The sequence below is a fragment of the Mobula birostris genome, chromosome 5 (assembly GCF_030028105.1).
Source record: "Mobula birostris isolate sMobBir1 chromosome 5, sMobBir1.hap1, whole genome shotgun sequence".
NCBI classification, from domain to species: Eukaryota; Metazoa; Chordata; class Chondrichthyes; order Myliobatiformes; family Myliobatidae; genus Mobula; species Mobula birostris.
In genome coordinates this window covers 128,643,268-128,715,356 of record NC_092374.1, presented here as the reverse complement: position 1 = coordinate 128,715,356, position 72,089 = coordinate 128,643,268, and the positions used below count along the sequence as shown (strand labels likewise).

The 72,089-nt window shown below is 41.8% G+C and overlaps 1 protein-coding gene across 1 annotated transcript; it reads left to right on the top strand.

Moving 5' to 3' along the window:
* The first annotated feature begins 19,603 nt into the window (after positions 1-19,603).
* Positions 19,604-41,377, top strand: rnd3b (Rho family GTPase 3b). The gene is made up of 5 exons (XM_072258655.1): positions 19,604-19,903; positions 20,206-20,293; positions 32,790-32,899; positions 37,406-37,540; positions 40,182-41,377. Exons 1-5 carry the CDS (start codon positions 19,760-19,762, stop codon positions 40,431-40,433), a joined length of 729 nt encoding a protein of 242 aa, XP_072114756.1. The 5' UTR covers positions 19,604-19,759; the 3' UTR covers positions 40,434-41,377.
* The last annotated feature ends 30,712 nt before the right edge of the window (positions 41,378-72,089 follow it).

Genomic DNA, 72,089 nt, shown 5'->3' with positions numbered 1-72,089 from the left:
GAAACAGCAGGAAGCTTTCATATAATGTCAAGCAGACAGGTAAAGTAGATCAACAACCCGCACACAAAACTTTTGACTAGAACTTGACACCAATCCTTTCCAGTATCAAAGTGAAGGGAAACTGACCCAACACTCATGTAAAGTTATATCACCAGTGCCTCAGGTTTGATTGTGGTGCCGAGCTGCAGTGGAAACTGAAACTTTCATCGTAGATCTCCTGCTTCTGCCATGCAAGTTCAGACTGCTTCCATCCTCCTGCAACTATCAGTACTCAAAGTGGCTCAGGTGGTGTCACAGTCCTCTTGGAGGTGCTAGTTTAGTATTTAGAGATGTGGTAAACATTTTGTGCTATGCTCACATTACAAAGAAAATTCAAGACAACTAGTTTAATACAACAAGCACCATAGCAGCCAGATGATCCTATATTGCATAATGGAATGGAATGTTGAAAAGAGCAAGGAGAAATTCCTAGCAAGTCTTTCAACTTCCTACTTGGTGGTTACAACACTGTAATAACTTATTAAATCATGTCTAAATCAGACTGGAAACTGTAATTGCACTTACTGCAAGATGAGTAAATCGCTTTTGATGCAAACATTCCAACTACGTAAAATGATTAAGTCTCTTCCTCATTTAGAATCCACGTGGGAAACATTGCTCTTTGGTTATGGTGTTAAACACATTGCGTTAGAATCTTATGGAAGTGAGAGCAACTGTTAGTTAATATCTTGTGCACATTTAGAGGAGCAAGCAAAGACAAATTCTTCTGCTTGAGAAAATCTAATCACAAACATGTTCAGGAGCACTGCTTCTTTTATGTGAAAAGCTGAGCAGAGAAGATGTAATTATTTCATGTAATGGGAATATTTGCACCAAAAGTTACTTACTCATCTGGCAATGAATGCAATCACAGTTTCCAGTCTGATTTAGTCATTATTTAATAATAATAATAATAATACATTCTTTATTGATCCCAAGTGGGAAATTCTTTCATTACAGCAAAATTATTGCAAAGTTGTTATAACCAAAGTAGGAAATTTAAAGAGTTACTAGGAATTTCTCACAGCTCTTTTTAACATTCCATTCCATTATACAATACAGGATCATTTGGTCGCTATAGTGCCCGTTGATTAAACTAGTTGACTCAAATTTCATTGTCATGTGGGCATAGCACCAAACATTTTTTTACCACATCTCTATAAACTAAACTAATACTGCCTGAAAAGCTATGACACCAACCGAGCCACTTTCAGCACTGATAGATGTAGCAGGATGGAAGCAGTCTGAAAAATTTGGAAATATTTTGCAGATCAGATGGAACCTGTGGAGAGGGAAAGTGAGTTAACATTTAAGATTTAAGATTTATGTATTTGTTACGTGTACATTGAAACATACAGTGAAATGTGTCGTTTGTGTTAACAATCAACATACTGGAAGGTGTCCTGGGGCAGCCTACAGGTGCTACCATGCATTCGGCTGTCAACCTAGCATGTTAATAGCGTTCAAGGCAGGCAACAAGCAACAAACAACAAAATCATCCCCGTCCCTCTCTCCCACCCACACGTATACACAGTCCTTTAACCCTAGCTCTAGCTACGAGCAGACACGGACTCGGGCCTACAGACACTGGGCTTCACCCTCCACAGTGGACTTGCAGAGATATGCAGACTTGGCTCTGGCCATTGGGCCTCAATTTCCGAACTTCTGACTGATGCTCAGGCCATGATCCTCAGGATCAATTCACATTTCAGGCGAACGACCAGAATTGGGGAAAGTTAGAAATGAAATAGGGTTTAACTTACAGAGCCAGCAAGAAGATGAAGAGGGAATGAAAGGGAAGATCTCTCATGTGCTGGAGACCAGAGGAGATTGAGTAACTCATTTGATGGTAGCCACATGAAGGACTGAAAAAGGTCATGAAAAGGGAGGTATAAATCAGAAGAAGAGAGGAGAAAACAAAATGTTGAAATTGGGCGTTATAAAACTAGAATGGCTGATTATCTGACATTGTTGAATTTTATGTTGAGTTCAGAAAGCTCTATATGGTTCTACAATGCAAGGCAGAAGCTGAATGACTACTAATTGAGATTGCTTTGACTGGAAAAGTGCAGCAAGTTGAAATACAGCAAGGCCAGAGTAGGAATGGGAAGTGATGGATAACTGGAATCTCATGGTCAAGTAAACCAGCGTTTGGACATTTGGGCTAAGCCAAGCTGTTTTGATACTAATCATGGCAATGCTTTCCTGGTTGTCAGTGCAACATTGGTGGATTTCAATATGAATGATTTTAATTCTGAATGCTCTGTAGGTGAATATAATTTTCAAGAATTATATTATAATAAACACAAGAAAGTCTGCAGATGCTGGAAATCTAAAGCAACACATGCAGCATGTCGGAGGAACTCAGCAGGTCAGGCAGCTTCTGCGGAATTAAATAGATAATCGACGTTTCGGGCCAAGACCCTTCTTTAGCCCTGGCCTGCTGTCTAGCTTTCTTTAGTCCTGAAGAAAGGTCTTGGCCATAAATGCTGCCTGGCCTGTTGAGTTCCTCTAGCATCTTGTGTGTGTTGCTTTGCATTATTAATGCAGTTCAATGCTGCATATTTCAGAAGTTTTACAACTACCATGTATGCATTTACTGTCTGAACTATTCTGGATTACCTTAAGTTTGGAAAATTGAATGTGAGTTTAAGTGGCCCATAGAAGGACAGTGGAATCCAGAACAAAGGAGCACAATATTCTTTTATAAAAGGTACTTGAACATGTACCTAGATAGGTAATGTGTAAAGGGACAGGGCTGATTCAAGCAAACTGTATTAACATAGATAGGTGTCATGGTTGGCATGGATGAGCTGGGATGAGAGTACCTATCTTGGAGAAGTCCTGATGAAAAGACTTGGCATGAAATGTTGACTCTCTATTCCTTGCCGTAGATGCTGTCTGGCTTGCTGAGTTCCTCCAGCATTCTGTGCGTGTTGCTATGGATTTCCAGTTTCTGCAGAACCTTGTGTTTATGAGCTGTCTCTGTGCTGCACGACACTAGAAATCGTAACATTAGAGCTAAGCTACCCATGATTATAATCAGTACATGAAAATCAGAAAGTTAAAGAAAACACAGAAAATACTATTTTATAAAGGAACAGAAAGTACTAGCCGCAGTAGTGTAGTAATTAGCACGACGCTATTGCATCTCGGTATGTCGTATTTCGGAGTTTAATTCCGACGTCATCTGTATGTCCTCCTAGTGGAATGCATGGGCTTTCTCTGGGTGCTCCAGTTTCCTCCCATGATGTACTAGGTGGGTTAATTTTGTAAATTGTCCAGTGCTTAGGTTAGGGTTAAATTGGGGTTGTCAGGGGTTACCTGGGAGGTGTGGCTTGAAGGGCCGGAAAGGCCTACTTAACAAATAAATAAATGCTCAGCAGGACAGGCAGTATCTGTATGGGGAGAAATAAAGTCAACACTTCAGATCAATGACCTTTCATCAGAAATGGAAAAGAGAGAATATCAGCATGTTTATATTGTAACACACAAAATGCTGGAGGAACTCAGCAGGTCAGGCAGCATCTATGGAAATGAATAGACGGTTGACGCTTCGGGCCGAGGCCCTTCATCAGGACAGAGAAGAAAGGGTGAAGATGCCAGAACAAAAAGTTACAGGGGGAGGGGAACAGGGGCTAGCTGGAAGGTGATAGGTGAAACCAAGGTGGGTGGGAAATGCCAAGGGCTGCAGAAGAAGGAATCAGATAGGAAAGGTGAGTGGACCGTAGGAGAAAGGGAAGGAGGAGGGGGCCCAGGGGAAGTAAGAGGTAGGTAAGAAGAGGTAAAAGGACAGATTGGGGAATAGGGGAATGGAGAGTTGGGGGAAGTTTATATTTCAGAGATGGAGGAGAGCTGAGAAGAAAGAAAGTGCCTGTGAGTAGGGTAGAGAAATCAGGAAGAACATTCTTACACATGCTGAAGAATTCTGAAATAATTTTTCCAAAAGATTGCAGATGCTGATTTAATTGAATCTTTCAAGGATGTGATTGAATAATTGTTCTTTGGTAATGGAACCAGGGTTGGCAAATGAGGTGGAAATAGAGTACAATCATTCATGTCACAATAGTACAGTAGAATCGAGAGACCGAATGACCTGCAGATATTTCAAAAGCATTTCCTTATACTTTCCTAATGGTGAGACACCTTGCCAACGGTTAGATAACACATCTCATTTTGCATGAATTGCCAGAGACCCTGTGACACAGTTGACCGCTATATCATACGTGATAAACGGACATGTATATCCTTGCTGATGAAGCCAGCTTGGGACTTAAATCGACAAAAATAATTGATTCAAGCAACCTTGTGGGGCTGTGAACATAATAAAAATGAGCAATTTAAGTAAAATAATGTTCCAGTAGCACCCCTGATTTTCAATGCAAAATCTTCAGAGCCCTGTTCTTTAATTTGTAGTGCCCACACTATATGAGTTGACATATTGGATACAAATAAGAGTTGCTGCTTTGATTTATCAGCTATTGTAATGCTGTCACAGTATTGTTTAACTTTGACCAAATATGGTTACACCCAGGCAACATATTTTCAAGGACGGTGATGATCAAACGAGAAACAGAACACCTGTAAAGCTGGTCTTACATAATAGCAACAGGACTATTCTCATTATAACTAATCTAAACATAAAATTGCTGGGACAACTATATCAAAGAATTTTCGTCTTTCTCTGTGATGAAATATAGCTTAACAACTAGATCTTAATGCTTTAAAAATCAAATTAACAAATAATTATGACTCAATTCAAAATTGTTTTTCTTTCTTACCTCTACCTTAATTTTTAATTTTGAGGAGTGAAACAACAGACACTAATGATGTCATCTGGTTGCCAGGTCTTACAAAGTGGGAGTTACATTAACATCATCTGTTTCATTAACCCAGGCTGCTTCAGGAGGTGTCACTTCAGCAAAGAGATCCATTCATCTTCCTAATGCTGTTGTATTCAATGGCTCTTTTAAGTTAGTCCTCCAAAATGTGTAAGCAGCACTGTCATGGCAACACAATTATTCTAAATCAGTTGCAGAAATAAGGAAGGATATATAGAGCAACACACACAAATTGCTGGAGGAACTCAGCAAGTCAGGCTGTGGAGAGGAAATAAACAGTTGACGTTTCAAGCCGAGACCCTTCAAGACTGAGAAAGAAGAGGGAAGATGCCAGAATAAAAAGGTGGGGAGAGGGGGTGGGAAGGGGGGATAGCTCAAAGGTGATGGATGAAGCCAGATGGGTGGGAAAGGTCAAGGGTTGGAGAGGAAGAAATCTGATAGGAGAGAAGAGTGGACCATAGGAAAAGGGACATCCTTGTTTTATAATCTAGCATTGAAGTGAATGCTAACATTGCATTTGCCTTCAGTACCACTGACAAACTGCAAATTAACCTTTATGGAATCCTACATGAGGACTTCAAAGTCCCTTTGCACCTCTGATTTTTGAATTTTCTCCCCTTTTAGAAAATAGTCTATGCCTTTATTCCTTCTTCCAAAGTGCATGACTTTCCTACACTATATTCCACCTAAAACTTCTTTTCCCATTCTCCCAATGTGTCTGAGTACTCCTGCAGACTCCCTGCTTTCTCAACACTGTCCCTCAACCTGTCTTCGTATCGTCTACAAAATTGGCCACAACACCGTCAATTCGTTCATCCAAATCATTGACATATAGTTGAAAAGAAGAAGTCCCAACACCTACCTCTGGACAACACCTCTAGTCACCAGCAGCCAACCAGCATAGGCCTCCTTCTCATTCGTTGTCTTCTTCCAGTCAGCTAATCTTCTATCAATGTTAATATCTTTCCTGTAATACCATGGGTTTTTATCTTGTTAAGCTGCCTCATGTGCAGCACCTTGAATTTAATGACTCTTGTCAGATCACTACCAATGGATCCACAATTTCTTTAGCTATGCTACCTCTTTCAGAACTCTGGGGTGTAGTCCTTCTGGCCCAGGTGGGGTACCTACCTTCAGACCTTTCAGCTTTGCAAGCACCTTCTCTTCAGTAATGGCAACTGTCACTTCTGCCCTCTGATCCTCTTGAACTTCTGGCATTCTGCTAGTGTCTTCCACAGTGAAGAATGGCACAAAATACATATTAAGTTTGTCCACCATTTCTTCGTCCCACTTTAGTATCTCCCCAGCATCATTTTCCAGTGGTCCAATATCCACTCTCACTTTTCCTTTACTCTTTATATATCTGAAAAATAAATTTGTATCCTTTGTCATATTATTGGCGAGCATACTTTTAGACTTAATCTTTTCTCTCCTCATGGCTTTTTAGTTGCCTTCTGTAGTTGTTTAAAAGCTTCCCAATCCTCTAACTGGCCGCTAATATTTGGAATATTATATGGCCTCTTTTTTGCTTTTATGTTGTCTTTGACTTTCTTTGTCAGCCACGGTTGCCTCATCCTCCTTTAGAATACATTTTCATCTTTGGGATGCATCTATCCTGTGCCTTTCCAATTGCTCCCAGAAACTCCAGCCATTGCAGTTCTGTCACCATCCCTGCTAGAGCCCCCTTCTAATCAAATTTCACCAGCTCCTAGCTCATGCCCCTGTAATTCTCCTTACACTGTAATACTGATTCATCTGACTTTAGTTTCCTCTCAATCTGCAAGGTAAATTCTATGACTGCTTGCTAAAGGTTCCTTTACCTTAAGCACCTTAATTAAATTCAGTTCATTACACAACACTCAATCGAGAATTGCGTTTTCCCAAGTGAACTTAAACATAAGCTGCTCTGAAGAGCCATCTCATAGGCATTCTACAAATTCCCTCTCTTGAGATCCTGCATCAACCTGATTTACCAGATCTACCTGGATATTGAAATCCTCCATGACTATCATAACGTTGCCCTTTTGACAAAGCTTTTCTATCTCCCATTGTAATTTGTACCCCTCACCCTGGCCACTGTTTGGACACCTCTATTTAACTCCCATCAGGGTACTTTTACCCTTGCAGTTTCTTTAACTCTACCCTCAGGGATTCTACATCTTCTGATCCTATGTCCCCACTTTTCTAAGGATTTGATTTAATATTTTACCTACAGAGCCACCCCAACCTTACCTGCCTACCTGCCTGTCCTTTCGATACAATGTGTACTCTTGGATGTTAAGCTCCCAACTAAAGTCTTCTTTCAGCCATGGCTAAGTGATGCCCTCAACATCATACCAATCTCTAACTGCACTACAAGATCATCTACCTTATTCCATATACTGTGTGCATTCAAATATAACACCTTCAGTCTTGTTTTTATCATCTTTTTCTGATTTTGCCCTCATGTTACACTTCAATTCATCCCACTGACTGAATTTTGCCTTGTCATCTGCCTGTCCTTTCTCACAGTTTCACTACACACTGCATCAAGTTTTATACCAACTGCCACATCCTCAGCCTAACACTGCAGTTCTCATCACCCTGCCAAATTAGTTTAAACACTTCCCAACAGCTCTAGCAAAGCTGCTCACAATGATATTGGTGCCCCTTGAGTTCAGAGGTAACCCGTCCTTTTTGTGCAGGTCATAACTTCCCCAGAAGAGATCCCAATGATCCAGAAATATGAACCTTGCACCAGTTTTCCGGTTCAAGATGGCATTACTGAATGCGTGCAACAACTTACTGGTAGTTCAAAAGGCAAAGCATTCGACTAATAACACCTTTTCTGAAGTAAATTGTGGTCAACTACTATCACTGCAAACAAAGAAGAAGCAAGCAGAGACAAAGCTGATTCGAAGGATGTGGAAGGGCTGTGTGGGTGCATCGCAAAACCGAAACGCAACATATTCAAAATGGTGTTGCAGTTGATTTCGTTGTTGCTATTGGAGTGAGCAATTTGGAGAAGAGTCAATGGGCAAGAGTTTCAATGGCCGTCTACCTAACCCAGGCGCAAAGTTGGATTGCTTCAAGTACCGAGCCGATTTGGTGAGATTGAGAATGGCTTCAGACTGTGCAGTCTGAGTATATCGCTGCATAAGGATCCAGGTCCTAAAGCAGGGCACTAATTACCCAGTGCTTGGACAATTTAAAAGCTGGTCCTGACAGACTGGAAAGCCCAGGGTCAGACTGATTTTGTTTGCTCTCCCATGATGTTCATTCTTCTCTGCGGCGATAAGGCTATGGACTGATCTAACGGCTGTCATCTCTTGGAGTTGCGTGGCATTTTTGCCCCACTAATATGGTAACCTGAGATTGAGGCTTGGGCCTGCTCCAGTTATTAATCAATAATTCACAATAATTGTAAACAATGCTCTATTTCTATCTTTGATATCTCTTTTTTTCCATTTCGAGGTTCTTTTGAAGACCCTGACCTGGAGTTACACTCTGACTTTAGTTCTCTGCGGGAATGGGACCTGCTCTCAGGGCCTCACTATCGGCCACTTTTTGATATCCCAAGGATGAGGCCTGGAAGAATAGCACACATTCAGGGTGCCGGATTTTCGTGGCTCTGGAGGTAGGGTGATTCAAGGCCAGTGCCCCTGGCTGAGGCGCCGCGGGAGAACGCGGAACATTGGGAGCAGTGGGTTAGCTGTCGTGGGCTGTGTGTCCAGAGACCTGAGCCTTGGGGCCAATTCTCTGGGCGCTGAGCTCGGAAAAAGTGAAGCAACAGACTTTTAACATCATAAATCATGAGCTGTTTGTTATGTCTCCCCTCTCACTGTGATATGGGGATACCTCTTTTCCTTATTAAGGAGAGAGAGAGCCTGTGGTATGTGGAATTACTGAGTGAACGAATAGTCTTTGGGGTACTGCAAGTCTGTGTCTTTATTGATAGGGAGGTCATTGCCTTGCTGCTGCTTGTGTGTGGGAGGGGGAGCTGAAGGGGCAGGGCTTTGGTGTTCTAATGGTTAACTGTCATTCATTCTTTGGGCACTCTGTTTTTGTGGATGGTTGCGAAGAAAAAGAATTTCAGTATGTATATTGTATACATTTCTCTGACATTAAGGGTAGCTATTGAATTTCCAAGGAATAAGCATGGTTAGTAATATGCATAAGTTATTGCCGGAAAAAGATCAGCAATATCATGAAACATCCCATCCACTCCGCTTATGGGCTGTATGTCCTACTCCCAAACGGGAAGAGTCTAAACAGCATCCACACCAGGACCATCAGACTCAAAAACTGTTATTTCCCCCAACTGATCAACACCTCTACCCATTACCCCACTCCACCTCCACTACTTTATCATTTCCTGTCAGGGGCACCTTATGTACAGACACTCCTGTGCCTAGAGTCACTTTATGTGCATATGATCAGTCTATGTATATAAGCTAATCTTATGTATTTAGATTTATTGTGTTTTTATTGTGTTCTTTATGCTTCTACTTATTGTGTTTTTATGCCACATTGGAATAACAATCATTTCGCATTCCTTTACACTTGTACTGAAGAATGACAATAAACAATATTGAATCTTGAAATACCCATTTTTCATGTTTGTTCAGGAACTGCCAAGAATATAGCACAAAGAATTGTATTTCACCGAAAAATCATCACAATTATGTATAAACAGAGTTAGTTACATTCCAAGACAACAGCCAACAGGCTTGTATCTATTTGAATGAGTCATATTTTCCTTTGCTGGATATTATAAGGCAGAGTATATAATGATAGCCAATCAGAGCATTTGTATTACAGCTATACAAACATAAGAAACAGAAGCAGGTGTAAGCCCCATACTTTGTACTTGCTCCATTATTCAAAAAGACGATAGCTGATCTCAGTGCTACTTTCCTGCACTAACTTCACATCCCTTGATTCCATTAACATTAAACAGTTGGTCTCTGTCTTGCAGACTCATTCTCAAGGACTCTTCACAACTCTTATATTTTTAACACAGTTTATCTTTTTTGCACATTGTTTGTCTGTGTATGCATAAGCTTTTGTAAATTTTATTGTATTTCTTTTCTCCCGCAAGAAAAAGAATTCAAGGCAACCTTTATCTACTTAGTTAATAAATTTACTTTGAACTTTGAACTCATCATCACCAATATCATTCATTCATCAGGGACCCCCACCACCCAGAACATGCTCTCATCTTGCTGCTGTCATCAGGAAGAAGGTACAAGAGCCTCAGGACTCACATCACCAGGTTTAGGAAGAGTTAGTACCCCTCAACCATCAGGCTCTTGAACAGACTTCACTTACCCCATCATTGAAATGTTCCCACAACCATCGGACCCACTTTCAAAGACTCTTCATCTCACATTCTTGATATTTATTGCACATTTATTTATATTATTGTTTCTTCTTTTTGCATTTGCACAGTTCGTTGTATTCTGCACTCTAGTTGAGAACCCTAGTTGGGCAATCTTTCGCTGATTTTGTTATAATTATTATTCTATAGATTGGTTGAGTTTGCTGACAAGAAAATGAATGCCAGGATTGTGTATGGTGACATATGTGTACTTTGATAATAAAATTTACTTTGCACTTTGAACACAGCTGCCCTCTTGGACAGAGAATTCCAAATGTTCACTAGTTGGATAAAGACAAACCTTCTCTTCTCGGTCATGAATGGCCGACTCAATATCTCAAGACTTACTCAATAGAATAGGCTGCATTTCTTTACTCTATCAACCTACGAGAACCTGACAACACACACTGTATAACAGACAGTAAGGAGTATGTGCATTCTCCTCATGAACACGTGGGTTTCCTCCGGGTGCTCTGGTTTCCTCCCACAGTCCAAAGACGTACTGCTTAGTAGCTTAATCGGCCATTGGACATTGTCCCGTGATTAGGCTAGGGTTAAATCGTGGGATTGCTGGGCAGCACTGCTCAAAGGGCCTGTTGGATGCAATATATCAACTCAGCACATGATCAAGCAGTCTTGCAAGTAAACAAGTTTTTTCTTTCTTTCTTTGGATCAAAGTTTCTTTCTTTGGATCACCCTGGTAAATTTTAAAATCTGTATTACCTTCCTCTGAATGAATAAATAACATTACAATGCATGTGTAGAGTGAATTTAATGCTGTAAAAAGCCTGAAGCACTTTATTATCTGGCATATTTCAACAGTGAGGCCGGTAAAGTTATATTAGGGGCAGGATGCAAAATGCTATGACGGTAGATTTAAATCAGTATCATAAAGGAGGTTAGGGAGATGGATAGAAGATTCCTAATTCAGAGCTTGGGCCCAGAACACTTCAGGCGTGACTACCGATTATGGGTGGAAGATGAATGGGTGCTCGAGAGCCCCGATCTGGAGCAGCACTGAACGTGAAGTGGAGGGTGGGGAGTGCTGGGAAGCTGTTGGTGGTGATCATAGAGCTGGGAAGCTGTGTGAGGCCATAAAGAGACAAGAACATAAAAGCACGTAAAGTTCTGAAGAAAGGGATAAGTATTGTAAATTTGAGGCATTACTGGATTGGTTCACAGTGAATATGGAGGATTTTACAGAGAACAATGTTAATGCTATTTTGCCAGTGCCTGTGACAGATATAGTAAGCAGTATTTTGGCGGGCAAGGGTCATGGTCTACAGGTGGAATACAGGGCAGCCCACAACCTGCAGACACTGTCTGGGAGATTGGGAGTCAATACGATATCTGTAAGGGTCCAGAGGAGTTCATGAGAATGGTTCTGGGAATGAAAAGGTTAACATATGAGGAGTGTTCGATGGCTCTGGGCCTGTACCCACTGGAGTTTTGAAGAATAAGAGGGGATCATAGAAACATAGAAACATAGAAAATAGGTGCAGGAGTAGGCCATTCGGCCCTTCGAGCCTGCACCGCCATTTATTATGATCATGGCTGATCATCCAACTCAGAACCCTGCCCCAGCCTTCCCTCCATACCCCCTAACCCCCGTAGCCACAAGGGCCATATCTAACTCCCTCTTAAATATAGCCAATGAACTGGCCTCAACTGTTTCCTGTGGCAGAGAATTCCACAGATTCACCACTCTCTGTGTGAAGAAGTTTTTCCTAATCTCGGTCCTAAAAGGCTTCCCCTCTATCCTCAAACTGTGACCCCTCGTTCTGGACTTCTCCAACATCGGGAACAATCTTCCTGCATCTAGCCTGTCCAATCCCTTTAGGATCTTATACGTTTCAATCAGATCCCCCCTCAATCTTCTAAATTCCAACGAGTACAAGCCCAGTTCATCCAATCTTTCTTCATATGAAAGTCCTGCCATCCCAGGAATCAATCTGGTGAACCTCCTCTGTACTCCCTCTATGGCAAGGATGTCTTTCCTCAGATTAGGGGACCAAAACTGCGCACAATACTCCAGGTGTGGTCTCACCAAGGCCTTGTACAACTGCAGTAGTACCTCCCTGCTCCTGTACTCAAATCCTCTCGCTATAAATGCCAGCATACCATTCGCCTTCTTCACCGCCTGCTGTACCTGCATGCCCACTTTCAATGACTGGTGTATAATGACACCCAGGTCTCATTGCACCTCCCCTTTTCCTAATTGGCCACCATTCAGATAATAATCTGTTTTCCTATTTTTGCCACCAAAGTGGATAACTTCACATTTATCCACATTAAATTGCATCTGCCATGAATTTGCCCACTCACCCAACCTATCCAAGTCACCCTGCACCCTCTTAGCATCCTCCTCACAGCTAACACTGCCACCCAGCTTCGTGTCATCCGCAAACTTGGAGATGCTGCATTTAATTCCCTCATCCAAGTCATTAATATATATTGTAAACAACTGGGGTCCCAGCACTGAGCCTTGCGGTACCCCACTAGTCACTGCCTGCCATTCTGAAAAGGTCCCGTTTATTCCCACTCTTTGTTTCCTGTCTGCTAACCAACTCTCCACCCACACCAATACCTTACCCCCAATACCGTGTGCTTTAAGTTTGCACACTAATCTCCTGTGTGGGACCTTGTCAAAAGCCTTCTGAAAATCCAAGTATACCACATCCACTGGTTCTCCCCTATCCACTCTACTAGTTACATCCTCAAAAAATTCTATGAGATTCGTCAGACATGATTTTCCTTTCACAAATCCATGCTGACTTTGTCCGATCATTTCACCACTTCCCAAATGTGCTGTTATCACATCCTTGATAACTGACTCCAGCAGTTTCCCCACCACCGACGTTAGGCTAACCGGTCTATAATTCCCCGGTTTCTCTCTCCCTCCTTTTTTAAAAAGTGGAGTTACATTAGCCACCCTCCAATCCTCAGGAACTAGTCCAAAATCTAACGAGTTTTGAAAAATTATCACTAATGCATCCACTATTTCTTGGGCTACTTCCTTAAGCACCCTGGGATGCAGACCATCTGGCCCTGGGGATTTATCTGCCTTCAATCCCTTCAATTTACCTAACACCACTTCCCTACTAACATGTATTTCGCTCAGTTCCTCCATCTCACTGGACCCTCTGTCCCCTACTATTTCTGGAAGATTATTTATGTCCTCCTTAGTGAAGACAGAACCAAAGTAATTATTCAATTGGTCTGCCATGTCCTTGCTCCCCATAATCAATTCACCTGTTTCTGTCTGCAGGGGACCTGCATTTGTTTATACCAGTCTTTTCCTTTTTACATATCTATAAAAGCTTTTACAGTCCGTTTTTATGTTGCCTGCCAGTTTTCTCTCATAATCTTTTTTCCCCTTCCTAATTAAGCCCTTTGTCCTCCTCTGCTGAACTCTGAATTTCTCCCAGTCCTCAGGTGAGCCACTTTCTCTGGCTAATTTGTATGCTTCTTCTTTGGAACTGATACTATCCCTAATTTCTCTCGTCAGCCACGGGTGCACTACCTTCCTTGATTTATTCTTTTGCCAAACTGGGATGAACATTTGTTGCAGTTCATCCATGCAACCTTTAAATGCTTGCCATTGCATATCCACCGTCAATCCTTTAAGTGTCATTTGCCAGTCTATCTTAGCTAATTCACATCTCATACCTTCAAAGTTACCCCTCTTTAAGTTCAGAACCTTTGTTTCTGAATTAACTATGTCACTCTCCATCTTAATGAAGAATTCCACCATATTATGGTCACTCTTACCCAAGGGGCCTCTCACGACAAGATTGCTAATTAACCCTTCCTCATTGCTCAAAACCCAGTCCAGAATAGCCAGCTCTCTAGTTGGTTCCTCGACACGTTGGTTCAAAAAACCATCCCGCATACATTCCAAGAAATCCTCTTCCTCAGCACCTTTACCAATTTGGTTCACCCAATCTACATGTAGATTGAAGTCACCCATTATAACTGCTGTCCTATTGAAGTATATTTAAATATTGAAAGGGCGAAATAGAGTGAATGTAGAGAGGATGTTTCCTATAGTGGCTGAGTCGAGGACAAGAGAACACAGCCTCAGAATAGTAGATGTACATAGATTTAGAGCAGAGATGAGAAGGAATTTCTTTAGCCAGAGGGTGGTGAATTGATGGAATTCATTGGCACAGACAGCAGTGGAGGCCAAGTCATTGAGATTATGTAAAGCAGAGGTAATAGGTTCTTAGTTGGGTGGGGGGAACAAAGGTTATGCGGGAAAAGGTAGGAGAATGGGGTTGAGAGTAATAACAAATCAGCCATGATGGAATGCCGAGCAGATTTGATGGGGTAAGTGAGCTAATTTTGCTCATATGTCTTATGGTCTTAGGTGTTGTCTGAGAAGAGCCAGATACAGTATGAGGGATCCTTGAGAGATTCAATATTGTTTATCTATGGCAGTAATTGAATTGATGATAATATTTCAGGGCTGGGTTGATGATGATAACAGTATAGGTTAGGTAGTGGTGCGTCCAGCAGTCATGGGTGCCTGTTAAGCTGTGAGGGTGATGTAGAGGTCCTTGTCGTCCCTCACTTCAGTGATGATCTAATCTAGTAGGTTCTGAGTTTGGACTGGTGGTATTGTCATAATGTTTTGCGCTTGTCTCGCTAACAAAACAAGATATTTATTATGATGCGGTTGTGTGTAAAGAAGTTGTCAGTGGAAGAATCACTTAGGAATCAGTCTTCCTTCCTCTGTCCATGTTGATCACATCTTCTGAAAGCATGGTGTTCCTTATTATCCCAGGGTTGAAGTCAGCCAGGAGGACCAGAAAGCCTTCCCTCAGGGGTGTGGACCAAGATTTTTTTGTATATCAGAGTAGAAGTCCCCTTTGTCATCATCCAAAGCTTCAAGAATTGAGATGTTTGCACTTGTAACTGTTTTCAACCATAAGACATAGGAGCAGGGCCATTCAGCCCATCGAGTCGACACCATTCCATCATGGTTGATTTATTATCCCTCTCGACCCCATTCTCCTGCCTTCTCCCTGTAACCTTCAACCGCTTACTAATTCAGACCCTATCAAGTTGTACTTTAAATATACCCAGTGACTTGGCTTCCACATCCGTCTCACAACATTCTAGGTGCAGTGTAACCGGTGCCTTATAAAGCCTGTTATACATCCTTGCTTTTATATTCTAGTCCTCTCAAAGAGATTGCGACATTGCATGTGCCTTCCTCAACACTGAGTCAACCCCCAAGCTAACTATTAGGGAATCCTGCACAAGGACTTCCAACTCCATTTGTCCCTCTGATTTCCGCCCCACTTAGAAAATAAAACTTTCATGTTGTATCTGCGTTAAAATGAAGCAAAGGTGAGTCAATTCGGAAGGGTGAGTGCTGAGTCCGAATTAGCTCATTCTTGATAGCAAAGTTCATCTGATGAAGATGCCATTCCTCTTCCGCTGTGCCCAATGCCTTGTTCTTTCAATTGGTCATGCCCTGCTTGTCATGTCTCACTTGGTGTCAATGCAGAAGGTCCTAAAGTGGAATACCATTCAGCTCTTTCACTATTGGGATTATCTATGAGTTTGCCAAAGTAAGGTCTTGATCCAGCAACAAGAGATTAGCTTCACCATTAATTGCACCATACTGCAGTCAGCAATGTCAATTCATCTAATTAAGGTGAGAGCATTTTTCTGCTGTAAATGTGGTTAATTCTCTTGCCAAGGTCAGGTTTTGAATGATTTTTCTACACATCTTTAAATGTAAATACGTTATAATTGTAGATCTATGCTCTTCACAATGGAGAAAATAATGAGCCTATTGTGTTCAGCACATTTCTTTGCCAGAATCAGGCTTAACGAGATAAGAGGATGCAATTGCCCCTAGCAAAATGCCGCTGTCAGAGCTCACTCATTTCCATTTTAAATTGCTTTATTTCAATTATTTTGTGTATTAAATAACATAATCAGATTTAATATCATTGGCAACACTTTGCAATACATAATAATGAAGTGCAATAAGTATATATAAAATAAATTACGTACGTAGTGCAAAAAGAGAGGTAAAATACTGAGGTAGTGTACATAGGTTCATGACCATCTGACATCTGACGGCGGAGGGGAAGAAACTGTTCCTAAAATACTGAGTGTGTATCTTCAGGCTCTTGTACATCCTCCTTAATGGCACCAATGAGAAGAGGGCATGTCCTGGGTGATAGTGTCCTTAATGACGGATGACGCCTTTTTGAGGCATGAACTTTTAAAGGTGTTCTGGAGGCTAGTGCCCATAGTGAAGCTGGCTGAGTCTACATCTTTCTGCAGCTTTATCCGATCCTGTGCAGTGGTAATTAAAGTTTCAGCACAAGACTCTCCCAGATGTAAAAGATTACAGTATTTTCAAGAAAGCCAAGAGAAGTTGGCACTGACTAGAGGGGCTGAAGGGCCTGTTTCAGTGCTGTAGTGTTAAATGACTCTAAATCCATACCCAAAGTTAATATAAAGATTACATGTACATTAATGTATCTGGACTTTGTGGAAACTGTATGGTTTGTACTTACTTGGGTTGTGTTAAACTGGGAACAATTCTATGCAAATTCCTTTATTTGTAATAATTGGTGCAAACTAAGATCAAAAGAATTTCCTGCTTTTCCTGTCACTTTTCCTTCATTTCAACAATGACTGCATTTTACCTCAGGCCACAAATGACTTTGGTCATGAAAGACATTACATAGACTGTGAGGTCTATTGTCTTGAGACATTAACTCAATTTCTCTCTGTATAGATGCTGACTGACCTACCGAGCATCTCCATCAACTTGTTTTACTTAACCTATAACATGCAAGCCTTTATTTCGTGTTGACCAAAGGTTTTAATATCTTGTATTAGTTAAGTGACATCGCATCAGGTTTCGTACTCAAGGGCATATTGGACAATTTCGATTGGCTATATTCCCCTACTATAGAGGGCACGGAGCCAATAAAATACCTGCGTTCTATCCCCTAAGGGAAGAAATCCATTTATTAAATATTTTCATGGCCGTGTCATAACATCAGATGATGCATCGCAGCCAATATTTTTAGCTGCTGTCGTCTATAATGTAAGTTTTTTTTGTGAAAGCAAAACGCCCCCGCCCCTTCACGGTCACTTATTGCCACTTAGTCTCTCCACTCGTCCATCCCGATCACATGCCTTCCGTAAGGTCGGCCCGAAACTTGATGGTCTGCCAGCTGACGGAGATGTCCGTGACTGAATGCTGCCGACTGGCACACTCTCGTCTGCAGGAGTACGTTCTGAGGGATGCACTCAAACTTGGTGCAGCCACCGCGAAGGCCCGGTGGGGAAGGACCACAGTTTAACGTTCATCACCCGTAGGAGGGGGAGAGGTTGGGTGGGGAGGAGACCTACCCTCATCAGCGGTGTGGACAGATAATCAACATGGTGCCCAAGGAGTGGGTGGAATTGTTAATTTGGTAAAGTATTAGAGCCATTGCCTGCCTTTATTGTTGAAAATTTTGATTGTTAATAAGTCTTAACACTTGACCAAGAGTTGAGAGTAAACACATGATTTACTGTAAACATCTTTCATTTGTAAATGAACAGAGTCAACGCAAAATTTTATTGTTAATAACTATTGAATAAGGACTCACAGTCAACGAATGGTTTTCTTTTTCTGTATGTAATTATTTTTATTTTGTAACATTTCTGAATAAAGTATTTTTGGAAAAAAAAATGCCTTCCGTAACCTCCTTCTTTTGCCGGTAAAACATTAGTTGTCTAAAACTTGACCTGTTTTGCTGATGTCTATAGATGTCGGCAGACTGGCTGAATATTTGCAGTATTTACTGTTCGTGGCTGGGGAATTTTTTTTGGTCCGGCGTATCCAAATGTAACGCCTTGCCATTTCCATTGAAACCACGCGGGAAAAGAAATTGCACTCATTTCTACAAATGCTGCCCCCCAGGTCTGGTGACAGGTATTTCCCGGCTCCCGCTGCTTCCAGAAAACACATTCCTTTCAATGTGTCTATTAAAGGCATTTTGATCTCACACTTCCGAACCCAAAGTTTGTGCTCTTGTCATCAGTATAATTGCTTCCTGCACAAAGCTGATTCTATTTATAATTAAACCTCTTGGTCCGAACTCCAGATTGGGAATAGATGCGCCGCTTTTGATTTTCTTTGTGCTTAGTTTCCCCTTCGCAATTCTGGTTTAATGTTATTGGCCAGCAAACCTACCGATCTTCTCGTGCTCCGATCGCAGACGGAAGAGGGCGACAGTTAAATACGCTTTACTACGTTATTCGAAATGCTCCTTGCGAACGTCGTGGCAGAACGTGTCTGGGCAAACCACTCATCTTCTAACTGGTTTTACAAGCAGCGCCTAGAAGCTTAAACTTTCAATTTGTCTGGAAAATTCTACGTTCACCACCCCACGCTGTGTGAAATCCTGCAGATCTACCTTTCCCCCATTTCAGGCGCGATTCTTGTTTAAAAGTTTTACATTTTAGATTATTTTCCTCTACTTAATCCTAGGATTAATTTTGTTCTATTTGGTGAAGTCGTCCTGTTTTGATTTACATATAACAGCTAGAAACTGATAGTCTATTTATTAGAACCAAATGTAAAAATGTCTAACTCGGATAGTGCCTAAGATATGAGAATTAGTGTGCAAATATATTGGTATTACTCTGTGCGTCTCATCATAAAGGTGCATCATGGTTTACAATGCACATTTCCTCCAATGTTCTGCAAAGCCATATATCGTGGAGACCCCTTTGTGATAATGCAAACTAAGCCGTGTGCACCCAGACCAGTACTTAGCGTGGGTGAATAAAACTATAGGCACGGAAACATTACCAGCATAAGAAATACCTGCCTAAATCGAAACAATAGGGATCTAAAATTAATGGAAGCGTATCCAAAACTAGGAAAATATATAGAATAGCACCAGCACAGGCTGTCTGCTTCTCGCTGACAGGTCACGTTCAACACACCACATTGATTGACAGGAAGAGTGACCAAGCGGCTCACTCTGCGAATTGGAGGAAGGCGGGCACTACAACATTCTCAATGGAATTGGTAGAGAGCCAATCAATGTTTGGTAGAGGCGGGACTTGGCGTAGGGCCGGAATATGATGGAACGCGGTGTCTTTCGGGAGTTGTAGTTGATACTGCATTTCTCATCGTGACAAAGACTGGGTATCTGACTACTGTACCCAGCGTGGCATGAGTCATCCCTGTATTTCAATACACACCGAATATAGAAAATACAAAGCGCGCTACAATCCTTATATGGGAAGAAGGCGGGGACTAATTGTTACCCATCTCTGTGACGGAGCTCTCGGATTGGCAGAGAGATGTTATATTAGGAGGTGCGCATCGCCCAAGTAAGAAACAGTTGTGGGTAGTTCCGGAGGTAGGGGACAGGTATAGGCAGGCAGGTCTGGAGCTCTCTATTTGCTGGACGAAATCACCCTTGTTTCTACGTACAATCCAGCGAAAATTTATTGTTTTAACACCCCCTCCAAATCCACGTCAATGAAGGAAAGAAGATCAAGCCAGAAACTCACCAAAAACGCGATGGATAGTCAAACTGTGAAATGCAAAATAGTTGTGGTGGGCGACAGTCAATGTGGAAAAACCGCGTTGCTACACGTTTTTGCAAAGGATTGCTTCCCAGAGGTATGTCACCCATCCGGTTTACTGGGCGACTGCATGATATTTGAATAAATCTTGTAGCGCACCTGTTTGAGGATTCATCTAATTTTATACTGTTTTGTTATTATTTCATACCAGCAGTTCTTGGTGGTCATCCTATTTTTACTAATTTTTAGCCGTCTTTTTATTGATAATTATATATTCTCCAATTTAAAATAAAATTGTTACACGAAAGCTTATTTTAAGTATTTGCTAGTGTTTGGGTTGATTTAATTGAATTTGAATGTTTAAATCGATATTTTAAAGCCATTCCTATTTGTGTTTAGAGTTATGTACCCACGGTGTTCGAAAATTACACAGCGAGTTTTGAAATTGAAACGCAGAGAATAGAACTAAGTCTCTGGGATACTTCAGGTAAGAAGCATGCCGGCTTCTGGATTCATTTTGTTACAAGTTCCGTTTTCCTCGCGGATTTGACCTTGTATGGTAGATTTTAAAAAAACGCGAGGAATTTTAAGCATTCTTGAGTCAAACCTACGTCTGTAAAGTCCTCGGACCTCGACCTGTGATGAAAATCTGTGTTTCCTAACTGGTATCTAACACGGATCGTGAAACTGTTAGCAGCCGGGTGTTTTTTGGGGGGATTTTATTTCTGTTTAACGATTGTTTCTTAAACCCCGCTCTCACTTAGATTATGAATGTGCTAAAGATCTGCGAATAAAGACTTCCTCGGGACAAGAATAATTGTCCTTAAGTGTCGTAACTGGGCTTGGAGCGTAATTTGCCAGTGGGTCCAGTTACGGAAGGGCGTGTGTAATAATAATTCTAGCTACTAGAAAGGCAGGTAGATAACCTACGTTTTCTCATTACTTTGTAAGGGAGTGTTGGTGATTGGGAAATGAGTATATTGCAGCGGGGAATCGGATATCCACACTCCCTGCCGTTACCTATTTTTTTTCAGTCTAAAGGAATAGGGGACTGGGGAATGTGATAGAGAAAAGAATCTCCCTTTTTTTTGGTGAAACGATACTATTTTAACCACTATGTATTCACCTTCAGCCTCAGAAACAAAGTCGACATTGCTGATGGAAAATAAAATCGTTTTTCATATTCTTGATTTCTGTAAAGCTTTGAGATGTAAAACGATTTGATTAATTAAAAACTCTTATTGTAATACACGGATTTAATTGAATGTCAGATCGGTGAAGTCGTCCACTGTGCGCGCACGCAATGTATTTAACGGAGCGCTTTGTAATGCTGGGTGGGCGCATTCCAAGCAGAATTTATAACACATTTTAGACAGAATGCAGTGGACGGGTGTAAGATGGTCCCAGATTCTTAGCTTGCCTGTTCGGTACTAAATTGACTTTTAAAAGGCATAAGTGCAAAGGTTATAGGATCATCATTAAGGCATATCAAAGAGCCGAGATAACCACCAAGGGAGTTTAATTGCTTGCAGAGGTTTGTGTCCGTCAGGCATTCTTCAAATGGTTTCCATTTGTGATCCAACACTGCTGGCATTTTCCCTTTCCAGACTGGTATGCCAGGAATTGCGTTGACGACCCTTAAAAACTGTCCGGAGCTTAAATCAATCTCTTTACTAGGCGAAGCGGCAGGAGGGGAATATCGCCCCCTATGCAAATTGGTTGCCATTGTGCAAGTGTTCGCTTTCATCCCTCCTCGCGGCAGACTGCCTAGACGTCGGTTTCCTAACTCTTCAAAATCGTCCCCACGTCATATCGTCTGCGTTGTTTCAAAGTCCAAGGATTAGTTACGTAACAGTGGAATTTTCTTAAAGTTGATGACTTATGAGGCTGAGTTCTCTCCTTGAGAGTAAAACATTCCAAGGAGGTCTACTGGTGTTAAATAAAGATTAGGAAATGACACCAACTTCTATTTAAATTATTCATATTATCCTGGTATAATTACATCTGCTTTCTCTTGATTAAAAACTTTTTAAAAACTGACTGCATGAATAGACTGTTCAGAGACATTCCAAAGATTACTAAACTTGCATTTAACTTGAGTGTTTTAATAATTTTTTTCTGTTGTTAGCATTATAGTACTGGTTGGATTTTCACTGCCAAAACTGATTATGTAATAGTGTCATACTTCAAGCATTAATGTATTAGGAGTTTCAATGACTTTCAGGTCTTTCAACTGCATTTAGATTAATAAAAAAAAGATCTGCTGGATAAGTTTTAATCATGATTAGCTAAATTTCCATACTTTTAATTGGACCTGGGACAGGGTTGTCAGGCTGCTCCCCATTCTAGGCCAATTAGTTGCGGCATTTGCGAATGATTAATAATTTTCCAATGCTGCACAATTGTACTAGCAATGGAATCCAAAACATTGTTCCGCATTGAATCAGAGCGAGTACTTTAGAAGTTTTAGTTGACTATTTCAAGATTGCTTGCCTGCTAATACAGAGCCCCAGGGAGATCAAGGTTTTTAAATCTGTAATCTTCAAGTTCAAAGTAAATATATGTATTCACAGTGCAAGTATGCTACCATGTTTTCCCTTGAGATTCATTTTCTTGCAGGCATTTGCAGGAAAATAAAGAAATACAATAGAACTTGAAGTTTTATACGTGACACACAGCCAATGTACAAAAAAGTAAATAATAGGAAAACCTGAGTTGTTGGCTTCTTGAAGGAGAGTCTGTAGGTTGTAGAGTCCATTCAGTATTAAATTGAATGAAGTTACGCACAGTGGTTCAGGAGCCTGATGGTTGGGTGGTATAATAGTTCTTGAGCTTCTGTCTGTTTTACAAGAGCACTGATATAGGACTGATATTCAGGAGTTAGAGAATATTGTTGGAGTTGTCCTAGTTAAGAACTGTAGATAATCAAATTATGTTTATTCATTCACATCTTAACCTGGATATCAATCTCTTGGGAACAATGGCCTCATCAGTGATAGGGATATGTTCTGTTTTTATATTTGAACTTTCATTTGACCACATCTGATCACAACTCACAGTTGGAAATTGCTGGCCTTGATGTCAGACCTGGCTTTTCTACAAGGCCATTCTATGTCCAATTTAATATCTGTGAAAGACATTTTTTTTAAATGACTGTGCACTCTTATCTAGAACAATTGCAGCACAATATTCTCTAGCTAAGAGTGTGTGAGCCTTCAAGTAACTGATCTGCTATTTTGTGCAGTTAAAATGCTAGAGTTTTTTAGGAAAAGGTTTGATGTTGTTATTTGAATCTTGAAGCATGGTTATTCTACTCTGGAGTTCAGTGTAGTTCTCGTTAGATTCTCATTAGTGGCAGTGCAAACTGCTGTTTTAATGGAAAGTATTGTCAAATGCATTCAATGCAGCATACAACACAGCCTGGCTGGCAACTTAGTTTGTTGATCCAATTTGGACAAGTCTGTTATTAGAAAATGTAGTGGTCCCAGAAGTAAGACTCTATGCTCAGTTAAATAACTATGCATACCTTAATACAGTTTGTAAGTATCAATGGCATACAGTTTGAGGCCAGCTACTTTTTAACATGTAAAACCGCAATTCTGTGCATTGTTAAAATCAACTTAAGTCACAAACGGTGGTCTTACTTAAGTGCTTATCTTATCACAACTAGGCTTAATGAAACAGTAGTCCAAATCTGCCCTCATCCCATTCTCCTAACAATAAGATGGGTGAAATGTGAAAGACCCATTTCCCTTTATCTAGAAAATGCTGATTGCTATTCAAGCAATAGGCCCTTTAGTCTTGTATTATGGTGTAATTAGTGTTTCCATCAGATAGTGATATAATTATGAAATGCATTAATTTCTTTTCAACAGATTACTGCAAAATGTGTGTAATACCTGTACAACAGCATAAGATAATGTGTAAACACTGGCCACTTGGTACCTGTACATTGATAATCAAATTCTTTGCTAATGCAATGTGAAAAGAGGGTAGATTCTTGACTTCACAAGATTAGTTGTGGATCATGAGGGAAATTCAATAATGTACTGAGTATAATTCATTCATTCCTTCCTGGAATGAATGTTTTTGGGTTGGGTACTAGTTAGATTGGCTGCATGACATTCCATACGCAGTCTGAAGCACGTAGTTGAGATGAGACAGTTCTAATATACTCTCATGAGTTTGATTAATTGCTGTTGAAATTCAAAATTCTATGAAGTTAAGGAAATCCAATTATTTTATAGATAGCAGTGCTTGATATGATTTCATTTGAAAGTGACCAAGAGAGTTAGGATTGAAGATATCTAATGATAACACTGCTTGTATGAAGAAGTGTAATCTGCAGAGAAGTTCAAATTGTCCTTTCAAAAACAATGGTTTTTTTTCAGCAACTAGAGGGTCTTTTTGTCTGTGTCACTGTCAATCAGCATTTATTGGCCATCCAAAAACATCTTGCTAATCCTGAGTGGCAGTTGAGTCAATCATACTTCTGTGGACCAGGGGTCATCTACATCAGAATGGATAAGAAATTAAGTTTTCGTTTCCTGATAAAACATTATTGGAACAGGAGAAATTTTGTAATTTCAGAAGTGATCACTGTTTCTGATGGTGGCTTTTATTTTATTCAACATTTATTTAGCTGCAGTTGTGAAGGTGTGATTTGAGCACATATCTTTAAAAAATTAAAGATTGGTTATTGCATTGTTTGTGTCAGTAACCAACAGTCTGGCAGTGTGCTGGGGGTGGGGGGTGTGCTGCAGGTGCTGGATCCTTCTGGTGCCATCATAGCATGCCCATAACTTTGGAATTTGGGAGGAAACCAGAGCACTTGGAGGAAACCCACATGGCCATAGAATGTTTAAACTCCTTGCAGACGGCAGTGGACTGAAGTGGGTCTCCAGTGCTGTACTTTAACCGTTGCACATCAGTAATCCAGTTCTCTTTGTATTTTGCCCTGTAATTTAACTGCTATGCATCTGCGTCCTATGAGAAGCATTTAGGTAATGACTCATGGACCTTAGAGGTACAGTGAAGGAGGTTCTATTTTATGTACTAGCAGAATTACCAGCTGTGATAAACATTGGCTTTTAAAAGTGCTGCAATACTGAACTACATTGGAATTTTGTTCCCTTTGTCAAGATGAAGCCTGCTTTTTATCCATTTTAACTTCTGGAACAATTCCCCATTCGTGATATCTCTGACCTTTGTATCAATATTCTAAAATCTATTTGTGAAACGCACTGATCTCCTATTTCCTCAGTAAATCCTTGTTCAGTTTCAGGCCTGAAAGGAAGGGGGAAGATGCCAGAATACAAAGGTGGGGGGAGGGGAAGGTTCACATGAGCATTGTTCCCTCAAGCCTATGACCGTGCACACTGCGCTGGGCCCTGTGAAGCTGCCTGTTACTTGCTTGCATGTTAAAATTGTGCCCATTTATCTGCATGGAGAGTGCAGCGTGCACCTACCTTTCTCCCATAGCTCATATGCCTCCCCTATTAGATTCCTTCACCAACCCTCTACCTTTCCCACTCAGCTGGTCTCACTTATCAATTGATATCAGATATCCTCCTTTCCCTCCCCCACCTTTTTATTCTGGCATCTTCCCCTCTTCCTTTCCAGTACTGAAGAAGGGTCTCAGCACAAAACTCCGACTGTTCATTCATTTCCATATTGCTGGCTGACCTGCTCTTTTCCTCGAGTCCAGCATTTTGTGTGTTGCTTTGGAATTCCAGCATCTGCGGAATCTGCTGTGTTTGATTGTTAGAAGTTGTGAAATCCTAAAACCACTAGTGTTGTCCAATGGCCCTGGGATCGAGCTTACTTTTCCTGTTTAAGAGTTTGTAGCATCCATGTGTAACTGTTAAGTGCTGTTCTCGGATAATTGGTAATGAGAGATCAGGCTACATTTAATCCCGCATGGGAATGTTGGTAAAATCTAGATAAATTGCCTTTGCTTCACTGCAGGAATTTGAATTGTCTTGAATATGAAACAGGAAAGCTTACATTAATTTTCAAATGATAAGCATAGACAATGAAATTGTCATAGACAATTGGTGCCAGAGAAAAGGAGCCATAAAGTACATTGGGCCCTGTATTCACTAGAACACCAAGGTAAATGTTAGAAAATTTCGAGTATGCTTACTGATATATTTTCCTATTGTCCTAATGTAAGTAGTTGATGCACAAGTACTTATCGATGTGTGGAATGGCATCTGGTTAGCAATGTGAATTTAAGACCTTAGTGTTTAGTCCTTATGAGTGATTTCATTAAGTAAAGTAATGAAAAAGAACTAACTAAAAATGCTATTGAGGCTGGAAATAAGAAATTAAAAAACAGAAAATGCAGACAATACTCAGCAAGATGGACAACATCTTGGAGTTTTTCTATCAAAAATCATGCCTGATGAAAGATGATTGACTTGAAACGTGCTTTCTCTCTTCACCGCCCCCCCCCCCCCCCCCCGGTATTGTGTGGGGAAGTGTTGTCATCCAGTAAAGAGCATTTCCTTCACTGTGGATCCAGATTCCCAGACCTGAAAGATTCTGAATCAAAGGTAGATGAGTTTTCTTTGAACACAAGGTCCTACAGAAACCGGGAGGCCTCAGAAAAGCACATCAAGTGCTGGAGGGACTCTGCAGGTCAGCCGCATCGATGGAGGGGAATAAACTCCAGCAATCTGCCTTTTCCAACAGCTCCCTTCTGGAGAGTGCCAAAGGGTTATTACACAAAAACTTCATGCTGTTTTAAAAGTTTCCTCCCCCAGGCAATTAATCCGATCAATCATTCTAGTTAGCCCTAAAATCAATTACATTGGTCACTGCACTGTAAACACTTTAAACCACTTTTTATAATGTTTGCCTTGTAAATATATGCTAGTATTTATCAAGACTTTAGACTCTGGCCTCTTGCCACTTCTCAACTGCTTATCTCCTCCCCAGGTCCCCCCCTCCTTCCCTTTTTCCTATGGTTGACTCTCCTCTCCTATCAGATTTCTTCCTCTCCAGTCCTTTCCCTTTCATACACACCTGGCTTCACCATCACCTGCTAGCTATCCTCCTTCCCCTTTTATACTCTGGTGTCTTCCCCACCTTTGCAGTCCTGAAGAAGCGTCTCAGCCCAAAAATGTCGACTGTTTATTCATTTCCATAGATGCTGCTTGATCTGTTGAGTTGCTCCAGCATTTTGTGTGTGTTGCTTTGGATTTCCAGCATCTGCAGACTCTCATGTTTATTATTTATAATGCTCTTTTTTTGTTGCTTGATGTGTGGACACAGCAAATTCCTATATATGTAACGTATAAGGTGAATAAACTTGATCTTGAAACAGTCGACATTTCAGGTTGAGGCAATTCGTCCCTTGATCTTAATTTGAGCAGTTAAAATACCTATTTGATTTATTGGCAGTAGATTCTCACTGTCTGTGACTATTTCCCAGTAGTTGTCATTTAGATCTATGGCACATGATTATGCCTCTGCTGTTTGCAGCTTGATGCAATACAAAGGAAACTCTGTGGAGTAGACTGGTCTGACCACATTAGCTTTGTATGTACTGTTCTACTAATGACTACAGCAAAATTGAGAGATTAAGACTGCTTTTTGTTTAAAACAAAATTCAAGTTAATTGTAAGATTCTCCTGGCTACTAAATAGGGATTTTTGCCCTACTCACTGTACTCTTCAACCCAATGTCCACTTGGTTTGATTGATGGGTGTTACAATAGAGCTACAGCACAGAGTAGTGCTTGGAAAATGGTGGGGGGAGGGAGAACCTGTGAGAATGGTGAAGGTAGAGCAGTCGAAGCTCTTGTCAGTAGTTTAATGACTTAGCTCTCATTTGAATGTGCTTTCTAAGCCCATTCCATTAAGTTTATCCCATTGTGGTGAAGTGATAATACTGCATTTAATGGCTAATGCCAGCCTTTCAGAGCTTGACTTCACTGAGCTTAGCCTTTCATTCTTGACCCACACCTGCTGCTTCGGCAAATGGCAGTGATGATGCCTCAGTCAATGCCTGACTCTGCTCCTGAAAGTAATGCGATCACTTTCTGAAGAGGAATTTAAATGTGTTGAGCTGCAATATGAAATGGCACAGCTATGACTGGAGTGGCACATTATTCAAATGCAGCACTTAAAGCATTCCGAGTGATGGCTTTGTAGAAATAGCTGTTCGCAGAATCAAAATTTTGGTGATTCTGATATCAACGTAAGTTTTATGGTTGGGTGAGAGAACAACTGAGCCAAAGGGGTTATTGGGTGAGTCACTCAGTGGCTATTTCAGTAGGTATCTCATGTACCTAATAAAGTGGTCACTGAGTGTATGTTTGTGCTCTTCTGCTGTTCTAGCCCATCAGTTCAAGGTTTGACATGCATTCAGAGATGCTGTAGTGCACCCTGTTGTAACACTTGGTCATTTGTGTTTCTCTCACCTTCCTGTCAGCGTGCACCACCCTGGCCATTCTCTGACCTCGAATGAACGAGGTGTTTTCATCCACAGAACTGCCACTCACTGGGTTTTTCTTTGTTGTTGTTTTTTTTTGCACCATTTTCTGTAAACTGCTGGTGAAAATCCCAGGAGATCAGCAGTTTCCGAGACTCAAACCGCAATCATTTCATGGTCAATGTCGCTTGTATCACATTTCTTCCCCATTCTGAATGTCTGAACCTCTCAACCATGTCTTCATGTTTTTATGCTTTGAGTTGCTGCCACATTGGCTGATTGTATATTTGCATTGTACCGGTATACCTAAAAGTGACCACTCAATGTATTTACCAAAAGAAGTGAGTTAAGCCAGCTTAATTCTGTCTGCAATTGCTAGCCCTGTTTGCAATCTGGTCGATAGACTATGGTAAAGATGCTAAAACTGCTTTAATATCAGCTAAGATTCCTACATGCCCTCTTCTCAGTGCTACCATGAGGGAGGAGGTACACTCACTGTTTTAGGAACAGCTTCTTCCCCTCTGCAATAGATTTCATAAGGACAATGAACCCATGCAGACTGCAAAACAACAAATTTCATGACTTTTTCCAGTGATATTAAACATGATACTGGTGATTCTGTTGATGATGGAGAGTTAAAGGCTAAGACCATAAACCTGTTACATTTAGGCCACCAATCTTTGCTTCCTCCTTTCTCATTAATCTCAAATTATAAAATGCAAGTTTGTATATGGCAATAAGTGTTTAGTGCAGTCAGTTTAGTTGCATGGTCATTGGTAATTTGTACAGTACCTAAAGAGAAATACTTGTGCTTTCCTTTTGTGAGTGGAAATATACCATGGTTAGTAGTTTTAGTAATTGTGTACTTTGATTCGCTCATTTTAGTTAATGTAATCCTTTTGCCGATTTTCATATTAGTGATATCTCCTTTCACCTTTAACCCATGACCTCTAGTTCTAGATGTCTAACCTCAGCGGAAAAAGCCTGTCTATACTGTAGATCTTTATCAAATCTCTTCCTCTCACGCGTTCTCCCCCCCCCTCCCAATTTTCCTACACTGTATGGAATAAAGTCCTAATGTCTGCAAACTTTCCCATTGACTTGGCTCCTTAAGTTCTGGCAATATCTTTGTAAATCCTCAAAATCCACCTTGGAGATATCAACACCATATAGATTGACACTTCAGTGTTAGGCTTTTGGTGGGAAGGAAGAGCTGTCAGTACCAACATCATGCATGGCTTTTCATTGCGATGGCGCATCCCGTGAAGTATTATCAAAGGCATTTTCAGCATCAACCTATGTGTGGAAGTGAAAAGGGTGTTGGTGAGAGGTATGAAGCCTTTTGACAGTAAGAAGTTCGGAGGGGGAATTTCTGGGGTTCGTGGCAAAAACCTGCTAATGGTACATCTGCTACTGTTGAAAAGCAGAGTAAGTGTTCAAGGGGCCAGAACTAGAACAGATCAGAGTTTGTCAGTGTTGGTATAGGTTGCAGAGCTGAAGGGGCATGGACAAAGTTGAAAATGAAGATTAGAATTTTAAAATGGAGGTGTCCCATCACAGTAGATCAGCACATGTAATGAGTGTAGGTGAGAAGAATGCGCAGCACATTGAGAGTGGAGCAGCAGAGTGCTGTATGTAAATATGGATGATGTACTGAAGGAGCGTGGAATAGGCTAACCACATGTAACAAAGATATGCTAGGATTTTTGCATATTCAGGTAATATAAACCTATTGAAGACTGTGTCTATCCTGAGTATACAGTGGATTCTGTTTAATTCGGTCATTGGTTAATCAGGGCAGCTGCTTGTTTGGGATAACTTTTAAAGAACAAAAACAAATTGAGAAAATAGCTGAAATTCCCTTTGTTGATTTAGCACACAATGTTGCTTAATTGGGTCAGAAGACTTGACGAACAGTTTTTAACTAGTGTTAGTCGAGTGCACTTGTGTGGCCATTAGATGCTACACAGTAATAGGACCAAGTGGTTTCTAAGTAGTCTTAGCTGCATTTGTTAGTGTTCAAAAAGCAGTGATTTTGTCACTAATAGTTGCTGAGGAATAAGCAGTAAGAAAATTCAGAACTGTTTTGCTCACTGCGGTTTCAAGCATTATGGCTTGGAAATGCCAGAAACGACCGGGACTGTAAATGAAACTATTTCACTACAAGTTAGGGATTAGGAAAAAATTAAAGAGATCAACAATCATCTTGAATGTAAGAATGAAAATCTAAACCTGGAGAATGTAATCCTCAAAATTGTCCATTATCTGCTGTTGGTGTCTACAGTGATTTAGTTCGTTTACAGTCAATCAAAAGAACATGGCAGCGTACACTGGATGAATTGAACTAATGCACAAGTTTACAGTGCTGTGGTATTTGCAGTGTTTGAATTTGTTCTGTATTTCATTTAAATACACAAATTCTTAGTTAAAGGTAGTTTGCCTTTTTTTTATATATCTTTTTAACTATTTCCAAGGAACTTCAACGGCTGATTGGGGCAGCCACTTAATTGGGCCAAAATGTACTGGTTCTGATGTGTCCCAATTAACCAGAATCCACTGTATTACCCAAGCAGGTTACTTCATTACTTGTAATTGAATCTGTATTTACAACCATTTGACATTTAATCATATATCTGACTGGTGTCTAATTGCTGTTATAATGGCTTTAAAGAGCCTTGTTGAATCTCTTTGCTTGTGGTTTCTTATAAGTAAACGTTATAGGAGGTTTCTCCAGAAGACCCCGATTTGGGATGTTAAGTTTTTTAAAATCAAACCCAAGCTACCTTCTTAGTGCTAAGAAGTTCTGTTGCTGAGAGCTGGGAATGGATCTCCTTCATTTTGAGATGATGGGTGGGGTGTGGGGTCAACTGAAGAAGTCCCTGCTGATCTAGAACAAGAAACCTTTGCAAAATGCAAGTATTTGTGAATATTGCTTAATTTTTAAAAAACTGCTTTACAGGTATGACTTTGAAAGGTGTCAGCAATTAATTTATTTGAAGAATCAGATTGTAATCACTGAAGTCTCATTTTGTGGAGTTTAACAAACATGATTTAAAAATTATTTTGGGTACAGTTCCATAAGGAACACAATTATATCTTCACAAATGCTTGCTGTATGTTCCGTTTCATAAACCAGTCTGATTTCAACCACCATGATTAATTTTTGTCCACTTGAAATGTATTCAAATTAAAGAACAGAAGACTGTTAATACAAACTGGAGGAACACAACAGTTCAAGCAGCCTCTGAGGGGAAAGTGACGGTCAAGATTGGGAAGCAGAATCTCTGCCTGAAATGCTGACCATTTCTCATTAATGCTGCTTGACCCACTGAGTTACATACATGGATAGAGCGTTGGCTGATTGGCAGGAAGCAGAGAGTGGGAATAAAGGGATCCTATTCTGGTTGGCTGCCGGTTACCAGTGGTGTTCCACAGGGATCAGTGTTGGGGCCGCTTCTTTTTACATTGTACATCAACGATTTGGATTATGGAATAGATGGCTTTGTGGCTAAGTTTGCTGACGATACGAAGATAGGTGGAGGGGCCGGTAGTGCTGAGGAAACGGAGAGTCTGCAGAGAGACTTGGATAGATTGGAAGAATGGGCAGAGAAGTGGCAAATGAAGTACAATGTTGGAAAGTGTATGGTTATGCACCTTGGCAGAAAAAATAAATGGGCAGACTATTATTTAAATGGGGAAAGAATTCAAAGTTCTGAGATGCAATGGGACTTGGGAGTCCTCGTACAGGATTCCCTTAAAGTTAACCTCCAGGTTGAGTCGGTGGTGAGGAAGGCGAATGCAATGTTGGCATCCATTTCTAGAGGAATAGAGTATAGGAGCAGGGATGTGATGTTGAGGCTCTATAAAGCGCTGGTGAGACCTCACTTGGAGTACTGTGGGCAGTTTTGGTCTCCTTATTTAAGAAAGGATGTGCTGACGTTGGAGAGGGTACAGAGAAGATTCACTAGAATGATTCCGGGAATGAGAGGGTTAACATATGAGGAAGATTTGTCCACTCTTGGACTGTATTCCTTGGAGTTTAGAAGAATGAGGGGAGACCTCATAGAAACATTTCGAATGTTAAAAGGCATGGACAGATTGGATGTGGCAAAGTTGTTTCCCATGATGGGGGAGTCTAGTACGAGAGGGCATGACTTCAGGATTGAAGGGTGCCCTTTTAGAACAGAAATGCGAAGAAATTTTTTTAGTCAGAGGGTGGTGAATCTATGGAATTTGTTGCCACGGGCAGCAGTGGAGGCCAAGTCATTGGGTGTATTTAAGGCAGAGATTGATAGGTATCTGAGTAGCCAGGGCATCAAAGGTTATGGTGAGAAGGCGGGGCAGTGGGACTAAATAGGATAAAATGGATCAGTTCATGATAAAATGGCAGAGCAGACTCGATGGGCTGAATGACCTACTTCTGTTCCTTTGTCTTATGGAATTCCTCCAGCAGTTTTGTTTTGTCTCTAGACTGTATTATGATGTGTGCGCTTTCTGCAAAATGGTGATTGTCTAACTGATGGTGTGGGCTTGCTTTTGTTTAGGTTCACCCTACTACGATAATGTCCGACCGCTTTCCTACCCAGATTCTGATGCTGTTTTGATTTGCTTTGATATAAGTCGTCCAGAGACCCTTGACAGTGTCCTTAAGAAGGTAAGTGTAATACAGATGTTCCCTATTTAGCATCAGGATATTTAATTGTGACTTGGGATCAATTAATGGCCAAAACAGAATTGTAATGTGTATTCTGATGCACAAAGGAAATTAATAGCATTTCACACCAGTGTCTCCAAGTAGAATGGCATTCCAGCTACAGAAATGCCTTGATCGATTTTATTTGCAACCCCTTGATCAGGGGTCCACAGATGACTTGGTTAATGGTAGAGGTCCATGACATAAAGGTTGGGAGACCCTTCTCTTAATTAACCATCTATATTCAAGACTTTCTTTCGATACTAGCATTCCAATATTCATGTCGGAAACACACCCCTTTTTTTTTGAGTGCATTGAATATTGTTCTGGCAAGTCAAAATCCTTGACTATGTAGAGAATGCTAGCTCCTTTGAAGTTGATATGTATCCATTTCCCAAGAGAACTCTGAATAACTGTTGGCTCAATTTCAGACCCAGTGACAACATGGATCTGGTTAGTGGCTGGTACTCCCCGGAAATGAGCTGACCTTAGTGGAACCTGGTGATGTAATTGGAATAGAAATGTAATCACGGCTGTGCCTGCCTTCATGCTGACAACTAATCAAAAAGAGTGGAACACAGAGATAGCAGGAGGCACTGAAGGAAAAAGCACATTGGGATTCCATATATTCTTTACAATAAACAAGATAGCCAAGGGTACTATGTGAGCCTGTTAATAATTATTTTTGATGTTGATTGACTTAGACTCATGATCTATATTTTAGAAATCTATTTAGTTTCTGTGTTAACATTTAACTTCTCCCATTTAAAAAAAAACAAAGAAATAAAAATAAGCCAAAATGGGTATGAGCAAAAATCGATATATTCCAATGATCTAGATTAAATTTAAACATTATAACAGCAGGAAATATCACCAGGAGTTCAAATGGCTGATGTTCACTTTGCTGTGGAAGGAAAACAGATGTACTTTCTAAATGAGCATAAGAATGACAGCTTTGTGTACACTGTCTGGAATGCTGTACAGCTGAAGAGGCTGGAGTTTGTTTGCAGACTTTTGCATACCTGTTAAACTTGATTCACATGAAGTGTGAGTGAGTCATCAGGATGGCAAGAGGTTGGCCACATTGGCTAATAAACCGGTGCTAGATCTTTCAATCTAGATCGATCACTGTTGGCAATTATGATAAAGGATGTTTATAACTGATTTGGGGTTCAGCACAGATGACTGGCATTTTTTAAATGTTCATGAAGTGCAGTAACTCTTGGCTTTCAATATTTGTGTGATTGTCCTATTCATTTGGAATAATAACATTCAAAAGGGAAAAATGTAATCTTTTTATATGGTCATTAGAACATTAGTCAATGGTTTAAGCTTCTCCAGTGGCTGCCTGTTGGTATACTTATACGGTGCAAGTTTTGAAGCTAATATAGGAAAGATGTTCTTCAGCTTCCAACCCTCCTACATGCCATTTGTTCTTTTAAAAATCCACTTGGCTTTGAACCTAATAATATGATCCTTGTGTTTCTGCTGTCTTTCACATGACCTGTATGATAGTCTTGGTGGAAGTTTGGCTGCTGTATCTCTGCCATTATAGTTACATTTCATACTGTTTCTCATGCACAACCTATGTCTTGGCTTGAAAGACCTGGCCAGCAGTTAACACATTGGTGCTAATAGTAGACTTTTGGCAATGACACAGTGGGCTATTGAATAGAGTTTCTGTCTGCCTTAATCAATTTACCCATTACATTATTAATCACTATTTCATGCAAGATTGTAGTACACACTTTAAATAAGGGTGAATGAATTTCAAACTAAAAGATGTTTTCAGACTTCCTTTGAACAATTCATTGTGTGGAAAAACATTAACAAATGGAGTTATTGCCAAATATTGGTATTATTAAGACTGAATATTTGTGACATTAAATCACTTTATTATCACTCTTGGACCACTTTAATCATTGTACTAGTCACCCTTGAACACCCCTTTGTACCTCACTCGATTTGAGGATGCTCGAGTTTGCCAGGACTGTAAAATTTAAGCTGCAAGGAAAGAATGGATTTGCTGGGATTATTTTCTTTGTAACAGTTAAGGCAAAGTAGAAATTGAATTCAAGGACCTCTAAAATTGGAGAGACAAGTTAAATTTGTTAAAAATTCCTTCTAACAAGATCAAAACCAGGGTGCCGCTCCTAAGCAGATGATTTAAAATTCTGTGCCTGATAAGGTGCTGGAAACAGATGTTATTAGTGCATATAAAAAGTTCTTGGCTGATTATAAACTGTAGGGCTGGAGTCTCAGTGCCTGAGCATGTTTTGTCTGCAACATGCAAGGCTCGCTGGAGGGCTGCTGTGTCAGGCGCAGGCTCCCGATCTCAGGTCCTCCATTACAAAGTTCAAAGTAAAATTTTACCATCAAAGTACAGATGTCACCATTTACAACCCTGAGATTCATTTTCTTGTGGGCATACTCAACAAACCTATAGAATAATCACGATTAAAAATCATCAAAAGATCACTCAACTACAGTGTCAACCAGAGTGCAAAAGATGACAAACAGCAAATGCAAAAAGAAAATAAATAAGCAATAGGTACCAAGAACATGAGATGAAGAATCCTTGAAAAGTGAGTCCATTGGTTTTGGGAACATTTCAACAATGGGGCTAATGAAGTTATTTCCTCTCGGTGCCAACTTCTAGCTCTAGTGTGGGAGAAACTTGGTGGTTCAGGAGGGATGTGGAGAGTTGATGTTTCGGGTCAAGACCTTCATCTGAACCGGCCCGCTATAGTTCTCTAACATTTTCTTCTGCTCCCATTTCCCTGCTGCTGCAGCCTCCATTCCTGTTCTTTGATTCTCCAGATTAAACTAATTCAGCTCTCCAACCGTGCAACTTCAATAAATTATTGTTTGTTAAATTCCACATCCTGCGTCCTTGGCCTTTCTGGCTTTCATTTGCTTCAAATTCATCGGTCATTAGTATCTGCTTTTCATTGAAATTTTAAAAACTTGGAACCCAGTGTTTGTCAGGCAGACAATCTCTGAAGAGTATTGATAATTTCTGGGGTCACCCGTCTAATAAAGACACTGCCCAAAAGAAGGCAATGTAGAAAAATGTTCTACTTCTGTAGAAAAAATTGCTAAGAACAATCACTGTCATGGAAAGATCATCATTGCCTACATCATATGATACAGCAAATAGTGTGTTCAAATCCCTCTATCATCTGAAACCTACCTATTTTACAACCTAGTTTAAAGTCTTCGAACATTTGCCAGTGATTCCATTCCCCCAGAGCCAGTCACTATGTTCACCCTATCATTAAACTCGGCCTTAAGCTCTGAAATTCCCAATGTCTCTTTTTTCCTTAAGCTTCTACTTTCCTGACCGTGCTTTTATTTGGCTAAACTATCTTTTGTTCTGATTATATTAACATGAAGTGTTTTTCACATGGGTCTCCAATATGAAGTAAATACTGAGCAGACTATAACCTGTATGGCTACTGTTAAATTCCTAACATGTACACTATTCTGAGCTCTGTCATAGGAAGAGAGGCAGAGGGAAAGGTTGAAAACTTCCTTGAAGTGTAGCACTCCCCACTGATTCCATGGCAGCCTCTGGTCCATGACTGTTCAGTGGAGTTGTACCAGTCAGGATGGAATGGAGACCTTGGCCATGAATTGGAACAACACCTCAAGTTTCTCAAAACCAGAGTACAAACAAGTTATCCTGGATTTTGAGAGACTAAGAACCCCGCAAGTGTAGTGAGAAATGTGCAGTAACTGGGATGCAGTACAGTTCACAGTAACAGCGAAAGCACAATCAGTTGTAACTTTAATTGTGATCTTATTTGTACATGTAACAAATCACTAAAAAAAAAACTTCCTGACGTTTTAAATACTTATTAATCTGGCTGTGTATTGTACAAGTTTTATGAGGCAAATTGATATGTCGATTTGTGCACAAGTTCTGTTTGGCAGAAAGATGTGCAGTGCCATGATTTCTTGCCTTCCGGAATGGTTTGAAAAATGCTAGCTCAGCGTTGTAACGATAAGCACAAAGGTATGCTTCCCTTTCACAGTGGCACACAAGTCAAAAGAACCAATATACACTAAATCCTTGCTGAACTCATAAGAACTTTATTCAGAATCAGGTTTATTATCACCGGAATGTGTTGTGAAATTTGTTAACTTAGCAGCAGCAGTTCAATGCAATACATGCAGGAGAGGAAGGAAAAAATAAAACAATAAATACAATTAATTACAATATGCATATATTAAATAGATTGAAAGTCATGTCAAAAAACAAACAATATATATTAAAGTTGAACTATACCTGCACAATTCCACCTGGAGTATATTGCCACAACTGTTGGCATGCTGCTGTAATCTTCTGTAATTGTTTAATATTGCATTTGAGAGCCACAAGCTACCTTTGCAGTGGTGAGGGTGGAAAAGTGGACTCAATGTATGGATAAGCTCACCATTTTGTTTGTTTTTTTTCCCTCCCAGTGGAAAGGCGAGATTCAAGAATTCTGCCCAAACACAAAAACCTTGTTGGTTGGCTGTAAATCAGATCTGCGTACAGACCTGACCACATTAGTGGAGTTGTCCAATCACCGACAGAATCCAGTGTCCTATGATCAGGTAGGTCTTGATTTTGATTACTCAGTCGTGACCATTGTTCTGGCACAAAGGAGTGTGGATGGTATGCACACAAAATAAATGCTTGGGAATAATGAATTCAATGCACAACACCTCTGGCATAACAGATTGCTGTGGGGACATCCCATGAGTTTTTGTTGTGCCAGTTTAAAGGTGAAGCAGCAGCCTTGCAGCTCCCATGACCCGGCGTCAATCCAAACCTGAAATACTGCCTATGTGGAGTTTTACGTGACGGTTTGAATTTCTGCTGAGTAATCCTACTTCCTCCCACATCCCAAAGACATGGTGTGTTAATTGGCCCTGTAAATTACTTTTTGTTTTCATGTGAGTGATAGAATTTGAAGATCATTGATGAGAATGTGGGGAGAAAAAAATTGAAGTAGAATTAGAGAAGATTGATGCTTAGTGACTGGCATGAAGTCTGTGCACTAAAGGGTTGGTTTGACATTAGTAATGCAGCATGGAAATAGGCCCTTCAACATGGCATGTCCATGGTTACCTGAGATGGCCCTACTTGCCTGCATGTGGTCCTATCCCTCTTCTGTCTGAATCACCTTCAACCTGATGGCATGAAAATTGATTTCTCCATCCATTAAACAAATCCGACTCTTCACACCTGTTGATGACTTCCCTCTCGTCCCCACCTCCTTCCCTTTCTCTGATTGTCCACTCCTCTCCAATCAGATTCCTTCCACTCCAGCCTTTGACCTTTTCCACCTGCCTGCTTCATCTGTCAACTAGCTAACCTCCTTCCCCTCTACCACCTTTTTATTCTGGCATCTTTCCCCTTCCTTCACAGTCGTGAAGAAGGGCCTTGGCCCGAAATGTCAGCTATCCATTCATTTCCACACATGCTGCCTGACCTGCTGAGTTCCTCTAGCATTTAGTGTGTTACTCTGGATTTCCAGCATCTGCAGAATATCTCGGTGATTTGTCCCTCTAACCCTGATGGTCAGGATTTCAATCTTTCTTTCATTTCTATGCTGTATGGCAATGGATCCAGAGTAAGACTTATTTCATTCTCCTGTACTAGAAATGACATTAAGCAATCTTGAATTTTTTCAAAGTTTTATATACTCGGAAAAATATTTATAAATATTCTTATGTTTATATTTATAAATATTCTTAAATATTTATCAATGTTTTATATTAGAGAAGAGGTATCACCAATAGTATAATGAACCCATAGCAGATAATAAGACTGAGCTTCAGTGTGAGTGAGTTAAATCAAGTAAAATCATCTGGGGGTCTAGGCTACCTGCAATGGCTTGTATACACAATCACTTCCCTAAGCATTGTACTGTTGGTGGTTCCTCTCTTCAATATAAAACATCAATAAATAAGAATATTTATGATTATTTTTGCTCTTATTATATGCTGTTTACATTTATCAATTGTAGATCCAAACCAATTAAAATCCCCATTACAGGATATTGATTGCTTTTTGCCAGTGATGCCTGAATTATATGAGCTAGTGCACTGACTTTTTTTAAAAAGGTTGCACTTTAAAACCTAGAGTTTAAACATTGATTCTTGAACATAATATCTTGGCCACGTTTCAGTCCTTTGTTAATTCAAAATGATAAGGTGTGTCAATAGAGAAAAGGCAAGCAGGCTTTTTCTTGAGGATGAGTATCATAAGAAATAGGAGCTTGCTCCGCCATTCAATAAGATCATGGCTGATATGACCATCCCCACCTACCTGCCTTTTGCCCATAACCCTTAATTCCCCTACTATGCAAAAATCTATCCAACCTTGTCTTAAGAATATTTACTGGTAGGTTCCACTGTTGCACTGGGCAGAGAATTCCACAGATTCACTGCTCTTTGGGTAAAGCAGTTCCTCCTCATCTCTGTCCTAAATCTACTCCCCTGAATCTTGAGGTCACATCCCCTAGTTCTAGCCCCACCTACCTGTGGAAACAACTGTCCTGCCTCTATCTTATCTATCCCTTTCACAATTTTGTTTGTATAAGATCTCCTCACATCCTTCTGAATTCTAGTGAGTACAGTCCCAGGTAACTCGATCTCTCCTCATAGACTAACCTTCATCCTCTCTGGAATCAACCTGGTGAACTTCCTCTGTACCACTTCCAAAGCCAGTATATCCTTCAAGTAAGGAGACCAGAACTGTACGCAGTGCTCCAGGTGCAGCCGCACCAGTTCCCCATATACAGCATAACCTCCCTGCTCTTAAATTCAATCCTCTAGCAATGAAGGCCAACATTCCATTCACTGCCTTGATAGCCTGCTGTACCTGCAAACCAACCCTTTGCAATTTGTGCACAAAACCCTCCCAAGGCCCTCTGCACAGCAGCATGCTGCCATCTTTTACTATTTAAATAATAATCTGATCATGGGCTAAGAGTGAAAGATGCGACATTTAAAGGGAACATGAGGGAAACCTGTTCCATCAGGGTGGTAAGAATGTGGAATAACCTGCCAGTGCAGGTGGTGAATACGAAGTTTGGATAGGTACATGGAAGAGAGGGGTATGGAGAGCTCTGATCCAGGTGCAGGTTGTTGGAACTAGGGAGTTTAAATAGGTTGGCATGAACTAAATGGTCCATAAGGCCTGTTTCTGTGCTGTCGTTTTCTGACTCTATGGCTGTTTTCTCTTCAGGGCACGAACATGGCCAAACAGATTGGAGCAGCAACATACATTGAGTGCTCATCGTTGTCATCAGAGAACAGCGTAAGAGACATTTTTCACGTGGCTACACTGGCCTGTGTAAACAAACCGAACAAACACGTAAAGCGCAACCAATCAAAGCGGGCCACAAAACGAATTTCACACGTGCCCAGCAGACCAGAACTGTCCTCAGTGGCTCCCGATTTACGGAAGGACAAGGCGCGAAGCTGCACTGTGATGTGAGGACAGTGGGACTGCAGGAAGCAGTGGGAGGTGGTCAGCTCAAGTTACAATGATGTGGAACGAAAGGCTATTTTGAGAAAAGAAAGGACTCCGTTCAATGCGCGGCATCATTTACATACCAATGTGTCTCAAATCGCATTTGCAAAGATATCCTTCACCTTTTTTAATGAGTGCGACCTTGGGGTTCAGCAAATGGAATGATCTGGCTTGGAATAAGCTGGATGTAGATGCTGCCAATGGAATTTGTGAGACAATATCCTAGGGGAATCCAGGTCAAAGACTTGCAAAGGCCTCATACCAGTTAAAGAAGGCACGTGAGCTTGTTAGGAGGGGAGGGCGAGAAAAGGAAACTGTTAAGCCAGAAAGCATACTAACATCCTACTTCATTCTTGGGAGAGTTCCGAGGATGTCTTTCCAAGACCCTCTGATGGGGCCAATAATCTCCAAATAATATTGAACATGTAACAAAAGCTGTAGTTGCACTTTGTCCATTGTCATTGAAAGAATGAGGTCATTCCAATGTTTTGACACCACTGAACATTTGGTTTCTTCACTAAACAATGCTGTATGATTGGTGCATCATGATGCTTTAGGGTGGTATTATATAATGGCTGGCAAAAGCTTCTCTGTAATAGGTATTGTAACCTTTTAAATTATGTTTTCAAACTGTAGAGCGTCTTACAATTTTTTTTTGAATGTTGAAGTTTGTATGTCCATTCTAATGTTTTGGCAGTATTTATTGAGGTATAGTTTTTTTCCCTTGGAAAATGTAATCAAGTATTGATGTAAATTATTGCAATAATTCATTTTAAAAACCAGTTAGAAATATTCAAGCAGACTTCTGTACCTTATCACGAAACTGTATTTTTAATCTAAGCTTACTGCAGCTTAGATCTATAAACAAAGAATACTTATTTCTTTGCCAAATAAAAAAAAAACTCTCATCATTTTGTTTTCTGTTGTTTGGTGTGCAGAAATATATTTCCGACTGATATTTGGTGAACTAATCCTCTGTTATATTAAGAGACTGAAGAGGCAGCAGTTGTGAGAATAGAGGCTAGGTTGCTCCAAGAGGATCACAACCTTGTGGTTTGGATGCTTGCGTGCCTCAACGACCTGGAGAGCTATGCCGGCTGGAGTCAGGGCTTTATGCTTTGTCTTGGCAGTGTCACCCAAACAGTTCAAAGGGTAGAGGTCAGACTACAAATAGTCTGCTGGTTCTCCATGTTGGGTGGTTCAGTTCAGGACTAACAACCCCGACTAGTAAAACAAAATTGTTATGGGCACAGCAAGAAAGAGTCGTTCCACATCTGAGTGCAGCGGTATTCCTGAATCTCCATCCAGAACTTGCATGACTGACAGTAGTGAAAACAGAGTTACTGTCACGATGAAGGAAGTCCTGAACACCCTCGGGTAGGGGACTGCTGCTGCTGCCTTAAATGCCAACGGTGTAATAGGAAGTAGGTAGAGGTGTTCAAAGTCGAATCTACTAAAACCTATTGAAAGACCTAGATAGTGGATGTAGAGAGAATGCTCCCTATAGTGGGATTCTGGACCAGAGGGAGCAGCCTCAGTATGACCCTTCTATAAAAGAGATGAGGACTTTCTTGATTAGTCGGTGGTGAATCTGAAATTTATTGCCACAAGTGCTGTAGAAGCAAAATCACTGGATATATTTAAAGCAAGGGTTGATCTGGATTAGTCAGGATGTCAAACGTTATAAGGAGAATGGGTTTGAGGGATAATAAATCAGCCAAGCTGGAATGGTGGAGCAGACTCAATGGCCTATTCTTCTGTCTTATGATCCTGAAGTATTCCAGATTTAGGCAGACGACCCATGTGAAAATACAATAAGAGTCAAGCCAAGATGTTTACTTGCTCTATGATGTAGCTGATGCTACCGATGGATCATGAGCTTCTAATATCAGCTGGGAATGAAGTGGGTTAGGGAAAGCAAACAGAGGTAATAAAAACAATGCAGGTAGGCTTAAGAATCTTACACCCATCTCTTCTGATAAATCAAAGTTAATAAATTTACTTTCAAAGTACACACTATGTCACCATATACAACACTGGGATTCATTTTTCACATGGAAATATTCAACAAATCCACAATAGAACAATAGCCATAACAGAATCAATGAAATACTGCCCAAATTGGGTGTTCAACCAGAATGCAGAAGACAGCAAAATGCAAAAAGAAAATAATAAATAAGCAATAAATATTGTGAATATGAGATCAAGCGTTCTTCAAAGTGAGTATATAGATTGTGGGAACATTTCAATGATTGGGTGAGTTAAGTTATCCCCTTTGGTTCAAGAGCTTGATGCTTGAGGGGTGATAACTGTTCCTAAACAAAGTGGTCTGAGTCCTGAGGCTCATGTACCACCTTCCTGATGGTAGCAGTGAGAAGAGGGCATTTTTTGAGGCGGCGGGGTGGGGGGGTCACTGATGATGGATGCTGCTATCTTGTGACAGTGTTAGATGGTTAGAATGGTGAGTAGAATATGAGAAACCAGCTAGAAAAGGTAGGAGCTACCCAAGTCAGACCGTGAATACTCAGAGAATTAGAAACCAGTGAGCCACTTTCCAGAGCTATAATTCAGCAGAAAACTGAGAATGAGACTGCTTTCCATGAATGTAGCTGTTACAGAGGTGACCACAGATGAAGAGATCTCTGTAAATTTGCAAACACAGATGCAAATAATGCATGAACTCCTGTATGGAGTAAAGTGAGGTGAGTTGTACATCTGATTGAATTTGATCCACTAACAAATATAGCATGTCACACTTGACTAGTGCTACTGCAGGGCTGCATGTATTCCCACTGTGCAGGAAACTTATTACCTTGATATGGTGATTTAAAGGATTGTTAAAGATTCATGACCACTCACAAGTCCGTAACAGAAATGAATAACACTGTTCAAAATGCAAGGCACGCTTTTCTTTATATATCCTACTTAGTCTTTATCTTGAATGCTTGGATTCGGAAAGCTGCAATAACTGACTCCAGCCCCGGAAAAACTAACATGTTGGCCAACGTGTCTGATCTCTTCCTGTGTACTCTGGGTGACTTTGACCCAGAAACCATGCTTTGATTCACGGAAGAAGGGTCCAGGCCCTTTGAACTGGGAGAGTGTGCCTGCGGTGAAAGTATTGGTTACTTGAATGTAACAGATTTTAGAACCTTGTGGCTACAAGCTGCAAAGTTTACTCTAGAGCAGAGGTTCCCAAACCTTTTTATACCATGTACCAATGCTATTAAACAAGGAGTCCATGAACCTTAGGTTGGGAAACCCTCCTCCAGAGGGGTAAACTTTTAGCTATGATGGTCTTTGTAGTGAAAGTATTATATCCAGTCTGATCTTCCCCACATTACTGACCATTGCATATTTCTGGTTTATATAGAGCTAAGTAATGAAAAACATTGGAAGTGCTAAGGGAAGGTAGTGCCTGTGGAGAGGGGATTAGTTAATATTCAAATGGAAGGGTTCTATCCAGATTTGGGATATTCTGTATAAACAATTTGGTGAAAACAGAGAAATATGAACAGGGAAGACATGTAAGGTAAGTGTCTTTGCTCATGGAATGATTGTTGGTGCCAGATGGGGTGGTTTGAGTATCTCAGAAACTGCTGATCTCCTGGGATTTTCACACACAACAGTCTCAGAGAAGGGTGCTGAAAACAAAACAAAAAAAAGCATCCAGTAAGCAGCAGTTCTGTGTGTGAAAACCTACTTGTTAATGAGAGAAGTCAGAGGAGAATGGCCAGACTGGTTCAAGCTAACAGGAAGGCTATAGTAACTCAAATAACCACGCGTTGCAACAGTTGAGTGTAGAAGAGCATCTCCGAATACACAACACGTCGAACCTTGAAGTGGATGGGCTACAGCAGCAGAAGATCAGGAACATGCAGTCAGTGGCCACCTTATTAAGTATAGGAGACACCTAATAAGTGGCCACGGAGTGTATGTGTTTTTTTTTCTTTAGTTGGTACAGTTTGTTATTTAAACCATTCGCTTTAGTGCTCCTCTTGAGTTAGCTAATAGTCTACAGTAAAATACGTGAGAATTTGGGAAGACACCAAACTAGCAACAGGAATGTTCTGACATTGGAGAGGGTTCAAAGGAGGTTCATGAAAATGATTTTGGGATTGAAAGGCTTATTATACAAGGAGCATTTGATGGCTCTGGACCTGTACTCACTGGAATTCAGAAGAATGAGGGGGGGATCTCATTGAAGCCTAGTGAAAGGCCTTGATAGAATGGATGTAGAGAGGATGTTTCCTATGGTGGGGGAGTCTCAGACCAGAGGACACAGCCTCAGAATAGAGGGACGTCCTTGTAGAACAGAGATCAGGAGGAATTTCTTTAACCAGAGGGTGGTGAATCTGTGGAATTCGTTCCCACTGGTGGCTGTGGAGGCCAAGTCATTGAGTATATTTAAGGCAGAGGTCGATAGATTCTTGGTTAGTCAGGACATGAAGGGGTACAGGGAGAAAGCAGGAAATGGATCAGCCATGATGGAGCAGACTTGATGGGCCGAATGGCCTAATTCTGCTCCTGTACCTTGTGGTCTTTTGGTCTCTATTCCCACAGTGAAAATGGTGAGTTGCATCTTCAAAGAATTGCAGCAAAATAAGTGCAAGAAGTGGCATGTGTAACATTCACTTGAGACTGAAGAAATTGAATAAATAGGCTTATAACCATATAAGTTTGTGCAAACTTAAAAAATATGAAAAAATAAGAGAAGCTAGTCAGATTGCAGAAGTTAGATTGGAAATGCCAAAGAACAAAATGCAGTTATGCATGAGCAAATGAAACTATAAAGCTTTTGCTAAGAGGGGGTTTGGTCACACTGGCTAACGTCTTGGCGCCATGCAGTGCAGCTGCTGTCCAGCTTAATGAGATGTTAAAGGCTCTTTCTGCTCCTGCATACTTCAATGTTACATACATAGTCAGTCCATGTGGAATTGTCGATTGTGTTGTACACTGCCGACACCGGATGTGATGTTGTCATCCTGGAATACTTCTGGATCAGGTGTGGAAGGGCACGGGAGCTTATTGATAAGCTTTTAAATACATCACAGCTCAGTTTGTGGGATTTCTCTTCCAATAAAGATGGCCCTGAAGAACAAAAAGGGAGCCTGAGCCAGTTTGAAGAGTCAGTGGGCCATCGAATCCACCTACCATTAATAAAGCAATTGATCATGGATTTGCATTTCATATGTTGTGTCAGTAGACTTCCAAGGGTAGCCTGCACTTGTACAACTACTGTCGCTGACTGGAACTGAAATGGTAAACGGTCTGATTAAAACTGAGCTTTGCTGTGTCACCCTAGTAACGGGGATTGTTACTTATCAGCATTTCAATAGGACACCATTGTGACAATACATTGTGAGTGCAGTCAGAGGCGTTATTAAAGATCCAGGGAGAAATAATGCACATGTTTTAACAATGACAGAGAGATAAGGTTACCAATGATTAGGTACAGAGCCTTTGAATAGGCTGGGCATGAATCTGCACTATGAACATAGAACAACTATGACTGAATAAACTGCTAATTCAATGCATGCATTTGTTTATTTTTTTTTAAATACTGTGGCATTGTTGGTGCAGAGCTCAAATCCTAGCTACCAGGATGCTAAACCTTTCTGTGACAAGTCCAGACCTATGCCCTGATTTTTGACAGAACAAGTGAGAGAACCATCCTGGCGAAGGGTCTCGGCCCGAAACGTCAACTGTACTTCTTCCTAGAGATGCTGCCTGGCCTGCTGCGTTCACCAGCAACTTTTATGTGTATATTGAGTGGACAACACATTATCTCAAAGCCAGATAAAATGGTGTATTTATGTGGTAATTATAAATTTATTCTGAATGTTAATAATGAAATGTTCTGCTTCAGTCTATCTTCTGCTGGCTTGAGTCAGGGCTAGGCATCAGCATGCATATATGGTCTCTTTGGAAGACTAAACAGACACCAAAATTGCTTGAGGTGGTTATCCTGCAAAGATATTCATTTAATGATGTTCACACCCAGTACATGGGCATGGTCCACATTACGTTAAAGGGTTCATCTTTTAGCCAGAGTTTGAACACAATATTAAGCATCTGGTTAATGTTTGTGCAATGTGTTGTGTCTGCAAGAGTGCAGTCAGCCAAAACTTTCATTCAGCTCTTGGAAAGGTCCACTTGACAATTTTAGACAGTACATACAGATTTTTTCCCCCAATGGCCTTTCTTAATCAAGGCATTGAGTTCAAGATTCAAGAAGCTAAATTGCAGTTTTATAAAACTAAGGTTAGAACACATCTGAAATGTTGCATTCAATTCTGATTACTCCATTATAAGGAGGATTTGGAGAAGACAGAAAAGATTTACCAGGATGCTACCTGGCAGGTGTTATGAGGAGAGGTTAGACAAACTTGCGTTGTTTTCTCTGGAGTTGTGGAGACTGAGGGAGACTGAACAGAAGCTTAAAAGATTATGAGTGGTGGAAGAAAAGTATGCTTCAAGGTTCAAAGTACATTTATTATCAAAATATATATACTATGTACCACCTTGACGTCCATCTTCTTACAGGCAGCCACACAACAATGAAACCTAATTGAATCCAATTTAAAAGGACCGTCAAACACCCATGTGTGAAAAAGGAGAAAATTGTGCAAATAATAAAAAGTAACCAAATAACACTCAGAACTATAGTTCACTAAAGTAAGCCCACAACCATGAAGCCATTGCGGTGATCATTCCAGGAACTATTAGTTGCAGGCCACAGCCTCAGTTCAGCACAGGGACAAATAAACTTCATGGAGCAGTGAGCTGAACATTGGCCTGTCCATTGCTTCTGGCCCCGACACCCTGACCTTTTCAATCTGGCCCAGCGCTCAAATCAGCCTAGTATTGGCTCATTCCTTACTCTCGGAACTGGGCATTGCTGCTTCGATTTGGCCCTAAGTCAGCTCCAGTAATGGCCAAACATCGTCTCAATCCTTGCTCTCGGGCCCGGCTCTCGACACCAGAGCCAGATCATACAGGTGATTCAATAGTACAACTCTGAAAGGGAACTTACAGGCTATTGATTGCAATGATTCTTGTCCAGAAGGATCTGCAGGTATCCTTCTCCCAGGATCAAATTGTCTAATATTGAAGGTCACGTATTTAACGTGAGAAAGGACAAGTTCAAAAGGTGGGTGTCTGGAATGAATTGCAAGGGGTAGTAGTGGAGGCCAATTCAATAGAGATACTTAAGAGGGTCTTAGATAGATACATGAGTATGCAAAGAATGGAGAGATATGGCAGGTGGGACTAGTTTAGTTAGGCTTTTAAAAACTAGTTTAAATAGTTTGGACACATCTTTCTATGTACCATGTTCTGATTGTGAGTGGATACTTTTGTCATTCAGGTAGAAGGCCACTCAGAATAGTTTAAAGTGTTGTCAATGGGCCTACGAAAGCATACAGTCAGTTACTGAGGCACCATTATTAATTCTTTGCATTCATGACCTTACAGAAAAATTGGTCTCTGATGAGGCACAGTGGCAATGCAAAGTTTTGCATCTTTTGTGGACTCAGTGGAAGTTAGTGCAGTTTGATGTTTCTTTATTGTCTAGTGACCAACAGTGAGGCTAAATGGTCAGTATGAACAGTGAAGGAGATGTTGAAAACAAACTCAGTTGGTCAAGAGAGACATTCAGTCAGTGATCTACAGTATGGGCGTGCATAATTCCTTTTCCTGTACAAAAATGGCCTCTCAGTTTAGTCCAGTATAACCTAATTTGGAACAAAGGAAGAACAGCCAGATGGACCAATTTCTGGCTCAAAGTCAAGACATACAGGTAAGAGACCAGGAGACCAAGCTCTGACTTTTAGGGCAAGTTCCATTGTCAAGGTGGAATCAATGTAGAGTGCTTTGAATTGTAGCTTTTAGTAAATTGGGGGACTGCTTTATCAAACACCTTTGCTCTATTCCCGCTTTAATGTGTTGGTCCATGGCCTCCTTTTGTGCCACGATGGGGCTACCTTCAGGGTAAGGACCAACACCTCATATTCCATCTGGGTATATAGATTTCTCCTTCTGGTAAATAATATTTCCCACCCCTCCCCTCCTCCTATTCCCCACATTGGCCTCTTATCTCTTCACCCTACCAGTCACCACCTCCTGGACCCCCTCCTCCTTCCTTTTCTCTTGTAGTCCACTCTCCTCTCCTCTCAGGTTCCTTCCTCACCAGCCCTTTATCTTTCCAACCCACCTGGCTTCACCTATCACCTTGTAGCTACCTTGCTTCCCCTCCCCCTACCTTTTTATTCTGGCATCTTCCCACTTCCACTGCAGTCCTGAAGCAAGGTCTCAGCCCAAAATGTCAACTGTTTGTTCATTTCCATAAATGCTGGTGGCCTGCTGAGTTTCTCCAGCATTTTGAATGTGTTGTTTGGATTTCCAGCGTCTACAGAATCTCTTGTGTTTGTAGTAAGGAAGCTGAATTACATTTACTGTTGCCACTGCACTGTAGGAAGGATATGGAGGCACTGGAGAGGATGCAGAAGAGATTTACCAGGGTGCTGCTGGATTTAAGGTTAAGTGCTTTAATAAGAAGGTGGACAAACGGCATTGTTTTTTTCTGGAGTGGCAGAGGCTGAAGAGAGATCTGACAGAAGTCTATAAGATGACGAGAGATATAAATATACAACTGTTATCTTTTTCTCATGATTTACATACCTAATATAATGCCATACATTCAAGGTGAGATGGGTGAAGTCAAAGGCAAGACCTTCATAAATCAAAGTATTGAGTACAGGAGATGGGTTGGATATGTTGAAGTTGCATAAGACATTGGTGAGCCCGAATTTGTTGTGTTGTGTGCAGGTTTGGTCACAATACTTACAGGACAGATAACACTGAGATTGAAAGAGTACAGAGAAAATTTATAGGGAAGCTGCCAGGCCTCGAGTTATAGGGATAGGTTGAAATGGGCTAGGACTTTATTGCCGGGAATGTAGGGGAATGAGGAGAGATTGAATAGAGTTATACAAAATTATGAGGGGTATAGAGAGAGTAAATGCAAGCAGGCTTTTTCCACTGAGGTCCTGGGTTAAGGGTGAAAGGTGAAATGTTTTACAGGAGCATGTGGGAGAAACTTCTTCACTCAGAGGGTGGTGAGAGTGTGGAGCAAGCTGTCAGCAGAAATGCTGGATACAGATTTAATTTCAACATTTAAGAGAAATTTGGATCGGTGCATGGATGGGAGGAAAGTGGAGGGTTATGGTCCAGGCCCAGGTCGGTGGGACTAGGCAGAATAAAAGATTGACACTGACTAGATAGGCGAAAAGGCCTGTCTCTGTGCTGCAGTGCTCTCCTGCTCTTTGACTCTCCGGCTTTATGTGCAGGACAGTTTTTTTTACACAGAGAATTGTGGGTGACTGGAATGTGCTTCAAGTGGTGGGGGTGGAGGCAAATGTGACAGGCATTTCAGAGACACATGACTGTGCAAAGAATGGAAAGATGTGGACATTATGCAAGCACAAAGGATTAATTTAGTTGGGCATTTAATTAGTTTGGCACCACATTGTGGGCTGGAGGGCCTGTTCCTTTGCTGTACTGTCATCTTCTATGACAGCATCCAAGAAATATCACTGCAAGCAACAAGCATGACCAGCATTTAGATGCAAGGTAAATATAAAACATATCTACTTTGTTAATAAGGTATCAGGGAATTAAAATTAACCTTTGACATGCATAGACCTCCAATTATATAAAGCATTTCTTGAATGTAAATCAGCACTGTTCACTTTTTCAAAAGAGAAAGCGGTGTGAACATTAGTCATTATACATACAAGTGTAAAGGTTGATGGGAGTCAATAGTACCTTCAGAAATTTGGTCATACAGCTCTCCACTTGGCCTTAGGGCACCTGGACAATAATAATACCTCCGCAGCATCAAGAACATCTTCAAATGGCGATGCCTCAGAAAGAGGACAAATATCATTAAGGACCCCCATCACCCAGGACGTGCCTCTCCTCATTGCTACCCTCAAGTAGGAGGTACAGAAGCCTGAAGACACACAGTCAGCCATTCAGGATCAGCTCCTTCCCCTCTGCCATCAGATTTTTGAATGGGCAATGAACCCATGAACACTTCCTCAACATTTTCCCCTTTTCTTTTCCACAGCTTATTTAACTTAATTTTTTAAAATTGTAGTGAATAGTTTAAAAAATATGATTATGTATTGCAATGTACTGCTGCCACTAAACAAATCTCATGACAGTGATATTAAACCTGATTCTGAATTATTACATTGTATATAGCATGCTTTAGATTCAGTTGGGACTCATGTGCCTCAATAAATAGATATATTTTCCTTACAACTCCCAGTATAAGTGGGTCATTTGATATTCCACAGTACAGTACAAGAATGCTTTACAGTGATTAGCTGGAACTGTTGAATTCAGTAATGAATTAAGATGAATTACTGTGCGTTAAGTTTTTGTTGAGCTGTGTTGGAGTGGTGTGGGAAAGTGAGAACAATGAACTGAAATAGGTTATTATAGGGATGGGTGGCTGGAAATTCGGAGTCTTACTTGTGGAGAAAGTTGTTCCACAAAGTTGTCATCACATTCACTCTTGGTTCTGCTTACACCATTACATTTACTGTTGGTTCTGCTTATATCTAAAGAAACAATTACAGAGTGTATATGCCCTCATCATCTGATTGTCATCTTGCAATGGTTTAATGGTTCACTTTGATATCAGAGAATGTATACAGTATACAACCTGAAATTCTTACTCTTCACAGGCAGCCACAAAACAGAAAAATACCCAAAGAACGAATGACAGAAAACAATAAAACCTCAAAGCCCCCCCTCCTACCAAGCACAAGCAGCAGCAGAAGCATTAACTCTTCCCTTCCCCTTGCCCCCACTTGCTCCAGCAAAAGAACAATCCCCACCATCCACCATGCAAGCAATAGCAAAGCCCCCATTGAGAGGTTAGGTAGACTTTTCCCAAGACATGTATTTCCTTTGAACTTCTTTCTTCTCAGAAATTATATGACTGGAAATGGAGTAAATTGCACAGTAACAGTTTTGGATTAACCCAATATGCCAGAGAATCTTTCCCTGTCCTTTATTTTCATTTAATAATTTAAAGATTTTTTTCTGAGTTTGTTTCCTCATTCCGTATCCTTGAATCCTCTACTGGAGGGAATATTGTGTAATTTTCTCTGTCAGAATAGCTTGTATTTTTAAGGGTTTTTAATTAAACTGTTCTCACTTTGCTTTACTTGCATGGGAATATTCCAGTATCTAAAGTCCTTTATCATTAGTACATAGAACATAGAATAGTACAGCACAGGCCCTTCGGCCCACAATGCTGTGCCGACCCTCAAACCCTGCCTCCCATATAAGCCCCCACCTTAAATTCCTCCATATACCTGTCTAGTAGTCTCTTAAACTTCAGTAGTGTATCTGCCTCCACCACTGACTCAGGCAGTACATTCCACGCACCAACCACTCTGAGTAAAAAACCTTCCTCTAATATCCCCCTTGAACTTCCCACCCCTTACCTTAAAGCCATGTCCTCTTGTATTGACCAGTGGTGCCCTGGGGAAGAGGCACTGGCTATCCATTCCTCTTATTATCTTGTACACCTCTATCATGTCTCCTCTCATCCTCCTTCTCGCCAAAGAGTAAAGCCCTAGCTCCCTTAATCTCTGATCATAATGCATACTTTCTAAACCAGGCAGCATCCCGGTAAATCTTCTCTGTACCCTTTCCAATGCTTCACATCCTTCCTACAGTGAGGTAACCAGAACTGCACACAGTACTCCAAGTGTGGCCTAACCAGAGTTTTATAGAGCTGCACACATCAAAGTTGCTGGTGAACGCAGCAGGCCAGGCAGCATCTCTAGGAAGAGGTACAGTCGACGTTTCAGGCCGAGACCCTTCATCAGGACTAACTGAAGGAAGAGTGAGTAAGAGATTTGAAAGTTGGAGGGGGAGGGGGAGATCCAAAATGATAGGAGAAGACAGGAGGGGGAGGGATGGAGCCAAGAGCTGGACAGGTGACTGGCAAAAGGGGATACGAAAGGATCATGGGACAGGAGGTCCGGGAAGAAAGACAAGGGGCGGGGGGACACAGAGGATGGGCAAGAGGTATATTCAGAGGGACAGAGGGAGAAAAAGGAGAGTGAGAGAAAGAATGTGTGTATAAATATAAATAACAGATGGGGTATGAGGGGGAGGTGGGGCATTAGCGGAAGTTAGAGAAGTCGATGTTCATGCCATCAGGTTGGAGGCTACCCAGACGGAATATAAGGTGTTGTTCCTCCAACCTGAGTGTGGCTTCATCTTTACAGTAGAGGAGGCCGTGGATAGACATATCAGAATGGGAATGGGATGTGGAATTAAAATGTGTGGCCACTGGGAGATCCTGCTTTCTCTGGCAGAGAGAGCGTAAGTGTTCAGCAAAGCTGTCTCCCAGTCTGCGTCGGGTCTCGCCAATATATAAAAGGCCACATCAGGAGCACCGGATGCAGTATATCACCCCAGCCAACTCACAGGTGAAGTGTCGCCTCACCTGGAAGGACTGTTTGGGGCCCTGAATGGTGGTAAGGGAGGAAGTGTAAGGGCATGTGTAACACTTGCTTCGCTTACACGGATAAGTGCCAGGAGGGAGATACATAGAAAATAGGTGCAGGAGTAGGCCATTTGGCCCTTTGAGCCTGCACCGCCATTTATTATGATCATGGCTGATCATCCAACTCAGAACCCCGCCCCAGCCTTCCCTCCATACCCCCTGACCCCCGTAGCCACAAGGGCCATATCTAACTCCCTCTTAAATATAGCCAATGAACTGGCCTCAACTGTTTCCTGTGGCAGAGAATTCCACAGATTCACCACTCTCTGTGTGAAGAAGTTTTTCCTAATCTCGGTCCTAAAAGGCTTCCCCTCTATCCTCAAACTGTGGCCCCTCGTTCTGGACTTCCCCAACATCGGGAACAATCTTCCTGCATCTAGCCTGTCCAATCCCTTTAGGATCTTATATGTTTCAATCAGATCCCCCCTCAATCTTCTAAATTCCAACGAGTACAAGCCCAGTTCATCCAGTCTTTCTTCATATGAAAGTCCTGCCATCCCAGGAATCAATCTGGTGAACCTTCTTTGTACCCCCTCTATGGCAAGGATGTCTTTCCTCAGATTAGGGGACCAAAACTGCACACAATACTCCAGGTGTGGTCTCACCAAGGCCTTGTACAACTGCAGTAGTACCTCCCTGCTCCTGTACTCGAATCCTCTCGCTATAAATGCCAGCATACCATTCGCCTTTTTCACCATCTGCTGTACCTGCATGCCCACTTTCAATGACTGGTGTATAATGACACCCAGGTCTCGTTGCACCTCCCCTTTTCCTAATCGGCCACCATTCAGATAATAATCTGTTTTCCTATTTTTGCCACCAAAGTGGATAACTTCACATTTATCCACATTAAATTGCATCTGCCATGAATTTGCCCACTCACCTAACCTATCCAAGTCACCCTGCATCCTCTTAGCATCCTCCTCACAGCTTACACTGCCACCCAGCTTCGTGTCATCCGCAAACTTGGAGATGCTGCATTTAATTCCCTCATCCAAGTTATTAATATATATTGTAAACAACTGAGGTCCCAGCACTGAGCCTTGCGGTACCCCACTAGTCACCGCCTGCCATTCTGAAAAGGTCCCGTTTATTCCCACTCTGCTTCCTGTCTGCTAACCAACTCTCCACCCACACCAATACCTTACCCCCAATACCATGTGCTTTAAGTTTGCACACTAATCTCCTGTGTGGGACCTTGTCAAAAGCCTTCTGAAAATCCAAATATACCACATCCACCGGTTCTCCCCTATCCACTCTACTAGTTACATCCTCAAAAAATTCTATGAGATTCGTCAGACATGATTTTCCTTTCACAAATCCATGCTGACTTTGTCCGATCATTTCACCACTCTCCAAATGTGCTGTTATCACATCCTTGATAACTGACTCCAGCAGTTTCCCCACCACCGACATTAGGCTAACCGGTCTATAATTCCCCGGTTTCTCTCTCCCTCCTTTTTTTAAAAAAGTGGAGTTACATTAGCCACCCTCCAATCCTCAGGAACTAGTCCAGAATCTAACGAGTTTTGAAAAATTATCACTAATGCATCCACTATTTCTTGGGCTACTTCCTTAAGCACTCTAGGATGCAGACCATCTGGCCCTGGGGATTTATCTGCCTTCAATCCCTTCAATTTACCTAACACCACTTCCCTACTAACACGTATTTCGCTTAGTTCTTCCATCTCACTGGACCCTCTGTCCCCTACTATTTCTGGAAGATTATTTATGTCCTCCTTAGTGAAGGCAGAACCAAAGTAATTATTCAATTGGTCTGCCATGTCCTTGCTCCCCATAATCAATTCACCTGTTTCTGTCTGCAGGGGACCTACATTTGTCTTTACCAGTCTTTTCCTTTTCACATATCTATAAAAGCTTTTACAGTCCGTTTTTATGTTTCCTGCCAGCTTTCTCTCAATCTTTTTTCCCCTTCCTAATTAAGCCCTTTGTCCTCCTCTGCTGAACTCTGAATTTCTCCCAGTCCTCAGGTGATCCACTTTCTCTGGCTAATTTGTATGCTTCTTCTTTGGAATTGATACTATCCCTAATTTCTCTTGTCAGCCACGGGTGCACTACCTTCCTTGATTTATTCTTTTGCCAAAGAATAAATCAGTGGGGAGGGATGGGGGGGGGGACGAATGGACAAAGGAGTCGCGTAGGGAGCGATCCCTGCAGAAAGCAGAGGGGGGGGAAAGAGGGAAAGATGTGCTTAGTGGTGGGATCCCATTGGAGATGGCGGAAGTTAAGGAGAATAATATGTTGGAGAATAATATGTTGGACCCGGAGGCTGGTGGGGTGGTAGGTGAGGACCAGGGGAACCCTATCCCTAGTGGGGTGGCAGGAGGATGGAGTGAGAGCAGATGTATGTGAAATGGGGGAGATGCGTTTAAGAGCAGAGTTGATAGTGGAGGAAGGGAAGCCCCTTTCTTTAAAAAAAGGAGGACATCTCCCTCGTCCTAGAATGAAAAGCCTCATCCTGAGAGCAGATGCGGTGGAGACGGAGGAAATGCAAGAAGGGGATGGCATTTTTGCAAGAGACAGGGTGAGAAGAGGAATAGTCCAGATAGCTGTGAGAGTCAGTAGGCTTATAGTAGACATCAGTGGATAAGCTATCTCCAGAGACAGAGACAGAAAGATCTAGAAAGGAGAGGGAGGTGTCGGAAATGGACCTGGTAAACTTGAGGGCAGGGTGAAAGTTGGAGGCAAAGTTAATAAAGTCAACGAGCTCTGCATGCGTGCAGGAAGCAGTGAAAATGCAGTTGTCGATGTAGTGAAGGAAAAGTGGGGGGCAGATACCAGAATAGGCACAGAACATAGATTGCTCCACAAAGCCAACAAAAAGGCAGGCATAGCTAGGACCCATACGGGTGCCCATAGCTACACCTTTAGTGGAGCTGCATCATTACATCGCGACTCTTAAACTCTATCCCTCAACTTACGAAAGCTAACACCTCATAAGCTTTCTTAACTACCCTATCCACCTGTGAGGCAACTTTCAGGGATCTGTGGACATGTACCCCGAGATCCCTCTGCTCCTCCACACTACCAAGTATCCTGCCATTTACTTTGTACTCTGCCTTGGAGTTTGTCCTTCCAAAGTGTACCACCTCACACTTCTCCGGGTTGAACTCCATCTGCCACTTCTCAACCCACTTCTGCATCCTATCAATGTCTCTCTGCAATCTTTGACAATCCTCTACACTATCTACAACACCAACAACCTTTGTGTCGTTTGCAAACTTGCCAACCCACCTTTCTACTCCCACATCCAGGCGGTTAATAAAAATCATGAAAAGTAGAGGTCCCAGAACAGATCCTTGTGGGACACCACAAGTCAATCCTCCAATCTGAATGTACTCCCTCCACCATGACCCTCTGCCTTCTGCAGGCAAGCCAATTCTGAATCCACCTGGCCAAACTTCCCTGGATCCCATGCCTTCTAACTTTCTGAATAAGCCTACCATGTGGAACCTTGTCGAATGCCTGACTAAAATCCATATAGATCACGTCCACTGCACTATCCTCAGCTATGTGCCTGGTCACCTCCTCAAAGAACTCTATCAGGCTTGTCAGACACGATCTGCCCTTCACAAGGTCACACTGACTGTCCCTGATCAGACCATGATTCTCTAAATGCCCATAGATCCCATCTCTAAGAATCTTTTCCAACAGCTTTCCCACCACAGACGTAAGGCTCACTGGTTTATAATTACCCAGACTATCCCTACTACCTTTTTTGAACAAGGGGACACCATTCGCCTCCTTCCAATTCTCCGGTACCAATCCCGTGGACAACGAGGACAAAGATCCTAGCCAGAGGCTCAGCAATCTCTTCCCTCACCTCGTTGAGCAGCCTGGGGAATATTCCGTCAGGCCCCAGGGACTTATCTGTCCTAATGTATTTTAACAACTCCAACCCCTCCTCTCCCTTAATATCAACATGCTCCAGAACATCAACCTCACTCATATTGTCCTCACCATCAAGTTCCCTCTCATTGGTGAATACCGAAGAGAAGTATTCATTGAGGACCTCGCCCACTTCCACAGCCTCCAGGCACATCTTCCCACCTTTATCTCTAATCAGTCCTACCTTCATTCCTGTCATCCTTTTTTCCTTCACATAATTGAAGAATGCCTTGGGGTTTTCCTTTACGCTACTCGCCAAGGCCTTCTCATGCCCCCTTCTTGCTCTCCTCAGCCCCTTCTTAAGCTCCTTTCTTGCTTCCCTATATTCCTCAATAGACCCATCTGATCCTTGCTTTCTAAACCTCATGTATGCTGCCTTCTTCCACCTGACTAGATTTTCCAGCTCACTTGTCACCCATGGTTCCTTCACCCTACCATTCTTTATCTTCCTCACCTGGACAAATTTATCCCTAACATCCCGCAAGAGATCTCTAAACATCGACCACATGTCCATAGTACATTTCCCTGCAAAAACATCATCCCAATTCACACCCGCAAGTAGTTTCACATCTCCTTAGAAAATGAAGCAGTTTTTATTTGCATGAAGCAAGATCGGGAAAATTTTCAAGCCTGGCTCAATCATTGGTAAATAATGTTCACACCCAAGACAGACCAGGTAAAGATCACTTTCATGAGTGTATTGAACCAACCACTCTTGACATTCAGTGGCACTGCCATTATTGAGTTCCTCATCAGTAACATCCTGGAAGCAATCGCTGATCAGAAACTCAGGTAAGTCAGGCCATTAAATATTGTGGATACAAGATTCAGGAATAGCTCCTTCTCCTCTGCTATCCAATTTCTTAAAGGACATTGAACCCATAAACACTAACTTATTATTTATTTTTTGCACTACTTATTTAACTATTTACTCGTTACTGCAATTAATTATTGAACTCAAAGTTTCTTTCCCTTTGTTATTGTGTACCGCTGCTGCAAAGACAACAAATTTCACAACACCTGCCGGTGATATTAAAACTGATTCTGAAGAGCAGATGAGCATCTAGGTATCCTGCGGTGAGTATTTTACCGCAAACACGAGGAAATCTGCAGTTACTGGAAATTCAATCAACACACACAAAAATGCTGGTGAACGCAACAGGCCAGGCAGCATCTATAGGAAGAGGTACAGTCGACTTTTTGGGCCGAGACCTTTCGTCAGGACTAACTGAATGAAGAGATAGTAAGAGATTTGTAAGTGGTATTTTACCTCCTGAAAAGCTCTGTCATTGACAAGGCATTCGACAGAAGAATTTCCTCTATGACTCTGATTAACACAGTGCCAACAGCTTTCAAGAGTCGTAAGGCCTTCAGGACAAACCATTCCACAGATGTCACCTCATCTTTTGCCCTAAACATCTGTTCCATCTACTATCTGCATACAATGGATTCACAGACAACTATCTACAAAATGCACAGCAATCTTACACACTGGCTATCCAACTATCATCTCTCAATGAACTTTCCTGTTTGTAAGGACACGAACATCAGATAATGGGATCAATACCTGCAAGTTTATCTCCAAGTAACACAACTTTGGAAAATATCACTGATGCTTCATTAGTACACTGTCTAGTGCCAGAACTTCATCCGCTTTAGGAGACAATGGGAGCACCTTCACGGGCCAGATTGTATTGCTTTAGGAAACACTATCTTCTCAAGTCAAGTAAAGTCAGTCAGTTATGTAGCAGCAACTCAACACATAACTGCAATCAGTTTTGGGTCAAGAGATTCAGTTGTTGTTCAGACCAAGCATCAGAATGGGGAAGAAATATAATCTAAATGCAAGCAGGCTTTTTTTTCCCCACTGAGATTGGGTGGGACTACAACTAAAGGTTAAGGATGAAAGGTGAAAAGTTAAATGGAAACATGAGGGGAAACTTCTTCACTCAGAGGGCCGTAAGTGTGGAATGAGCTGCTAGCGCAAGTGGTGCATGCAAGCTTGATTTCATTGTTTCAAAGAAGTTTGGATAGGTACATGGATGGTAGGGGTATGGAGGGTTATGGTCCAGGTGCAAATCGATGGGACTAGGCATAGGCAGTTTAAATGGTTTGGCATGGACTAGATGGACCAAAGGGCCTGTTTCTCTGCTGTATTTTTCTATGACTCTATAACTCTATGTGACTTTGACCGTGGAATAATAGTTGATGGAAAATGGTGTGGTTTGAGTATCTCAGAACTGCTGATTTTCCTGGAAATTTTGCGCACAACAGAACAGTGCCAAAAACAAAAAAGAAATGCAGTCAGTGGCAGTACTGTGGGTGACACCGCCTTGTTAATGAAAGAAGTCATAGGAGAATGGCCAGACTGGTTCAAGCTGACAGGAAAGTGACAGTAACTCAAATAACCACCCATTACAGCAGTGGTGTGCAGAGGAGTGCACAGTACTCTGTACACCCTCTATTGTGAGGCATCCAGATCTGTTCACAGCACTCTAACTGTGGCCTAGTCCACATTCACTTTTTTTATTGTGGGTTCTTCAGTATTTTTGTGTATTGTGTTTGCTACATGTCAGCTTGGCTTGGCTGGAAGATCTGAGTCACTGAATTTCACAGAAGAGAGATTCAGTGATTCAGAGAAATTCAGCTGTTCAGCTTTGCGGTCTGAGAAGGAAATAAAAGAGTGTCGAAGGATACGAAATTACATGAATTCTGCAAGAAAAATGACTGAGTTTAAAGTTTGTCGCTGAGTCAGGAGGCTGATGGTTTGAACTCCATTCTTAAGCATGTACGCAGGGTCAACATTTCAGCAATGTTGATAAAGAATGTTGCATTGTCACCGAGGGCTGCATGCTGGATGGGGCCCTATATCCTTACTGTGGTTTAGGGAGCATTGAAAGGCTCCCATACATAATCAAAGAATTTTCTTGGGTAACATTTTCCCAGCATTAGACTGGCATTTGTGGTCAGTTATATAATAATGGTAACCACAGTAGAAAGTCATTCATTGTATATTGAAAGGCATAAAGAGAACAATATCCATCTTATAGGAGGTACAAAGAGCAGCAGCTTGGCTGACCTCAAGAGTCACAGAATGAAGCTGTTAAGGAATTCATCCGTAATCTTTAACTCTCACTGTGGGATTTGAACTCATAATCCACTTGTCAGAATAATATAACAAATTCAGGACTGTACACTTGTCAGAAGGACATTAAGTCACTTATTTCATCATTAAATATTTTCCCTCAGATATAAATTGTTGGAAGTTATATTCATATCCAACCACTCAGGAATGAATATCTACATCTGGTTTTATTTCATTGTTGTTTGGTCCTACTTGAGGGGGAGGTGGAGTGCATAAAGGGAACGTTTGCCCCTCCGTAGATGCTGCCTGACCTGCTAAGTTCCCCCAACATTGAGTGTGTTGCTCAAGATTTCCAGCATCTGCAGAATCCTTTGTGTCCATAGTTTTCTCCTTTGTTCTCTCCACCTTTCCCTCTTTGCAAACTTAAAAAATATTTCTTTCCTCCTTTTTCAGGTTCTCCCCCCCCTCTCTCCCCCCCTCCCCCCTCCCCTGACCTACTGAGCTACTCCAGCATTGAGGGTGTTGCATTTCAGTAATATTTCGTCAGCTGTAACATAATATGCAACCCCCGATGTAAACTGTGATACAGAAAAATGGATTAATTTCTGTCACGATCCAGTTTGAAAGAAATCCAAATATCCTTCCATGGTACATCTCCTCTTGCTGAAATCTTCGCATCATAGAGCACAGAAGCCGACCCATTGACCCAATTAGTCCATCCCAAACTGTTATTCTGCCAGTTCGCATCGATCTGCACCTAAAGCATATCCTTCCATAGCCCTTCCCTTCATGTACTTATCCACACTTCTCTGCAGTGTTACGATCGAACCCACACCCACCAGCTCTGCCATCAGCTCATTCCACACTCTTGCCACCCTCTGAGTGAAGTTCCCTCTCAGTCAAGTTGCTCCTTAAATATTTCACCTTTCACCCTTAACCCATGGCTTCTAGTTCTAGTCTCGCCCAACCTCAGTGAGGAAAAACCTGCTTGCATTAACCCCTCAATTTTGTTTATCCCTATCAAATCTCCTCTCATTCTCCCACACTCCAGCACAATGTCATTGCAGCTGAAGGTACTGCAGACCTCTTCCTTCATTGAAAGGGTTATGTAATCTGGTGAATTGTATTTGATCCAGCCCATAATACAGACTTGCAGACCTTGGAGCCTACTTGCCAGCCTGCCCAGACTGGGAAGATTCAAAGCAGGCTAGGACCCTGCACTAGAGAGAAACCTTGAGGCGGAGCATACTCTGAAAGGTGAGTTATACTCAGCTGGCCTGCTGCTGAGGCACTGCTTAAAGCCAATTAAACCTTATTCAAGTAGGTTTATATAGTATGACTAAAACAAAATGAGAAAAAAAAATATAACTGAAAACATGTTGAAATACTAACAAGTGGTTGAAAGTATAAATACCCAGGTGAAAACTATATAATTCACTCATCTTCATGCAAATGGTCCAATTTCAAGTTCAGGTTTATTGTCATTCAGCAGTACACATGTAGACCACCAAGTGAAACAACGTTCCCTGGGACCAAGGTGCACAGCACAATACAGATGACTCACACACATAACACAAAGTAATATTACCACAAATAATAAGGTGCATACATGATACAACTTTAAAAAGTAAACAGTATAACACTACTGGATGCTTCATGCATAACGAGACCTAGGTAGTGACAGGGAGCGTAATGGTCAGCAAAACGCTTTACAGTAACAGTGACCCGGATTCCATTCCTGCCCACTACTTGTAAGGAGTTTGTACGTTCTCCCTGTGACCGTGGGGGTTCCTCTGGGTGCTCTGCTTTCCTCCCACAGTCCAAAGACGTACCAGTTGGTAGGTTAATTGGTCATTATAAATTGTCCTGTGATTAGGCTAGGGTTAAATTGGGGGTTGATGGACAGCAAGGCTCAAAGTTCCTGAAATGCCCATTTCATGCTGTGTCACAACAAATAAAATTAAATAGTCTCACTGCCTGCGGGGAAGAAGCTGTTTCCCATCCTAACAGTCCTTGGCCTAGTGCTACAGTACCTCCTGTCTGATGGCGTGGTCAAAGAGATTATTGAACAGGTGAGAAGGATCACTGACAATGCTAAGGGCCCTGAGTATACATTGCTCCTGATAAATATCTCAAATGGGTGGAAGAGAGACCCCGACGACCCTCTCAGTGGTCCTCACAATCATCGGAACCCAACTGAGTGACAGATTCCAATCAACCATAGACCAGCCAGCTCTGGTGTGTAGCTGAGGGACTTGCTATAAAACGCATTCAGCCCCTTTCTCCAGCACATCAATTTTGTGAAATGGTTAACCAGAGAAATTAAAGCTCTTGGAATAAAAATACAGCAATAGAAAGTAACTAAGCAGGAACCTTAAATTGCTATCTTCTATGTTATATTATGAAACATTGCCCTTCACCTGACTAGTGAAGGACAATGTGAACAGATCAGTCTGGGACAGTGGATTTATCAAAGACAAAACTTCTTACAGGACCTGCAGTATGGGATTGTTAAAGTAGCAATAAAGGAAATATGTACAAATTCCTGCCAATGAGGAGAACACAGCCTATGTAAGCAATCAGGAATGTATCACACACTGATCATGTTCCCACACCAATAGATAATCAGTATACTGCTGTCAGAGGAATAGCTGATCTAATTGGTAGGCAAACGCAATGTTAACAGTCATTTCAAAAGGACTAGAGTATAAAAGCAAACATGTAATGTTGAGGCTTTATAAAGCATTGGTCAGACAACATTTAGAATATTGTAAGCAGTTTTGGGCCCCACATTAAAGGAAGGATGTGCTGGCATTGGAGAGGGTCCAGATGGATTTTACGAGAAAGATCTTGGGAACATAATGGTTAATGTATGAAACGCTTTTAATGTCTCTGGGCCTGTACTTGAAGTTTAGAAGAATAAGGATCTCAGTGAAGTCTACCGAATATTGAAAGGCTTAGATACAGTGTACTTGGAGAAGGCATTTCCAATAGTCTAGGATCAGAGTGCACGGCATCAAAATAAAAGGATGTCCCTTTAGAACAGAGCTTAGGGGCAATTCCTTTTAATGTAGGCCACAACATGGCAGGTAATATATTTCTCTTCCATTACCACAGGTAAGTTGATGCTCATCTATGATAAGGCCCTTGAAGAACTACCATTGGACAGATCTCATTGGGAAGTCCATTGTCGTCATATTGGAATTGGAAGAATCATTTTGAGATCAGAACGATGGGCTCAAAGTCTTCACCTGGGTGTTAGTAGGAAAGATTGCTTATTATTCTTTTCCATGCCTTGTGGCTCATTGGGCAGCAGCCTTGCTGTTTTTTTTAGCATCGACCTGTTTTTTTTTTAATGAGGGCAAGTTGCTTTGATGCTCAGCCCAATACAAATGGAAAGTGTGGAAGGAGCCAGATGGATTTGAACCCACGACTACTCACCCTGAAGTCTGGTGCTGATGCTACTATACCACCAGAAGATCAGGAAAAACAGCACAACACTTACCTTATTAGGATACATGCAGGAAGAAGAAATTATTTGCTGGAGGAATTCAACTGGTTAAGCACCATCTGTGGGATGAAAGGAATTGTCGACTTTTCAGTTCGAAATCCAGCTCCGGGACTTCCCCTGTTTTTATCCTATATCCTACTGGTTGTCCGGCAATTATGCCTGCCCAATAAAAGGGGGAATAAAATTTACTGTTTTTCTTGAGAAATGGTTTATACATCTTAATTTATTAGTGTGACAGAACCATAGAGATATATAACACAGAAAAAGATCCTTCACAATACCAGTCTGCACTGAAAATTGACCACCATTTTTCCAAATCCTCAACATCCTATTTTTATCCTCCCCCACTCTGTCACTGAATTCTACTATTCATCCACATATGACCCACAATGAGCGACCAATTAACCTACTAACCTACTGATGATTTTAGGTTTTATCAGAAGGTTTGCAAGTATGATGAAAATTAAAAATTAGTTTGCATAACTTTGCATCTGTGCGCACTTGTTTTTTGGAGTCAATATAAACTGAAGCTTTAGTGTTTACTCAGTGAAATGTTAATGTAAATTAATTGAAATAATTCTGCCTTCTGTTTTGCTAGAGTAGGTAATAACAACACCCAGCATAGAAATAAGCTACGTAATGGATTCAATGCTGATTTTCTTTTTAAGATTGTGGAATGATGTTTGTAATTCAACCAGATCCTGTTTGTACAGTTCCAGAAACAGATATGGAAAGCCAGTTTAAAGAGAGAAAGTGCTGGAAAAACCTCAGCAGATCAGACTGTCTGTGGAAGGTGAAGCAGTCTGTATTAATAGTTAGCAGAACCAATTCAGATGAGGACATGAAAGCATTTTCTTTCTACTGCTGCAGCCTGGTCTGCTGAGATTTTCCAGAAATTTTCCATTCAAATTTTTTTTAAAAATTCCATTTTAGAATTCCAGCATCTGCGATTATTTTTATTGCTCATGACAAGACGGTTCTACTCTCTCAATCCTTCTTTTATTGAGCAGTGATGATCTAGGCACTATCAGCACTCTTCTAGTGGGCCATAATAGAAATAATTCCTTATTTGGCACCAACTGGAACTGCCTTTGTTTGAAATGGTATAAAGCTGAAGTAAGAAAAATTCAAATAGATTGGTGCAATACTAATTATCTTCCTGATTTGGAGATCTCTATATATTGTTGTACTAGAGAAGAATTTTACCTTGAATTAAACCATGTATTTTATCAAAGTCAATGTTCTAGATAAATTTATTATCAAAGTACAAATATGTCACCATATAGAATCAAGAGATTAATTATTTTATGGGCATACTCGATGAATCCATAATAGGATAGAAACCATAACAAAATCAATGAAGGACCACACCAACTTTGGTCTTCAACCAGTGTGAAAGAGACAACAAACAGTGCAAATACAAAAAGAAATAATAATAAATAAACAATAAATATCAAAAACAGGAGTTGAAGAGTCCTTGAAAGTGAGTCCATAGGTTGTGGGACTATTTCAATGCTGGGGCAAGTGAAGTTGAGTGAAGTTATCCCCTTTGGTTCAAGTGCCTGATGGTTGAGGGGTAATAACTGTTCTTGAACCTGATGGTGTAAGTCCTGAGGCTCTTGTACCTTCTTCCTAATGGCAGCAGCGAGAAGAGAGCATGACCTGGGTGGTGTAGGTCCCCGATGCTTTTCTGTGACAGAGCTCCGTATAGACGCACTGAATGGTTGGGAGGGCTTTACCCTTGATGGTCTGGACCATATCCACTACATTTTTCCATCATTCAAGTAACCATAAGTATGCCACTGGGGTATGTATACTTATGTACTGTATATATGTACTACAAGGATAGCATTTATTGCTTTTCCCCAATTGCCTTAGGAGATGGAAATGGGCCACCTACTTGAACTGCTGAATTCCTTTATCTGAAAGGAGTTCCATAATGATGTTGGAAAGAATTCTGTGATCTAAACCCAGTAAAGCTGAAGGTCGGTGTTATATTTCCAAGCTAATACCAGATGCATGCATTGAAGGCGAGAGGAGGTAGGTCCAAAGGCGATGTGAGAAGCAATTTTTTTTTGGTGTAGGGAGTGACCATTGCATCAAGGGATATGGTGAGACAGCAGGTGTATGGGGTTGAATGGGATCTTGGTCAGCAATGATGAAATGGCAGAGCAGGCTCAATGGGCTGAATGGCCTAACCCTGCTCCTATGTCTCATGGTCTTATTGTGGAAGCCTGGAATGCCCTCCCTTGTATGGTGGTAGAGGCTAATAAATCAAAGGCTTTTAAGAGATGTTTTGATAGGAACGACAGGCATTCTTTGTCACGGACATTGCTAGCACTGACTCAACCCAGGACGATGGAACTTCAGGACAGGACGAGCACACGAAGCCTTGGTCTTGGGGAGGACAGGAACACAGAGCCTTGGTCTTGGGGAGGACAGGAACACAGAGCCTTGGTCTTGGGGAGGACAGGAACACAGAGCCTTGGTCTTGGGGAGGACAGGAACACAGAGCCTTGGTCTTGGGGAGGACAGGAACACAGAGCCTTGGTCTTGGGGAGGACAGGAACACAGAGCCTTGGTCTTGGGGAGGACAGGAACACAGAGCCTTGGTCTTGGGGAGGACAGGAACACAGAGCCTTGGTCTTGGGGAGGACAGGAACACAGAGCCTTGGTCTTGGGGAGGACAGGAACACAGAGCCTTGGTCTTGGGGAGGACAGGAACACAGAGCCTTGGTCTTGGGGAGGACAGGAACACAGAGCCTTGGTCTTGGGGAGGACAGGAACACAGAGCCTTGGTCTTGGGGAGGACAGGAACACAGAGCCTTGGTCTTGGGGAGGACAGGAACACAGAGCCTTGGTCTTGGGGAGGACAGGAACACAGAGCCTTGGTCTTGGGGAGGACAGGAACACAGAGCCTTGGTCTTGGGGAGGACAGGAACACAGAGCCTTGGTCTTGGGGAGGACAGGAACACAGAGCCTTGGTCTTGGGGAGGACAGGAACACAGAGCCTTGGTCTTGGGGAGGACAGGAACACAGAGCCTTGGTCTTGGGGAGGACAGGAACACAGAGCCTTGGTCTTGGGGAGGACAGGAACACAGAGCCTTGGTCTTGGGGAGGACAGGAACACAGAGCCTTGGTCTTGGGGAGGACAGGAACACAGAGCCTTGGTCTTGGGGAGGACAGGAACACAGAGCCTTGGTCTTGGGGAGGACAGGAACACAGAGCCTTGGTCTTGGGGAGGACAGGAACACAGAGCCTTGGTCTTGGGGAGGACAGGAACACAGAGCCTTGGTCTTGGGGAGGACAGGAACACAGAGCCTTGGTCTTGGGGAGGACAGGAACACAGAGCCTTGGTCTTGGGGAGGACAGGAACACAGAGCCTTGGTCTTGGGGAGGACAGGAACACAGAGCCTTGGTCTTGGGGAGGACAGGAACACAGAGCCTTGGTCTTGGGGAGGACAGGAACACAGAGCCTTGGTCTTGGGGAGGACAGGAACACAGAGCCTTGGTCTTGGGGAGGACAGGAACACAGAGCCTTGGTCTTGGGGAGGACAGGAACACAGAGCCTTGGTCTTGGGGAGGACAGGAACACAGAGCCTTGGTCTTGGGGAGGACAGGAACACAGAGCCTTGGTCTTGGGGAGGACAGGAACACAGAGCCTTGGTCTTGGGGAGGACAGGAACACAGAGCCTTGGTCTTGGGGAGGACAGGAACACAGAGACATGCAACACAGAGCCAGGACCCCTCCTTGGGGACAGGACTTGGGGCTGGGGCTCTATGCAGAATGTGGAACACGACAGGACAGTTCCCAACACTGGAGGGAACATATCTCTGGAGGGGAAGGCCCCAAATCCTCAGCTTTACCTGTTGCTGGTGGCTGGGGTCAAAGCGCTAGGCAGAGATGGTGCTCGGTATTGGAGGGCTGGTTGGAGGCTCGAAGTTTTCAGATGGACTGAGAGTCGGACTGTGGTCGGGTACTTCCAGGATGCTGCATCAGCAAGTTTGCGGCACTGGAAGCTCATGGCAGGAAGAGAGTTTTCTTCCTTCTCCCGTCTGCGTGAGATCTTGGGACTTTCGAGAGACTTAGACTTCTTTTTACAATGCCCATGGTCTGTTCTTCTATCAAATTACAGTATTGTTTGCACTATATATTATAATTATGTGGTTTTTGTCAGTTTTTTCAGTCTTGGTCTGTCTTGTGTTTCTGTGATATCACACTGGAGGAACATTGTATCACTTCTTAATGCATGCATTACTAAATGACAATAAAAGAGGACTGCGTGTCCTCATAATCTAATCTAAAAACACTGAGTAGCAACAAACAGCCAGACCTACCTAGCAAAGGCGTGGACACAGAGACAATTCCAACTCAACAATAGACAGTTCCTTATCTTGACACAGCAAGGCTCCAGTCTCAATCCAATGGTAGAACTTGACAAGGTTTTAGGGCAAGGCTCCAGAAGGAAGGGGAAGGTAAGGGAAGGGAACAGTCCAGCCTCAGGGTAACAGCAAAGACAGCCTGGCTTACCCAACAGAAGCAAGGACAGGAAGGGGCAGATCCAACCACAGGGTAACAGCAGAGACAGCCTGACTTACCCCACAGAGGCAAGGACAGGATACCAACAAGACAAATCAGCACCCACACTCAGATCCAGGGCCACTTATATTCCCAGCCCCAAGATAAGTATCAGGTGCCAATGATTAAGCCCAGTTGAAACAAGGGACAGCCGGAAGACCCGGAGTCCTGAGTCCACAGACCGGACCATGAACCGTAACACAGACTTCACGGACTGGCCCATGACAGTTGGTCAGCGGTTGCATAACTAGGACTGGTGATATGCCCCAGCTGCTTATACGATCATCCACCACCTGCTCCCATGGCTTCACGTGACCCTGATCGAGGGGGCTAAGTAGGTGCTACATCTTTCCCAAGGCTGATCTGAAGGCTAGCAGAAGGAAGGAGCACCTTACTCCTTCTTTGTATCTCCATTCTGCCACCCTGACAAAGTGGATATGGCTTTATTCTGGTGGTTGATTCATAAGACCATAAGATAGAGGAGTAGAATAATGTAATTTGGCCCATCGTGTCTGCATCGACATTCCATTTCACCAGCCATATCCATTTCTCTTTAACAGTACTGATCAACATATTTTCTTCTCTTCCGTTGTTCCTCCTCTAAGTACGCTTCTGCCAAACTGATAAGGGGAATGCTTAGCATGTTAAATCTCATCAAAGTTAGAAGTCCTTTGTAGGCAGCTCCTGCAGTTCCAGAATGACAGGTATCCAATTTCCATTGGGATTCTCAGTATCAATTGATGCAACATCTGCCAAAATGATCAAAAAATGAAGCAAGCTTCTTTTACCTCCTTCTCAGGAGTTTTACAAAACTACAGTTTGAAGAACTACAAGGAAATGGCAAGTAAGCTGTTCTTCCATTGTCTGACCTGAAGGCAGGCAAGATTCTTTAAAATACATCTCTGCACATTTTTATTATACATGTTACCTTTTTAAACCCAAATAAATTCAATCTAGTTTAAATATATGTTCAGTATACCCAAATCCACCATTTCAAAATACGCAAACCTGCTAAAATGACATAGGTGTCAATAAATTCAAATTTATAATGAGTGTAATTAATTGTACTCTTCTGCACTGCTAGCAATGAGTCTATATGTTTTCTTTTGTACCACCTCGATATAATTATATATGGAATGATGTGTCTGGATGGCGTGCAAACAAAAGCTTTTCGCTCTTTCTCAGTAGGTCTGACAATAATAAACCATTTCCAGATTGCCTACATGTGTGCAATCATTTTGTTAAACGTCCTGGTGAAGTTAATATGCCAGCTCTATTCTCATTGTATCATATTGTGATCTAAACGCAACTGAGTTAACTGTGTGATCACTGTGGTTGGAGCAAAGAAAACATTGAATATTGTGAGCACCGCAGCAGTGTTAGTGCAACATATTATAGCTCAGAGCATCAGAGTTTGGAGTTCACTTCTGACGTCACCTGCAAGGAGTCTGTCTGTCCTCCCTGTGGAATATGCATAGGTTTTCTCTGGGTGCTCCGGTTCGATTCCAACGTTGTCCGTAAGGAGGCTGTACATGCTCCCTGTGGATCTTTTCTCCGTGTGCTCCAGTTTCCTCCCACGTTGCAAAGACGTACCCGTTACAGGATTAATTGGTCATTTTAAATTGTCGTGACGTTAATTGGTCATTTTAATTGCTTAGGCCAGGGTTAAATCGGACATTATTGGGCAGCACGGCTCAAAGGGCCAGAAGGACCTATTCCGTGCTGTATCTCGATAAATAAGTAAACACGACTGAAATAAATGCTTTTCTCATGCTTTTATTATGATCTAAATTTTGCAATCAAACCTCCCAAGACTTAATGCAAACAAAATGCATTAAGAATGTTAAGATTTTCACATTGCTTGTATTGAATAAAGGATATGGAGGCTGAAGTTCAGATATTTTGAAGCAGCACCAGTACAGTAGCTGTCAAATTGCCTGAGGCAGCAAGGTAGCCAAAAGCAATGCAGTTACAGTGCCAAGACTGGATAGGCTGAAGGGGGGCTTTATGCATCACGAATGCAATGCTGACACTGCTGTAAGTTAAAGCAAAACTGTTGGTGGCCTGCCAGTAAGTTCTTTGATAAGAATAACACTTCATTCCCTATATCCTCCTCTGTTGTTTGACAACAGCTGCTGCCAAAATGGAGATTCTTCATTTGTGTGCATTTGCTGTTGTTAGGCATGGCTCGAAGTTGTTCTGCATGGAAATTCTGTCTCGTTTTACTTCACAAGCACGGTACACAGTGGTTAGCACAACACCTTACAGTACAGGTGACTCAGTTCAATTTCTGCCACTGCCTGTAAGGAGTTTGTATGTTCTCCCCATAACTGTGTTTCCTCCCACAGTCCAAAGATTTACCAGCTGTTTTTGTAAATTGTCCCATGATTAGGCAAGGGTTAAATCAGGGGTTGTTGAGTGGTGTAGCTCAAAGGGTCCAAGGGCTGTATCTCAATAAATAAACATATTCTGCTCATATATAATGTTGGAGTATGAGAGTGACTTATTCTCTGACTGAACTATTTTAATGGGAACACAAGGAATTCTGCAGAGGCTGGAAATTCAAGTAACACACACAAAATGCTGGTGGAATGCAGCAGACCAGACGGCATCCATAGGAAGAAGCACAGTCGACGTTTCGGGCCGAGACCCTTCGTCAGAGAAATCTCTTACTATCTCTTCTTTCAGTTAGTCCTGACGAAGGATCTCGGCCTGAAACGTCGACTGTGCTTCTTCCTATGGATGTCGTATGGCCTGCTGCATTCCACCAGCATTTTGTGAGACAAAATCATGTTATTTTGATGGGAGCAGGCTTTAATGCTTTTCAATTTGGCCACTAGTGTGGTAACTGCTATTAACGATCAATGTTGCATGTGACGTTTCTGCAAACAGCAGCAAACATGACATCACCCTTCAGCTTAGATAAATGTTAACATTCCCACAGTCAGGAAAATCTAGCCCCCTCCCCTCTTCTTCCATTCCCCACTTTGACTTCTTACTTCTTCTCATCTGCCTATATCCTCTCCCTGGTGCCCTCCTCCTTCCCATTCTCCTATGGCTCATCCTTCTCTCCTAACAAATTCCTGCCCCTCCAGAACCTTACCTTTCCTACCTACCTGGCTTCACCTATTGCCTTTTAGCTATCGTTCTTCCCCTCTTCCCACCTCCTTATTCTGGCACCTTCACCCCTTCCTTTCCAGTTCCGATGAAAAGTTTCGGCCCGAAACATTGACGGTTTATTCATTTCCATTGACGTTTCTGACTTACTGAGTTACTCCAGCAGTTTGTATGTGTTGCTTAAGCTAATTCCGCAGTTACTGAAAAACTGAGTGGCTTAGTTAGACCAAAAAGCAGTTTTAATTATCTCTGGGCATGGCTGAGTCTAACAAATATCTATGCATTAACAGCATATTTTCATAATTGTATTCTATTTGTCAGGAACTAGGCCCGAAACGTCAACTGTACCTCTTCCTAGAGATGCTGCCTGGCCTGCTGCGTTCACCAGCAACTTTTATGTGTATTCTATTTGATATAGTTTTAAACATGTTTTTGAGACAAAGGATTGATCCACAGTCACATAAGCCCCGTATGCTTGCCTCATGCCCAGCAAGAGCTGCTTTTCCCTATCTGTAATTAAAGTTCAGAGCCAGCTGCCCAGTGAGAAGGAACCACAGATACTGGCCCTGACTTGGCGGCCTGATTAGGGACATTTCTCACACTCCTTCCATCTGGCCAACCTGCGGTCCATGTGATCATGGCACAGCTGGGGTTCTTTGAGGCAGTTCTGGCTGTGGTTCAAGCTGCAATGAAGTTAGGGTCACTGAAAATCATATTCACTTGCATATTACTGTCAGCGATGATGAAAAGATCTCATGCTGGCATTTGTGTAGCCTCAGCTTAAATATTTTAGATTGTTAAATTGGCAGAAGCAAGATTAA

Bases quoted from the DNA above. Each gene is read 5' to 3' on its own strand.
- rnd3b (XM_072258655.1), top strand. From the start codon at position 19,760: ATGAAGGAAAGAAGATCAAGCCAGAAACTCACCAAAAACGCGATGGAT. The intron at 20,294-32,789 runs GTAAGAAGCATG...GCTTTTGTTTAG, and splicing joins AAGTCTCTGGGATACTTCAG to GTTCACCCTACTACGATAAT. The intron at 32,900-37,405 runs GTAAGTGTAATA...TTTCCCTCCCAG, and splicing joins TTGACAGTGTCCTTAAGAAG to TGGAAAGGCGAGATTCAAGA.